Consider the following 69909-nt stretch of genomic DNA (forward strand, 5'->3'; position numbering starts at 1 on the left):
ATCTGAATTCCACAAAGACACCACCAGGGGATTTAGGGGGACGTTAAAATCTGAGACCCCCCACCATGGCTGAGGCCACCATTCACTTACACACAAATGCCTTTGTCTGCAGCACCAGGAGACAAACCCCATCATAGAACTTCTCAGGGTGCCTCCTACACCACACCAGCTTTGTGTGTTTGTTCTTTAATGCCTCAAGGCATACTACTAGCCAAGGAGAGTAACTAACAGCAGCTGTTGAATACTATGGGTCAGACTTTGACCATCTGTTATGGACTGAATTGTGTCACCCACCCATGCCTAAATTCATATGCTGAAGCTCTGACCTCCAACGGGGACTGTATTTGGAGATAGGGCCATTTGGAGGTAATTAAGGTTAAATGAGGTCATAAGCATGGGGCGATAAGCTGACAAAAGGGGAGGCTGGTTGCGGTGGCTCACGCCTGTAATCCTAGCACTTTGGGAGGAGGAGGTGGGTGGATCACTTGAGGTGAGGAGTTCAAGACCAACCTGGCCAACATGGTGAAACCCCGACTCTACTAAAAAAAATACAAAAATTAGCCAGGCGTGGGGGTACGCACCTGTAATCCCAGCTACTCTGGAAGGTGAGGCAGAAGAATCACTTAAACCCGGGAGGCGGAGGTTGCAGTGAGCTGAGATCACGCCACTGCACTCCACCCTGGATGACAGAGCAAGATTCTGTCTCAAAAGAACTGTGAGGCAATTAAACCTCTTTTTCTTTTTCTTTTTTTTTGAGATGGAGCTTCACTCTTGTTGCACAGGCTGGAGTGCAATGGCACGATCTCAGCTCACTGCAACCCCCGCCTCCCGGGTTCAGGTGATTCTCCTGCCTCAGACTCCTGAGTAGCTGGATTTACAGGTGCCCGCCGCCATGCTCGGCTAATTTTTGTAAATTTTTTTAGTAGAGACAGGCTTTCACCACGTTGGCCAGGCTGGCCTTGAACTCCTAACCTCAGGTGATCTGCCCACCTCAGCCTCCCAAACTGCTGGGATTACAGGCGTGAGCCACCGTGCCTGGCCATTAACCTCTTTTCTTATAAATTACCCGTTTCTTTATAGCAATGCAAGATGGCCTAGTACACAGCTCTAGCTGACTAATACACCATCTCACTGAAGCCTTGCAAAACCCAGCTGAGAAAGTCTTTTGATAAAAGCAACAATATTAATAAAAACTGTGACGATTACTGAGTGCCTGCCCAGCATCAGGCAGGTTATAGGCCCATATCAAGGCTCTCTCCTTCACTGTACCCATGTCACAGATGAGGACGTGGAGGTGCAGAAGGGCCAAGACACAGAACCCAGGTCTGAGCCACACTTCCAACTTGCTTTCTGCTGCAACCATCTTTTCCGCCTTCTTTCTCATGCACACAATGTACTCTAATTAGATGTAAAGCTTTATTTCCCCTAAAATTTCCACAATTCCCTTCGCACAGTCCACACTCTTTTGCCTAGGTTTACCACCAACTGCCAAGATAACAACGTAAACTAGACACCAATGAACAGGAAACAGGATCCACTAGTAAGATGTCATATTTTTTTTTTTTTTTTTTTTTGAGACAGAGTCTTGCTCTGTCGCCCAGGCTGGAGTGCAGTGGCATGATCTCGGCTCACTGTAAGCTCTGCTCCCCGGGTTCACGCCATTCTCTTGCCTCAGACTCCCGAGTAGCTGGGATTACAGGCGCCCACCACCTCGCCCAGCTAATTTTTTGTATTTTTAGTAGAGATGGGGTTTCACTGTGTTAGCCAGAATGGTCTCGATCTCCTGACCTCGTGTTCCGCCCACCTCCGCCTCCCAAAGTGCTAGGATTACAGGCGTGAGCCACTGCGCCTGGCCATAAGACGTCATTTTTAAAAAACTGTCTAGTCCAGAGATCAGTAAACTTTTCCATAAAGGGTCAGAAAGTAAATAGGTTCAGCTTTGCAGGCTGAATGGTTTCTGCTGCAAGGACTCAATCCTGCCCTTATAGTGCTAAAGAAGCCACGGATGATAAACAAACTAATGAGCATGACAGCTGATATAGTTTGCCTGTGTCCTCACCCAAATCTCATCTTGAGCTGTAGTTCCCATAATCCCCATGTGTGGTGGCAGAGACCTGGGGGGAGGTAACTGAATCATGGGAATCATGGGGTGGTTCCCCCATGCTATTCCAGTGCTAGTAAGTTCTCACGAGATCTGATGTTTTTATAAGGGGCATCCACTTCACTCAGCTCTCATTCTTCTCCTTCCTGCCGCCATGGGCACAAGGACATGTTTGTTTCCCCATCCGCCATGACTGTATAAGTTTCCTGGGGTCTCCCCAGCCGTGCATAACTGTGAGTCAATTAAACCTCTTTTGTTTATAAATTACCTAGTCTCAGGCAATCTTTTTTTTTTTTTTTTTTGAGATGGAGTTTCGCTCTTTTTGCTCAGGCTGGAGTGCAACGGCTCGATCTCGGCTCAATACAACCTCTGCCTCCTGGGTTCAAGAGATTCTCCTGCCTCAGCCTCCTGAGTATCCGGGATTACAGGCACCCGTCACCATGCTCAGCTAATTTGTATGTTTTTTAGCAGCAGCAAGATCTCTGCTCACTGCAACCTCTGCCTCCCAGGTTCAAGCAAATCTCGTCTCAGCCTTCCAGGTAGCTGGGATTACAGGTGCGTGCCACCACACCTGGCTACTTCTTGTATTTTTAGTAGAGATGGGGTTTCACCATGTTGGGCAGGCTGGTTTCGAACTTCTGGGATTACAGGCGTAAGCCTCCCTGCCCGGCCCTTTTTATCCTTTTCTTTTTATAGCATGCCTTTTCCTCTTACACAAACAGCATCCGTCTTTCATCAACACAGGAAAACATCAGGAGGCTTGTCAAATATTTCATAAACTCAAATTTGGTAAAGAAGGAGATAATGAAATGGTTGAAATGAAAAGAAAATGCCTTGCTAATGACAGCTTCGCTGGCTTTTCAAATCTAACCACTTCAGAGAGCGGATCTCATTATCCAATATCGCACTGCTGCTGTTCTGAGGAGTCTCGGAGAGCCTGAGAGGGGTCTTTGCTCTAACTATCAAGAGAACGAGGCCAGTCGCAGCAGCTCACGCCTGTAATCCCAGAACTTTGGGAGGCTGAGGTGGGCGGATCACCTGAGGTCAGGAGTTTGAGACTAGCCTGGCCAACATGGAGAAACCCCATCTCTACTAAAAATACCAACATTATCCAGGCCTGGTGGCGGGTGCTTGTAATCCCAGCTACTTGGGAGGCCGAGGCAAGAAAATTGCTTGAACCCGGGAGGCGGAGGCTGCAGTGAGCTGAGATCGTGCCACTGCACTCCAGCCTGGGTGACAGAGTCAAAAAAAAAAAAAAAAAAGAAAAGAAAAGAAAAGGAAAGAAAGAAAGAAAGAAAGAAAGAAAGAAAGAAAGAAAGAAAGAAAGAAAGAAAGAAAGAAAATTGGGTTTTGGTCAATTAACCACCACACTTGAAAACGGGAGGGAAGATTTCTAGCAAATTTAAAAAATGTGTTTGTGTATCTTTGTTAAAATGCAGGCCACAAGGGTACAGATGATTCCCTGAGTGGCTCTGGGAGGGAAGGGACACCTTGGGATTCTCCATCACACCCTGGCTCAGCAGTTGGCTAATTTTTCTGGTAAGGGGCCAAATAGGTGACATTTTCCATTCTGCAGGCCATATGGTCTCTGTGCCACTACTCCACTTTGCAGTTGTAGTATGGAGGTTGCTAAAGCAATTGTAGGTAATATAGACACAAAGGGGTGTGCCCAGATTCTAATACAACTTTTTTTTGAGATGGAGTTTCACTCTTGTGGCCCAGGCTGGAGTGCAATGGCACGATCTCGGTTCATCGCAACCTCTGCTTCCCAGGTTCAACTGATTCTCCTGCCTCAGCCTCCCTAGTAGCTGGGATTACAGGCCTGTGCCACCACACTTGGCTAATTTTGCATTTTTAGTAGAGACAGGATTTCTCCATGTTGGTCAGGCTGGTCTCGAACTCCCAACCTCAGGTGATCTGCCCACCTTGGCCTCCCAAAGTGCTAGGATTACAGACGTGAGCCACTGCGCCCGGTCCCAATACAACTTTTTCTTTTGGAGACAGTCTAGCTCTGTCGCCCAGGCTGGAGTGCAGTGGAAAAATCTCGGCTCACTGCAACCTCCACCTCCCGTGTTCAAGCAATTCTCCTGCCTCAGCCTCCTGAGTAGCTTGGACTACAAGTGTGCAGCACCACACCCGGCTATTTTTGTATTTTTAGTAGAGAAAGGATTTTGCCACAGCAGTCAGGCTAATCTTGAACTCGTGACCTCAAGGGATCCACCTGGCTCAGCTTCCCAAAGTGTGGGAATTATGGTTGTGAGCCACCGCGCCCGGCTCCAATAAAACTTTATTTACGAAAACGAGCCGTGGGCCAGATGTGCCCTCTGGGCTGTAGTTTGCTGACTCCTGCCCTAGAGCAGATGTACATGAAGGGCAATGAGAAGCCCGTGCAAAAATACATTCTCCTTCAATGTGCAATGGTGGAGGAAGCAAAATGGGTTCCAACATGAACTCCAAGTGAACACTCCCAGGGTAGGTGCTGTACACTGTGGTCTTCTCTGCATTCACCACCCACAGCTTATCACTTCGGCAGTGACTCCCAGCCTGTAGCCTTGTTTTCTAATACACAAAATCTGAACACAAACCAAGTGCCCATCAACTGGGGACTGGTTAAATTAATCATGGCATGTCTTTACAATGGCGTATTTGCAGTTATTAAGAATCATATTGTGATTGAGCATGGTGGCTCATGCCTGTAATCCCAGCACTTTGGGAAGCCGAGGTGGGTGGGTCACTTGAAGGCAGAAGTTTGAGACCAGCCTGGCCAACATGGTGAAACCCTGTCTCCACTAAAAATACAAAAATTAGCTGGGCAGGCACCTGTAATCCCAGCTATTCAGGAGGCTGAGGCATGAGAATTGCTTGAACCTGGGAGGTGGAGGTTGCAGTGAACCAAGATCACGCCACCACACTCCAGCCTGGGCGAGAGTGAGACTGTCTCAAACAAACAAACAAAAAAGAATGATATTGTGGTTCATGCCTGTAATCCCAGAAATTCTGGAGGCCAAGGTGGGAGGTTCGTTGAGCCGAGCAGTTTGAGCAACACAGGGAGACCCTGTCTCTACCAAAAAATAAAAATAAAGAAATAATTAGCCTGTGGTACATGCCTGTGGTCCCAGGTTCTTGGGAGACTGAGGTGGGAGGATCGTGGCTACAGTGAGCTGTCATCACACCACCACACTCCAGCCTTGGCAACAGAGTGAGACCCTATCTCTTTTTTTTTTTTTTTTGAGACGGAGTCTCACTCTGTCACCCAGGCTGCAGTGCAGTGGCGTGATCATGGCTCACTGCAACCTCCACCTCCCAAGTTCAAGAGATTCTCCTGCCTCAGCCTCCTGAGTAGCTGGGATTACAGGCATGCGCCACCACACCCGGCTAATTGTTGTATTTTTAGTAGAGACGGGGTTTCATCGAACTCCTGACCTCGTGATCCGCCCGCCTTGGCCTCCCAAAGTGCTGGGATTACAGGCGTGAGCCACCGCGCCTGGCCAAGTGAGACTCTGTCTTTAAAAAAAGAAAAAAAAAAGTTATTTTAGAAAACAACATATTGGAGGATATGGAAGTATGGTTACAGTATCAGGTGAGAAAACCACGCTGGAAGATACTAAGATAACACTGCCAAAAGAAAACATAAGCACCACACCTAGATGATTATGCACAGAAGAAAGGTTGGAAGGATATGTACCTAGGGTGATGGTCTCGGAGAATGTGATCATGGGTGATTTATTTTTCCTCTTCTAGCAAATATACATTTGATAAGTTTTCTTCAATGAATATGCATTAGTAGTTTAAAAAAAAATTTTTTTGAGACAGGGATCTCACTGTGTCACTCAGGCTGAAGTGCACCACTTGGCTCACTGCAACCTCTGCCTCCCGAGTTCAAGCGATTCCTCTACCTCAGTCTCCTGAGTAGCTGGGACTACAGGCACGTGCCACTATGCCCAGCTAATATATGTATGTTTAGTAGAGACAGGGTTTCACCATATTGGCCAGGCTGGTATTGAACTCCTGGCCTCAAGTGATCCACCCACCTCAGCCTCCTAAAGTGCTGGGATTACAGGCATGGGCACCGTACCAGGTCTAAAAAATTTTTTCAAGCAAAGTAAAACAAACAAAAGCAACTTAAAGCCACACCAATGGGCCGGGCGCGGTGGCTCAAGCCTGTAATCCCAGCCAGCACTTTGGGAGGCCGAGGCGGGCGGATCACGAGGTCAGGAGATCGAGACCATCCTGGCTAACATGGTGAAACCCTGTCTCTACTAAAAAATACAAAAAATTAGCCGGGCGTGGTGGCGGGCGCCTGTAATCCCAGCTACTCGGAGAGGCTGAGGCAGGAGAATGGTGTGAACCCGGGAGGCGGAGCTTGCAGTGAGTCGAGATCGCGCCACTGCACTCCAGCCTGGGCGACAGAGCGAGACTCCGTCTCAACAACAACAACAAAAAAAGCCACACCAATGGTATTTAAGGATATTATGGACCCCTCCTCCATGGTTATCTGCCCCAAGGAAGCTAACACCACAATAGAAGCCAATGAAGATCACAACCCTGGTGCCAGGGGCAGCCCCGATCACAGTGGACAAAATATAATCCAAGTCCAGTAAGAAGGTGGCTAAGGACGATTTGCTGACACTGCACTGTAAGTAAAAATGGGAACTGTAACACCTCCTAGCAACACAGCAAGTGTAAAGAAAATGATGCTGAAATGAACACAGCAGAACTCATCCTTCCTTATCCACTCTCAAAACATACATACAGGATACAGAAAATGCTGTATGGGGATGGTGAAGACAGGAAAAGGTTTACCAGGCTGGACATTGTTTGCCTTTTTTTTTTTTTTTTTTTGAGATGGAGTTTTGGTTCTTGTCGCCTAGGCTGGAGTGCAACGGCGTGATTTCGGCTCACTGCAACCTCCGCCTCCCGGGTTCGAGTGATTATCCTGCCTCAGCCTCCTGAGTAGCTGGGATTACAGGCACGCGCCACCACGCCTGGCTAATTTTTGTATTTTTTAGTAGAGACGGGGTTTTGTCATGTTGGCCAGGTTGGTCTCAAACTCCTGACCTCAGGTGACCTGCCCACCTTGGCCTCCCACAATGCTGGGATTACAGGATGTGAGCCACCCACTGCACCCAGTCTGTTTGTAACTTTTTTTTTTTTGAGACAGAGGATCTTGCTCTGTCACCCAGGCTGGAGTGCAGTGGTGCGATCTCAGCTCACTGCGACCTCCACCTCCCAGGTTTTTAAGCAATTTGCCTCAGCCTCCTGAGTAGCTGGGATTACAGGGGGCATGCCACCACACCCAGCTAATTTTTGCATTTTTAGTAGAGACGGGGGTTTCACCATCTTGTCCAGGCTGGTCTTGAACTCCTGACCTCGTGATCCACCTGCCTTGGCCTCCCAAAGTGCTGGGAGCCACCGTGCTAGCCTCTGTTTGCAATTTTTAAAAATGCTGTCATCAGCCTTTAATGGTGCGTGTGCAGACTGCACAAAGAAAAGTGGATGAGAAGACAGAAAACGCACACAGTGATGATACCCACAGCAACAGGTGCTCTCAGGCACTCGGCCGCATTCGAGATCACTGAAACTTACAACAACCTTAGGCACACCCAACTTGCAGGCCCATTTTAGAGATGTGGAAACTGAGGCTTTGAGTGGGGAAAGCAATTAGCCAAGGTCCCACTCAGAATGAGCTGAGATGGGATTTGAACACACACCTAACTGACCCAGAACATTAGTGCTTAAACACTGTGAGACACTAGGCACCCAAACTTCAAACTCTGATAACCTCTGGGGCCAGTGAAGTTCTTGAAAAGCTTCCTTAAGAGACACATGAGATTCCATTTTTAAAATGTACAGCAGCCACCAACCAGCATCTGAAAAAGCCACGCTGCTATTATTAACAATGAGGTAACAGTTCTCTGGAGAAAAAGAGAACTATTGAAACAAAACCTCAATGACAGGATTCTCTTCTGAGAGCACGATTCATACCCATAATGGACAAATGCTTCGCCTCATTGAGACCTCCGCGCCAGTCTGAATAAGGCAGGAAGGTTTCTTCACACCATTCATCTGGCTTGTGAGGGACCCAGCCAAGATCTTGGTGTGCCTGTTCTGACAAGGACACCGGCCTCAGCAAAGCCAGACCCAGCAGCTCCAACCTCTGCTACTTACAGACCATGGGGTGATGCTTGGCTGAGATTTGGCAAGGAAATAAATTACAGAAGTGATCAAGGAGAATTCCACAACCTGAGAGGCAGCAAAAGTGGACCTGACCCTGGTCTAGCAACAGCCCACCATTAGCAATGACTCTTTCAATACTTTCAGGAGAAGCTCCAGTCAAAATTCCACTTGCTCAATTCTTTTTTTTTTTTTTTTTTTTTTTTGAGACAGAATCTCATTGTGTCACCCAGGCTGAAGTGCAGTGGCTCAATCTCAGCTCACTGCAACCTCCACCTCCCAGGTTCAAGCAATTCTCATGCCTCAGCCTCCCAAGTGGCTGGGATTATAGGCGCATGCCACCATATCTGGCTAATTTTTCAATTTTTAGTAGAGATGCGGTTTCACCATGTTGGCCAAGCTAGTTTCGAACTCCTGACCTCAAGTGATCCGCCTACCTCGGCCTCCCAAAGTGCTGGGATTACAGGTATGAACCACTGCGCCCAGCCCCACTTGCCCAATTGTTGACCATCATTTATTTGAGCTAAATCCAAAAAGGAAACTCTACCACTGACTCTTTTCTTTTTCACGGCCTCCAAATTGAATCCTAGGTTTTTCCAGCAGGGTAATTCAAAAGGACTCAGGTTGGAAATTGACTTCTTGGTTAAAAAAAAAGTATAAACAAAAGGTCCTTTTTAGAAATTAGGTTTATTTTCAAGGCTACTCAGTCCTAAAAGCCTGCATATTTACTTTTTTTCCTTCCTCCAGGTTTACCTCCAAGTCAGGATTTCAAAAACCACCAACATTCAGGCTCATTCTTATTGGTATAAACAAACAAAAAAACCAGACAACAAAAAACTCAACAAGCAAATCACACGGTTGTGGGATTCAGCGCCAACCCCGGGCGTTTCATTTTGGCAACGAAACCAGGATTCCCTTTCAAAGAAGCTTCTGGAAAATGCTGTATTTCCTAGATGGAGGCCCCTGGTTTTTCAACCTCAAAATCACCTACTCAAAAAGCAGACTCAGAAACCCAAGGTTTTAGAACATGGTCCCAATGTCACCACATCATAAAATCACTCTCATTCCTGCAACTGTACAATGAATGGCTCCCAAAGTCATTTTATTTAACAAAGGGGTCAAGGCGGAGGAAAATTTCCCTTAATATCCCCACAACTGCTCCACGTCTTCTGTGGAAACACTTCACCAGGAACTAGCTCAACACTCTTGCTAACAATTTACTGTCTATACAGGAAGGCTGGTGTCTCTGTTACAGGTGGCCTGTTCCTTAAAGCCTTTAGGGTTAATCACAGCTGCACTGAGTGGCCAAGCAGACCCTGTTGGGATGTGAAAGGAGTTTGTTAACAGGGCCCCTAGCTGGGCCCAGAGACTGTCAGACTCAGCAAGTAACACTGAATGTCCAAAAACATGGCTGTGTTAAACTTACAAGCCAATCCTTCTGCTCAGATCTCTGGATAGAAATAATTTTTCTTTTATCTATAGGGAATGCAATTTCATCACAGCCCCTTATATAAACCCTCCTGAAACCCCTTCAGTACACAGCATTCCAATTCAGAGACCAAAGTGAAACTATCTTTGAAAACAGTGACGTGGCTGGGAAACCATGCACATCTTGGCGAACACTCTGCCACCCACCACGAGCTTGAGCTTTCTGGGAAGGTTGTCGGTTTTCTGGTCAAAAACATTCTTGAAGTCATCAGGAATGGAGGAATGGAGACTCAGCATCCTGGGAAAGTGAGTTCCTGGTTTCATCGCTGGGATTCAAGAGCCGAACAGCCTGGAGAAGTCAGAGGGCAGAAATGTCTGTGAGGATAGGAGGTGACTGTTCTAAAAATATTGTCAGAGATTATTTTACATGACTATTACCTATTACTTAGATGATTTTACATGATTGTCTGATTTTTTTTTTTTTTTTTTTTTTGAGACGGAGTCTTGCTCTGTCGCCCAGGCTGGAGTGCAGTGGCACGATCTCGGCTCACTGCAAGCTCCGCCTCCCGGGTTCACGCCATTCTCCTGCCTCAGCCTCTCCGAGTAGCTGGGACTACAGGCGCCCGCCACCACGCCCGGCTAATTTTTTGTATTTTTGGTAGAGACGGGGTTTCACCGTGCTCTCGATCTCCTGACCTCGTGATCCGCCCGCCTCAGCCTCCCAAAGTGCTGGGATTACAAGCGTGAGCCACCGCGCCCGGCCCAATTGTCTGATTTTTTAAAGTAACCTGTGATCCACCTGTGAATATAATTAACAATATTGAACTACACAGTTAAAAGAAGAATATACTCTTTTTTTTTTTTTTTTTTTTTTTAGACAGAGTCTTGCTCTGCCACCCAGGCTGGAGTACAGTGGTGCGATCTCAGCTCACTGCAACCTCTGCATCCGAGGTTCAAGCGATTCTCCTGCCTCAACCTGCTAAGTAGCTGCAATTACAGGCGCCTGCCACCAAGCCAGGTTAATTTTTGTATTTTTAGTAGAAATGGTGTTTATCATGTTGGCTGGGCTACTTTCAAACTCCTGACCTCAAGTGATCCACCCGCCTCAGCCTCCCAAAGTGCTGGGATTACAGGCGTGAGCCACTGCACCCAGCCACCACCACCATCCTATAAGGGAAAGCGGTACAGCTGTTAAACAAAAGATATATACAGGAACTTTCGGTATTATCTTTGCAACATTTCCACAAATCTAAACTCATTCCAAAATAAAAAGGCTATCTGAAAAAAACAAGAGTGCAGAAACAGCTGGATTTCCACATGCCAAAGAATAAAGTTGGACCCCTGCTTTACACCATATAAAAAAATTCACTCAAAATAGATCACAGACCTAACTACCCTCCAGAAACCAAACTACAAAACTCTTGGAAGAAAACTTATGTGTACATCTTTGTAACCTTGGGTTACGCAATGATTTCTTACTATAATACCCAAAGCACAAGTGACAAAAAGAAAAAAACATAAACTCAACTTCATCACAGTTAAAAACTTTTTTTTTTTTTTTTTTTTTGAGATGGACTCTCACTCTGTTGCTCAGGGTGGAGTGCCGTGGGGCATCCCAGCTCACTACAACCTCCAACTCCTGGGTTCAAGCGATTCTCCTACCTCAGCCTCCCGAGTAGCTGGGATTACAGGCACCCACCACCACGCCTGGCTAATTTTTGTACTACTAGTAGAGACAGGGTTTCACCATGTTGGTCAGGCTGGTCTCAAACTCCTGACCTCAAGTGATCCAACCACCTCGGCCTCCCAAAGTGCTGGGATTACAGGCATGAGCCACCATGCCTGGTCATTCACAATAAAAAACTTTTGTGCTTAAAATGACACCATCAGGCCGCTTGCCTTGGTCTCAGAATCGCTGCGGCCATGGCTAGTCAGTCACAGGGGATTCAGCAGCTGCTGCAGGCTGAGAAGCAGGCAGCCGAGAAGGTGTCCGAGGCCCGCAAAAGAAAGAACCGGAGGCTGAAGCAGGCCAAAGAAGCAGCTCAGGCTGAAATTGAACAGTACCGCCTGCAGAGGGAGAAAGAATTCAAGGCCAAGGAGGCTGCGGCACTGGGATCCCGTGGCAGTTGCAGCACTGAAGTGGAGAAGGAGACCCAGGAGAAGAGGACCATCCTCCAGACGTACTTCCGGCAGAACAGGGATGAAGTCTTGGATAACCTCTTGGCTTTTGTCCGTGACATTCGGCCAGAAAGCCATGAAAACTACTGCATAAATGGATAGAAGAGAGAAGCACCTATTCTGTGGAGTGGCATTTTAGATGCCCTCACGAATATGAAGCTTAGCACAGCTCTAGATACATTCTTATGAAATGGCATTAAATTATTTCCATATATTATATAATAGGTCCTTCCACTTTTTGGAGAGTAGCAAATCTAGCTTTTTTGTACAGACTTAGAAATTATCTAAAGATTTCATCTTTTTACCTCATGTTTCTTAGGAATTTAATGGTTATACGTTGTCTTTTTTTCCTATGCCTTTTGGCTCAAGCAACATGTATATCAGTGTTGACTTTTTCTTTCTTAGATCTAGTTAAAAAAAAAACAAAAAACACCACATAACAATTCTTTGAAGAAAGGAAGGGATTAAATATTTTTTTTCCCTGACACTTTCTTGAAGGTCAGGGGCTTTATCTATGAAAATGTAGTAAATAGTTCTTTGTAACCTGTGTGAAGCAGCAGCCAGCCTTAAAGTAGTCCATTCTTGCTAATGGTTAGAACAGTGAATACTAGTGGAATTGTTTGGGCTGCTTTTAGTTTCTCTTAATCAAAATTACTAGATGATAGAATTCAAGAACTTGTTACATGTATTACTTGGTGTACCAAGTCATTTAAAAGTAAAGACTCTGTCATGCAAAAAAAAAAAAAAGGGACACCATGAAGAAAGTGAAAAAGACAACATATAAAATGGGATAAAATGCTTGCAAAATACGCATGTGATAATGGACTGATAACAAGAATACAAAAAGAACCCTTATGGATCAGCAATAACCCAATTTTTAAAAAGGGCAGAGAATCTTAAGACATTTCCTCAAAGGAGGTGGACAAATGGCCCACAGGTACATGAAAATATGTTCAATATCATTAACCATCAGGGAAATGCGAATCAAAACCTTCAAACTGCCTGGGCACAGTGGCTCACGCCTGTAATCCCAGCACTTCAGGAGGCTGAGGTGGGTGGACCACTTGAGCCCAGGAGTTCTGGACTAGCCTGGGCAACATGGTGAAACCCAGTCTCTACAAAAAATACAAAAATTAGCCAGGTGTGGTAGTGTACACCCATAGTCCCACTACTTAGGATGCTGAGGCCAGAGGATCACTTGATCCCAGGAGGCAAAGGTTGCAGTGAGCTGAGATTTTGCCACTGTACTCCAGCTCCAGCCTGCACAACAGAGACTGTTTCAAAAACAAACAAACAAAAAACTTTCATACCTACTAGGATGACTATAGTCAAAAGATTAACAGTAACAGAGTTGGCAAGGATATGGAGAGAGTGTAACCCTTGTAGGCTGCAGGTAGGAATGTAAAATATTGTAGCTACTTTGGAAAACATTCTGGTGTTTTCTCAAAAGGATAAACACAAGCCAGCTTTACTCTTAGCACTTTGGGAGGCTGAGGTGGGTGGATCACTTGAGGTCAGGAGTTCGAGACCAGCCTGGCCAACGTGGTAAAACCCTGTTTCAGCCAGGCGTGGTGGTTCACGCCTCTAATCCCAGGACTTTGGGAGGCCGATGTGGGTGGATCATGAGGTCAGGAGTTCAAGACCAGCTTGGACAACATGGTGAAACCCCGTCTCTACTAAAAATACAAAAAATTAGTCAGGTGTGGTGGTGCACGCCTGTAATCCCAGTTACTCGGGAGGCTGAGACAGGAGAATCGCTTGAACCCGGGAGGTGGAGGTTGCAGTGAGCCGAGAATGTGCCACTGCACTCCAGCCTTGGCAACAGAGCGAGACTGTCTCCAAAAAAAACAAAGAAAATTATAAACGTAGAGTGATCATATAACCCAGCAATTTCACTCCTATATAGCTGATAACTAAAAACATAAATCTGTACAAAAACTTGTACATGAATGTTGTCACCATTATTCATAATAGCTAAAAAATACAAACATCTCAACTATCCACCAACTGACAGATGGAAAACTGGGGAATAGTCATACAAGAGAATATGATTCTGCCATGAAAAGGAATGAAGCACTGCTCCAGGCTACAACGTGGATGAACCTCAAAAAAATGATGCTGAGTGAGAGGAGCCAGACACAAAAGGCCATGCAGTGTATGACTCCATTTGTATAAACTGTCCACATGAGGCAAATCCACAGAGACAGGAAGCCAATGAGCGGTTGCCAGGGACTCGGGGAGGGGGAATGGGGAGTGACTGCCAATGGGGACACGGTTTCTTTCTGTGTTGATGAACATGTTCTGAAATTAGATAGAGATAGCGGCTGCACAATCCTGTGAATATTCTATAAAATACTGGATTGTGAAGACAGACTTCTGCTTTTTACTTGTAAACGGTCTCCATGGTTCATTTCTCCCCAACTTTTCCTCATTATTTTATAAAAATTTCAACACACAGAAGAGTTGTGTTGAAACACACTGCCACCACCTACATTCTGAAATTAACACTTTGCTGTACCACGTACCTATCCATGTATCTATCCATTTATCCGTATTTTTGATGTGTTTCAGTGTAAGTTGTAGATGACAGTGCTACCGATCCCTAAATACTCAGGGACGTTTCTCCCCATATTTCAGACTTTTCGTAACTTCTTAAACTTTCCAAAGCTCAAACAACACAGAAGTGGGCACAGGGAGGTTGGGAACGGTGGCTCACGCCTACAATCCCAGCACTTTGGGAGGCCGAGGCAGGTGAATCATTCGAGGTCAGGAGTTCGAGACCAGCCTGGTCAACAGGATGAAATCCCATCTCTACCAAAAATAGAAAAATTAGCCAAGTGTGGTGGTGCGTACCTGTAGTCTCAGCTCCTTGGGAGGCTGAGGCAGGAGAATCACTTGAACCCGGGAGATGGAGGATGCAGTGAGCCGAGACTGTGCCACTGCACTCCAGTCTGGGTGACAGAGCAAGACTCTATCTCAAAAAAAAAAAAAAAGAAAGAAAAAGAAATAGGCACACAGAATATTGAACCATGCCCAGGCTCTGCCAATTTCCTCAGCAACTGCCGCAGGGTCACCTCTCTACCCCATCTGGAGTGGATCCTTCCAAGTCCCTCGCTAAACAGTGTTTCACTCCCATACTTAAGGCGCTCATTTAAGGTTTATCCATGGTTACTGCATGCACATTACACAGCTGAAGTCAGGCCGCACAGACGAGTACCCTCTGGCTTTCTTCACTTTCAGAACGTTTCATTTCCCCATGCAGACAGAACCTTCTGGCACATCATCAGTGATGGTATCGTGACAGCCAGTCACATGGGCATCCTTCAAGTTACCTGATCCTTCCCATTCTTGGACACTTAGGTGATTTCCAGTTTTTAAATATGCTGGGAAAGCCAGTCACTGCCTCCCTAAGAGAGCCCTTTCTTGAGAGAATTTTCTCTCACCCATGGACCCCAGTGAAAGAGTTGGCCTGGGTCAGGGGTTGGCACATTTTCTCTGTAACGGGCGACTGTTTACTAACAGTTCTGGCTCTGCGAGCCACGTGGTCTCTGCCACACAACTCAACTCCACTGCTGTGACACAGAAGCAGCCACACACATGAACTTTTGTGAAGTTCATTCACAAAAACAGGCAGTGGGGAGATTTGGCCTGTGGTCTGATGACCCTTGACCTAAGTGGTTATGGCAGAATCAAGAACCTCCACCCCAAATGGACCCGAGTGACACCAAGGTGGGTCAAACAGACTCTGCCCCAGGAAACAAAACAGGACCCTGGGCTACTGACTATGAAGGTCTTGGAAAGTTGAGCTGGGAGGATGCCCGAGGCTGCTGTTCTGGTCACAGGCTGGCAGATGAGGGAGTGAAGATGTTGGTCAAACAGGAGAGGATGATGAAGCAGGTGCACAGGAAAGACGAGAATGAGAGAAGCACGCTGACTTCTTCCCTGCTCCCTGCCCCAGGACCTTTGCAAAGATGAGAATGAGAGAAGCATGCTGACTTCTTCCCTGCCCCAGGACCTTTGCAAAGACAAGAATGAGAGAAGCACGCTGACTTCTTCCCTGCCCCAGGACCTTTGCAAAGATGAGAATGAGGGAAGAATGCTGACTTCTTCCCTGCCCCAGGACCTTTGCACATGCCACTTCCTATGCCACCATGCTTTTCTCCAGCTCTGCAAATGGCAAACGTCTTCTTGTCCTTTAGGTCTTGATTTATTTATTATTATTTGTTTGGAGACAGGGTCTTCTTCTTTTGCCCAGGCTGGAGTGTAGTGGCAGGATCTCAGCTCACTGCAACCTCTGCCTCCAGGGCTCAAGTGATTCTCCCCTCTCAGCCTCCCAAGGAGCTGGAACTACAGGCAGGCGCCACTATACTCGGCTGATTTTTGATATTTGGTAAAGACAAGGATTTCACCATGCTGCCCAGGCTGGTCTTGAACTCCTGGGCTCAAGCAATTCTCCCACCTTGGCCTCCCAAAATGCTGTGATTACAGGCCTGAGCCACCGCACCTGGCCCTTCCTACAATTTCATGTAAGTTCCTTGATCTCTTCACAAGCCTTCTTTGTTCCTAGGCAAGCCTCATACATGCTCTCACATCCTCTCTGCCAGGTGATACCTTGGCAAGAGCCTTTCTGGGAATACATCACGGTCCTTGTGATGAGGGTGAAATGCGATCCTCCCCAGATCTCCTATGTCCTGGAAGCATCTTCACAAACAGCCACTGGGGTGGCACATGGACTGCACAGCAACCCCACATTCGGAGTTTCAATCACTCAGGACAGCCAACTTTTTGTCCTCTCTCTTTCTGGGGGAAGTATACAAGGATGAACCCACGGAGGCCAAGAATACCAGATTCTCCCGTCGTGTCTTTTCCTAAATCTGTTTACAGCAAATCTCACAATTCGTTAACAGTAGTATCAGAGTTACGGCCCCAATGCTAGATGGAAAGGCAATCTGCTTGAGTTTTCTCAGCCTAATGAGAAAATGAAAAGCCAGAATTTAAAACAATAAAGTCTGAATATATTTCTGCTGGCTTCCAGCCCAGCTGGAGCAGGATCTGGCAGTGTGCTGGACATGTAACCACATTTTCCACCTCGGCAGATGCAGCAGAGCTGGTGAGAGGTGACAGGGCCATGGGCTCAGGGAAGGCATCTCCTGGCAGCCCCTGCAGAGGTGCCGGGCATAGCCGGGGGCTGGAGAACTCCATGTTCCAATAAAAGTTCCAGCCCGGTTCGGTGGGGACACAGGGACAGAGTTTAACCCCTTCAGATACTGGTTCCCTCACTTACTTATTTTGAAAACAGAAAGCAGGGCCGGGTGTGGTGGCTTGCACTTGTAATCTCACCACTTTGGGAGGCCGAGGCAGGTGGATCACGTGAGGTCAGGAGTTCAAGACCAGCCTGACCAACACGGTGAAACCTTGTCTCTTGTAAAAATACAAAAATTAGCCAGGTGTGGTGGTGGGCACCTGTAATCCCAGCTATTCGGGAGGCTGAGGCAGGAGAATCGCTTGAAACAGGGAGGCAGAGGTTGCAGTGAGCCGAGATCATGCCACTACACTCCAGCCTGGGGAACAGAGCAAGATTCAGTCTCAAAAACAAAACAAACAAACAAAAAAAACAGGGCCATGCACAGTGGCTCACTCCTGTAATCCCAGCACTTTGGGAGCCCAAGGCAGGCTAATCATGAGGTCAGGAGATCAAGACCATCCTGGATAACACGATGGAACTCCGTCTCTACTAAAGATACAAAAAATCAGCCGGGCGTGGTGGCACGCACCTATAGTCCCAGTTACTCGGGAGGCTGAGGTAGGAGAATCGCTTGAACCTAGGAGGCGGAGGTTGCAGTGAGCCCAGATCGCACCACTGCACTCCAGTCTGGGTGACAGAGCGAGATTCCATCTCAAACAAAACAAAAAATAAACAAAGAAAACAGAAAGCAGTATACAAGAGTGATAACTGAAAAGACAGAGAATGACCATCAGTGGGTCATCCTGGAGAAGGAGACTAAGAGACGACACTGAAAGGAAAGGGCAGGCTGGACTCACACGATCATGCAGAACATCATGAAGATGTTCCACAGGGCGATGAAGATTCGAAAGTATCTGAGGCTCAGCAAGAATTCCCGGATGTTGTCACCTGGAAGAATCAGAAAGCACTTTTACGGCACAGCTAACGTCCCATCCCTACTGCCACCTCTGCAGTGGGTTTTTGTGACTTCCACCCACCCGGCGCTCACTGCCTCCAACTTTGGCAACAATGTGGCTTTTCCTTTGGGTTTCTCCCTCTTCCCCACCCTCAGCACTCAGGCTGTGTCTACCACTGACCAATCCCCTGAAAGCACCAAGCCCCTCTGCCTCTGATTGGCTCAAGAAGGGGCATGTGACCCAAGTCTGTCCAATGAGAGTCTGCCCTGGGACTTTTCCCCCAACTACTGGGAACAAGATACTTTCTGCCAGGCTTACTGAGCTGGGAAGATGTAAGCTCAGTAAGCTCAGTGCCCACAGGCCAAATCCAGCAGCCTCTTCCACCTGTTCTTGGATGGCCTATGAGCTAATAGTTTTTACTTTTTTTTTTAAATATAAAGATGGGGTTTTGCTATGTTCCCCAGGCGGGTCTTGAACTCCTGGCTTCAAGTGATCCTCCTGCCTAAGCCTCTCAAAGTATTGAGATTACAGGCATGAGTCTCCATACCCGGCTGGTTTTTACATTAAAAAAAAGAAGAAGAAGAATATTTTGTGAGGCACAAAAATTACATGAAATTCCAATCTCAGCGTCAATGAATAAAGTTTCATGGCACACAGCCATACCCATTCATTTACATATCATGTCCTGCTGCTTTTGTACTACAACAGCAGAGCTGAGTCACGTTGTTGTGCCAGACAGACACCATATGGTCCGCAAAGCCTCAAATATTTACTATGTGGCCCTTTACAGAAAAACATGCCAACCCCTGCTCTGGGGTCATCTTTGCCAACCCTAACCAGTCTCACAGTAAAACCAACACAAAAGAAAGGGGAATTGAGAGCTGCAGAGAGTCAGATACTGACTCTAACTCTAACCCTAACCCTAACTCTAACCCTAACCCCAACTCTAACCCCAATCCTAACCTTGGAGGACTGGTTTGACACCTAAAGCCAGGGTGCCTGAAGACAATTCTACTATTGGATGTTTCAATTTGCTTTAACCACTTTGAGCTGGGTTTGCAGTGTTTGTAACTAAAAGCATCCTAATTCAGGCAAGTGAAAGGGAAGGTGTGTCTTGGTGATGACTTACTCTGGTCCCCTTGAATGCCAAGGAACAGAAACCTCTCCGAGGGAAGGCAATTTAGTACATGAAGACTCCAGAGACCTGGGTTCTGGACCCTTCCTCCAGGGTTTCCAGTCAATCACTCTCCCTCTCTAGACCTCCAAAATGAAAAGAATGGGTCCAGATTAGGCCACGCACGGTGGCTCACGCTTGTAATCCCAGCGCTTCGGGAGGCCAAGGCAGGCAGATTGCCTGAGTTCGGGAGTTCGAGACCAGCCTGGGGCCAACATGGTGAAACCACGTCTCTACTAAAAATACAAAAGTTAGCCGGGTATGGTGGTGCATGCCTGTAATCCTAGCTACTCAGGAGGCTGAGCTGAGATGGTGTCACTGCACTCCGGCCTAGGTGACAGAGCAAGACTCCATCTCAAAAAAAAAAAAAAAACAACAACAAAACAAAACAAAACAAAAAAAAAAAACGGTCCAGATTAGGTGATCTACAAGGGTGCTACCCGGAAGTATCTGCAGACTGGGGCTGCATGGTAAGTACAGCACACACAACACAAGCCCAGAAATGTCTACTTTTTCAGGGATGACGACCTGACAACCTGACATCCCTGCTCCATCCGAGCTTGTGCTGAACACACCGTCTTGCTGAACACGGTTTAGACGAGCCTGGTATTATCTAGCCGACGGGGTTAGTCACGTGAGGCACAACCTGTATACAGGGCTGATCCAGCACAGACTAGAAACATTAAGTGCTTGGTCTGTTTCCAGGAAGTTTTGAGAGGCGCTGCTCAGCAAGACCCTTCCCCTAGCGAAGGATCATGAAAACAGGACCTCCCACCATCAACAAGATGCCAATCAAACGTTACTCATTCCAGGCCGGGTGCAGTGGCTCACGCCTGTAATCCCAGCACTTTGGGAGGCCAAGGCAGGTGGATCACCTGAGGTCGAGAGTTTGAGATCAGCCTGGCCAACATCATGAAACCATGTCTCTATTAAAACTACAAAACAATTAGCAGGGCGTGGTGGCGCGTGCCTGTAATCCCACCTCCTCGGGAGGCTGTGGCACGAAAATCACTTGAACCCAGGAGATGGAGGTTGCAGTGAGCTGAGATCACGCCACTGCACGCCTGGGCAACAGAGCGAGACTCTGTCTCAAAAAATAAAAAAAGGTTACTCATTCCAGGCAACAGCGGTATACAGGGGATACAGAAAGAAACAAAGACTGGTGGCTCTGCCCCAACAAGCATGTGGGGAGGAGAAATACTAAACAAATATTCACATGTGACTGCTCTGGTGGGAAAGTTTGGGTGTCCCGGGAACACACACTGAGGAGACCCAACATGGCATGTGCACGGGGAAGGATGGGAGATCAGAAAAAGCCTTTCCAGCCGGGTGCCGTCACTCAAGTCTGTAATCCCAGCACTCTGGGAGGCCAAGGCGGGCAGATCACCTGATGTCAGGAGTTCGAGACCGGCCTGGCCAACATAGCGAAACCCCATCTCTATTAAAAATACAAAAATTAGCTGGGCATGGTGGTGGGTGCCTGTAATCCCAGCTAATAGGGAAGCTGAGGCAGGAGAATTGCTTGAAGCCAGGAGGCGGAGATTGCAGGGGGCTGAGATGGTGCCACCGCACTCCAGCCTGGGCAACAGAGCGAGACTCCATCTCAAAAAAAACAAAAACAACAACAAAACCAAAAAAAACAAAAAACAGGCTTTCTGAGGAAGTGCCAGAGCTCCAAGTTCTGACCTCAAACATGGGCAGTTTAACAAATGTGAGCTCAAATCCTGCCTCTGTCCTTCTGCACAGGTGACCTGGGCCCACCCCTGCACTATCTATGTGCATTCCCTCTTGTGTCAATAGGGGTGTCAGGCAGCTAGGAAGACCTTAGCACACTGCCCGGCACACAAGACACTCTCAACAAATGCAGCCACTATGGTATTACAGTTAAGCCAGGCAAAGAGGATAGAGGGCAAAGAGCAGCTCCCACAGGGGAAGCAGCAGGTGCAGCACCTGGGCTGGAAGGAGACTGGAGACAGCAAAGCAGGAAGCTCCTGATAGAGCACTGGTGCCCTGCCTGGCATCCCTGTCACTGATGCTCCTGCCACTTTGTGCCAAATCTCCCGCCCACCGGAGCTCTGATTCGGATCTGTACAGTGCAACTCTAGGGCCTGGTAGTGCCTTCCACGTGGTGGGTAAGCAACACATGGCTGCTGAGTCAATGTACGAATGGATGGATAAATGGATAGACGGACAGACGTTCTAGTGATTGAGTGCACAACCGCTAGAGTCAGAAAAACCCAGGTTCTAATCCTGATTCTCTCACTGATTTGCTATGTGGCCACAAAAAAGTTGAGCCACATCTCTGACCCTCAGTTTCCTGATCTGTAAAATGGGAAAGTGACCATTACCTTTTAGGAATGGAGGGAGAATGCAACACTAACAGGAAGCACCTAACTGGGTCAGCACCCAGGGGCAGGTCCCCAAAAAGGAGAGCTGCTGGAGTGTCTTCAAAATCTCAGCTCGGCCAGGCATGGTGGCTCATGCCTGTGATCCCAGCACTTTGGGAGGCTGAGGTGGGAGGATCATTTGAGACCAAGAGTTGGACACCAGCCTGGTTAACACAGCGAGACACCTATCTCTACAAAAAAATTTAGAAAATTAGTCAGGCGTGGTAGTAAGTGCCTGTAGTCCCAGCTACTTGGGAGCCTGAGGCAAGAGGATCTTTTGAACCCAGGAGTTCAAGGCTACAGTGAGCTATGACTGTGCCGCTGCACTCCAGCCTGGGCGACAGAGCAAGACCCTGTCTCTAAAAGAAGAAAACCTCTGTTCCTCAGGGTTCCCCCATCCTTGGGCAGTGCTCCATCACAGCATCCACCGCCTTGACTGTGACGCCACCTCCTCAAATGGCCTTCCCTTCCACACTCCAGCAGGAGGGCAACCCCATCACCATCCTGTGACTCCCTGTCCCTGTCACCTAACATCACCTCGTCACCATCTATTCCCTGCTTAGAAATCACGTGTCCCACCCCATGGTAAGTTCCACTCTGTCTTACCCCTGCTGTATCCCAGCAACTAGCACAGTAGCCAGCATGCGTTAGGTGCTCAAATATCTGGTGAATGAAAGAATGAATGGATACAATAGTCATGTACAGATCCCCTTAAGACTCCAAATAGTTACACAATTAAATTCAGCAGGAAGTGTAAATTCTGGGACCTCCAGGGCCCAGGCGGATGATAGACATATGAAGGGGTTAGGGCTGGGATGAGGCAGAGTCTACAGGCCCCACCTCCTCAGAGTCCTTCTCAACTACACTCAATAGATGCAAACAGCTCTCCTGAGTCTTGAGTTGCAGAATGTTCCAATTTTTCAAGAAAAATCAGACATCTTAATTTTTATATAAAATCTCCTGATTAAAAATCTAATGTTGGCATCTAATTTTAAAAGTGGCAGGTCTGCAACACTCTGAAAGCAACAGCTATGTGTGAGGTTGTTCATTCATTCATTCACCGGCATCGGAGGACTGGTACGGCAAGGACAAAGGATGGGACAAGCCAAGCTAGGGCCTCTTCTCTGAAGTTTACAGTCAAATGTGAGGGGCAGACATTAGCCAGATGACAGCAAACCTAACAGAAAATTATAACGGTAGGAAGTGATGCGAGTGCTCACATCAGGGAGGTCTGGTGGGAGAAAGAAATAGATGACAGAGGTAGGCAGAAAGGATAGCACATTCTCAATCATCTCCCACTCACACACACGCTCAATTAAAGAGAAAACTTGTGGCTCATGCCTGTAATCCCAGCCCTCAAGGAGGCCAAGGCGGGGGGAATCACTTGAACCCAGGAGTTCGACACCGGCCTGGGCAACGTGGAGAAACCCCATCTCTACAAAAAATACAAAATTTAGCCTGGCATGGTGGCACACGCCTGTAATCCCAGATACTAAGGGGGCTGAGGTGGAAGGATCACTTTAGCTCAGGAGGTCGAGGCTGCAGTGAGCCATGATCGCACCACTGCACTCCAACCTGGACAACAGAGGAAGACCTTGTGTCAAAAAAAAAAGACAGACAAAGAAAGAAAACGAAGGTAGGACTTGACGAAACAGAACTGTCCTGTGAAGTGGACCATGCAATTCCAAGATCCAGGAAGACCTTACCTGTGCTGGGCTCCCTCGACTCCTCCCCAAAGCCCTGCGTGTCCTTCTTTTTCCTACAAAGAGGAGCAGACAGTGTCCACTTTCTATGGGACATAGAGTCCTCAGTCCCCTGACCCCCAGCTCAGAAGGCCACAAACACTAAGTTTCAGCCCTGGCCCTGCCGCAAACTTGCTGTGTGATCTCTGACGTTCAATGTCCCTCTCTGGGCCACCACTGCCCGGACAATCACAGCCAGGTCAGCAGCCACTGACAATTTACAAAGTGGCCCGACAGTGCGGGTGCAGGGCTGAGGGTCCGGGGTGGGGCTATTTCTTGAGGGATGGGTCTTAAGCTCTCCAGGAAGGTGAACAGAGGGACAAGCAAGGAACGGAGAAATGGGTTTAAGGTCTCTCGGGGGGTGGGGGTCAAGGAAGATAAACCAGGCTGGAGGCGTGCACAGAGGGCGGATAGGGCGGGGCCTGCGGCTTGGGGGCGGGGCCTGAGAAGTGCGCCGAGATCACGTTTATGAGGGCGGGGCTACGGGTTCCCCGGATGGAGCCGCAGTCCGGCCGCGGCCTACTCACAGCTTAAAGTTCAGCACCGCCCCGGCATTCATCAGCAACGTCCTGGAGAGGGAAAATTACAGTTACTAGGGGCGCCCCCGCGTCCTGCCTGGCTCTCTCTTCCCAGCCTCTGGTCCCCCTAATTACCCGAACAGCAGGATGTCTCCGATCATCGTTACGGCCGAAGCGTCCGTCAGAACCGGAAGCGGAAGCCCCAGGGAGGGAGGGGAGAGGAGCACAAGCCGACCAATCCTAAAGCAACAGTGGCGAGGGCTGGGCCAATCGAAGGTCAAGGCAGGGAGGGTCCCGCCCTCTGCAGGCCAAGCCCCCTTAAGGGAGCGCGAGCGCCCCACCTCGCTGGGGAGGCCCAGAGAGCCAGAATGGAAGGGGCGGGATTGGGTCACGCGTTCGAAGCGTGCCGCGCATGCGTGGGGTCTCGATGCCGTAGGGTTAGCTGGGCAGCAATTCCTACTCACTTTCTGGGGTCCCAAATTGGGCTTCTGGGGTAAAGGAATCCTTTGACTCCTAAGCTGCACAGGGTGCGGGGTCCTGACGCAATGGGGTCCCTAGAAACGGGTGCCCCAACCAACTGGGCTCTAAAATGAGATCTTCCTGGGCCCCATGGGGAACGGTGGTTCTCACTGAGCTGCCCCTCACAAGACGTCCTGACTTGCAGAGCCCCACCGAAGACGGGGTTCCTGATCGAACGGACCCTATGGGGCAGGAAAGTCTTGACGGGGCTCCACAGAGGACCGAGGTCCTAACCGATCTCTACGGGGAACAGGGGTTCTGATTCATGGGGTCCCACCATGGCGTAGGGGTCCTCACTGGGCTCCACCGAAGAGCAGGGTCCTAATTGAGCCCACGGGGACAAAGTCCTGGCTGATCCGGCCCCCTGGGAACGGGCGTCCCGCGTGGGTGGGCTCCGTGAGGGACGGGCCCCCAGAACGGGCAGCTCCCCAGCCTCCCTCGCCTTGCACGGGTGCCCCGCACCCCGCCTCGCTGGGCTGAACGGGGTAGCGATGGCAGGAGGGTCAACGCCTGGGATGCCCGACCATCCAGCTCCGTCCGTGGTGCTGGGCGTCCCCACCACCTGTCCCGGGGTGGGCCGTCGCCCCTCCTCTCCCGCGGGGGCCGGGCCTGGGGTGGCGCCTGGCGGGCGGGGGCGGGCCCAGCTGCGGGGGCGCAGTCGCCGGGCCGCGGGCGGCGGGACGGACGAAGCCGGGGCCCCGGGTGGCACCCGGCAGGCGGGCAGGCGGGCGCCATGGAGCTGCTCTCGGCGCTGAGCCTGGGCGAGCTGGCGCTCAGCTTCTCGCGGGTGCCGCTCTTCCCCGTCTTCGACCTCAGTTACTTCATCGTCTCCATCCTCTACCTCAAGTATGAGCCAGGTGAGCCGGGGCGGGGGGCTGGAGGGGACCGGCAGCGGGTGGCTCGGGCCGGGGCAGCTCGGGGGTCGCGGAGAGGGGAAGCCCGTGCGTGGTGGAGGGAGCGGGGGACAGGTTCAAGGATTGCATCGTGGGAATAGGCAGGCGCGAGAATCGTGGGGTTCTCCTACGCCGGGGTGAGCCCGGGGAAGAAGCCCCCAGGACGATAAAGCTGGGGGAGGGGAAGGAGAGGCGTGCGCGCGTTTAGAGGAGGGGGAACACGTGCTTGGGGGAGGGGTGGAGAGAAGGTCGGGGCTCCTGGTTGGGTCAGAGCTGCAGGCACTTGGGCAAGGGGCGCCGGCTGTGGCGAGGGTGCAGGTGGGGGTTGGTGCATCTGTTCTTGAGGCGCGCAGGTGTGACCTCCCTCCTTGACCTTGGCACGCAGATTGGGAGCGCCAGCGGAGTGTCTATATAAGGGCCGCTGCGCCGGGGGCTGCGGTCAGGCTCAGCGAAAGTGACACCGGTTCCCCTCCCCGCTGCAACTGCCCAGCACCCTCCACTCCCCTCCCTTCCCCCACGGTGCTGAATCTCCGAGCCCCCACGGGAATTCTTCCAGCCCTGGCTCCAGATCCTTTCCACTTACGGAGCAGAACCGGTCCCAGGGCTGGGTGACTTGGGGTCAGTGTCCTCCCTCTCAGCTCCAGACCCCACGCTGGGGAGGTCACAGGAGGGTACACCTTGCTTCTTAATTTTTAAAATGAGGACGAATGGCTTCCTTAGAACGTGTTCTATTTTTATAAAAGGTTCACCGTGAACAAATGTTTAAATGTTTCTTGTTCATCGTTATTCTAGCACACCAGCAACTTACTAAATAATAGATTTTAGGCTTAGAAAAATAAAAGAACCCCAAACTTCATGAGCCTTCCTCCCACTTAGATGTAAATTACCACTATAGCTCAGAAAGGAAATAGCTTTATTCTCAGATGATAAAAATAAGCGCTCCTGTTTACTAAAAACTCAAACTGAAAAGGGCAAAGGAAAAAAAGAGAATTACTGTCAGCATAGTGGTGGCCAGCCACCCTTCTTGATGTCTCTTCTATTCATTTACACCTATTTAGTTATAGACGTAAATGCACGCTCTTTTTTTTTTTTTTTTTTTTTTTGAGACGGAGTTTCGCTCTGTTGCCCAGGCTGGAGTGCAGTGGCATGATCTCGGCTCACTGCAGCCTCCACCTTCCGGGTTCAAGCGGTTCTCCTGCCTCAGCCTTCTGAGTAGCTGGGACTACAGGCACCCGCCACTACACTTGGCCAATTTTTGTATTTTTAATAAAGACAGGGCTTCACCATGTTGGCCAGGATGGTCTCGATCTCCTGACCTTGTGATCCACCCACCTAGGCCTCCCAAAGTGCTGGGATTACAGGCGTGAGCCACTGCACCCAGCAAATGCACGCTCTTATGCTAACAGGATTACACTGTACTTGCTAGGAATTTTTATTCTATTTTTGCCTATCCACATGCCAGAACCTATTTTCTTAAAAGCTATCCTGGAGAACATTACTTTGCAAAACAAAATAGGCTTTTGTCTTGTCCTAGCATGAACATGGGGCTATCTTTCCTTTCTGGGGAAGAATTCTTGGTGGTTCAGGCCAGTTCCTTGGGCAGTTGCAGAACCTTAGAAAATCTGAAACTGGCTGGGCACAGTGGCTCACGCCTGTAATCCCAGCACTTTGGGAGGCCAAGACGGGCAGATCACCTGAGGTCAGGAGTTCGAGACCAGTCTGGCCAACATAGCGAAACCCCATCTCTATTAAAACTACAAAAATTAGCCGAGCGTGGTGGCATGCACCTGTAGTCCTAGCTACTTGGGAGGCTGAGGCAGGAGAATCACTTGAACCTGGGAGGCGTAGGTTGCAGTGAGCGGAGATCACGCCATTGCACTCCAGCCTGGGCAACAGAGCAAGACTCTGTCTCGAAAAAAACAAAAAAAATAAAATCTGAAACTGAGGAGGGTTGGAGCCCTGTGGGGATGTAGGACACAAATGTCTTGAGAAAAGAGGTCTCCAAGCTGCCTGGGAACTTGCAGGAAGGTTCAAGATATTTCTGCAGAAGTCCTAGAATAAGCCATCCAGGCTCTAAGTGCCAGAGCCTGAAGGTTCCTGAAGGCTGCGAAGTGGTTTCAAACCCTGGCTATTCATGAATTCATGAGATGCTCCTGGGAGCTTTTTTTCTTTTTCTTTTTTTTTTTCAGACAGAGTCTCGCTCTGTCACCCAGGCTGGAGTGCAGTGGTGCGGTCTCAGCTCACTGCAAGCTCTGCCTCCTGGGTTCACGCCATTCTCCTGCCTCAGCCTCCCAAGTAGCTGGGACTACAGGCACCCGCCACCACGCCCGACTAATTTTTTTTTTTGTATTTTTAGTAGAGGCAAGGTTTCACTGTGTTAGCCAGGATGGTCTCTATCTCCTGACCTCATGATCCACCTGCCTCGGCCTCCCAAAGTGCTGGGATTACAGGTGTGAGCCACCGCGCCTGGCCTCCTGGGAGCTTTTAAACCCCCTATCTCCATCCCCCACCAATTGAATCAGAATATTAATCTCCCCTCCCTCAGTGACTGATGTCTGTTATCAGGGCTGAGGATACTACACCCAGTTCAACCTCCTCCCTTCATAACTGGGGAAACAGGAAATAGTGGCTAAGCTATCTTAAATACACAGTGAGCCTGTGGTCCCATGGCTGGTCAGTTGCAGCCTTGGGACTCAGCCCAGGTCTGCTTGGCTCTAAGAATCAGTACAATTGATGTGAGATACTTGGTTTCCTTAGAAAAGTAAGGTGTTGGAGGCCAGATGTGATGGCTCATGCCTGTAATCCCAGCACTTTGGGAGGCGAGGCAGGTGGATCACTTGAGCCCAGGACTTTGAAACCAGCCTGGGCAACATGGCAAAACCCCGTCTCTACTAAAAATGCAAAAAATAGCCTGGTGTGGTGGCGCATGCCTGTAATCCCAGGTACTTGGGAGGCTGAGACGTGAGAATCACTTGAATCCAGGAGACAGAGGTTGCAGTGAGCCAAAATCTTGCTGCCGCACTCCAGCCTGGGTGACACAGCCTGGCTGAGACTCTGTCTTGGAAAAAAAAAAAAGAAAGAAAAGAAAAATAAGGTGTTGGATTGAACTGTTAGTCCCAGTTTGGTATGCATGCTGGGTATCTGTAAATTTTCTTCTCAGAATTTGTGTGCTGGGCCAGCTACAGAATTTGCCAGGCCAATACAAAGTATCAGTGTGGGGCCTTTTGTTCAGAAATTAAGAATTTCATAGCCAGGCATGGTGGTGTGTGTCTGTGGTCCCAGCTACTTGGGAAGCTGAGGCTGGAGGATCACTTGAGCCCAGGAGTTGGAGCTCAACTGTGCCTGGCTGGGTCAGGCTTTCTTGAGAATCCTGAGAATGGATGAAGCTCAGAGTGTGGTCCTCAACAGAGCAGCATCAATGTCGCCTGGGAGCTACAGTGAGCTATGATCACCCCACCGCCCTCCAGCCTCGGCAACAGAGCAAGACCGTGTCTCCTAAAATAATAATAATAATAATAATAAAAGAATGTCAGCATAGGTCAGATAATCTCAGCATTTGGGGAGGCCAAGGTTGGAAGATTGCTTGAGGCCAGGAGTTCATGGCCAGCCTGGGCAACATCGTGAAACCCCTCCTCTATAAAAAATACAAAAATGGCCAGGCGCGGTGGCTCATGCCTGTAATCCCAGCTACTTGGGTGGCTGAGGAAGGAGAATCGCTTGAAACCAGAAGACGGAGGTTGCAGTGAGCTGAGATCGCACCACTGCACTCCAGCCTGGGCAAAAGAGCGAAACTCCATCTCAAAAAAAAAAAAAAGAAATGCAGAGTTCTGGCCAAGCTCAGTGGCTCACGCCTGTAATTCCAACACTGGCGGATCACCTGAGGTCAGGAGTTCCAGACTGACCTGGACAACATGGTGAAACCCTGTCTCTTCTAAAAATACAAAAATTAGCCAGTCATGGTGGCACATGCCTGTAATCCCAGCTGCTCAGGAGGCTGAGGCAGGAGAATCGCTTGAACCAGGGAGTTGGAGGTTGCAGTGAGCTGAGATTGCGCCACTGCACTCTGGCCTGGGCAACAAGAGCCAAGAGCGAAACTCCATTTCAGGAAAAAAAAAAAAAAGAGAGAGAGAGAAAGAAATGCAGAACCCCAGGCCCCACCCAGCTCTGCCCAATGAGAGTCTGTATTTGAGCAAAATCTGTGGGTGATTTGGCTCATTTCTGGGGCCCCCAGCTCCATGTGAGGAAAGAGAAGGAAGCAGTGAGTGCTGGCTGCAAAACTGAAGAAATGAGTGAATCAGTGACAATCCTGGATGCCTTCAGCCTTGACCCATCCAAAGAATCTCTCAGACCAGTACTTCTCAAACTCACCTACACACCAGACTCACCTGGGGAGATTTTAAAAATCCTTTTGGGCCAGACGCGGTGGCTCATGCCTGTAATTCCAGCACTTTGGGAGGCTGAGGCAGGTGGATCACTTGAGGTCAGGAGTTCGAGACCAGCCCAGCCAACATGGTGAAAGCCCGTCTCTACTAAGAAAAATACAAAAATTAGCCACTCATGATGGTGTGCACCTGTAATCCCAGCTACTTGGGAGGCTGAGGCACAAGTATTGCTTGAACGGGGGAGGCGGAGGTTTGCATTGAGCCGAGATCTTGCCACTGCACTCCAGTCTGGGTGACAGAGCGAGACTCCGTCTCAAAAAAAAAAAAAAAAAAAATCCTTTTGTCCTGATTGTCACCCCTCTTTCATTTAAATCAGAATTGTGGGTCAGGCGTGGTGGCTCACGCCTGTAATCCCAGCACTTTGGGAGGCTGAGGCTGGTGGATCACCTGAGGTCAGGAGTTTGAGACTAGCCTGACCAACATGGTGAAACCCTGTCTCTACTAAAAATACAAAAATTAGCTAGGCGTGATGGCGGGCGCCTGTAGTCCTGGCTACTTGATAGGCTGAGGTGGGAGAATCGCTTGAACCTGGGAGGCGGAGGTTGCAGTGAGCAGAGATCATGCCATTGCACTCCAGCCTGGGTGACAGAGCAAGACTCTGTCTCAGAAAAATAAATAAATTAATAAATAATAAATTAATTAAATAACTCAGAATCACGGGGCTGAAGGAGGTGGCTCACGTCTGTAATCCCAGCACTTTGGGAGGCCGAGGTGGGCAGATCACCTGAAGCCAGGCGTTGGAGACCAGCCTGACCTACATGGAGAAACCCTATCTCTACTAAAAATACAAAATTAACCGGGCATGGTGGCACATGCCTGTAATGCCAGCTACTCGGGAGGCTGAGGCAGGAGAATCGCTTGAACCTGGGAGGCGGAGGTTGCAGTGACTCTGTCTCAAAAAAAAAAAAAAAAGAGAGATAGGGGTTCTGCTGTGTTGACCAGGGTGGTCTTGAACTCCTGGGCTCAGGAGATCCACCTGCCTTGGCTTCCCAAAGTGTTGGGATTACAGGCATGAGCCACTGCCCCCGGCCAACCACTGATCTTTCTACTACCTCCAGAGTTTTGCCTTTTCCAGAATGTCCTATGGTTGGAATCATGCAGTATGTACCCCTTTCAGACTGGCTTCTTTCACTTAGGAATATGCATTTAAGGTTCCTCCATGTCTTTTCATGTCTTGATAGCTCACTGAATAATATTTCTTTCTTTTTTCTTTTTCTTTCTTTTTTTTTTTTTTTATTTGAAATGGACTTTTGCTCTTGTTACCCAGGCTGAAGTGCAATGGTGCGATCTTGGCTCACTGCAACCTCTGCCTCCCAGGTTCAAGTGATTCTCCTGCCTCAGCCTCCCGAGTAGCTAGGATTACAGGCATGTGCCATCACGCCTGGCTAATTTTCTGTATTTTTAGTAGAGACGGGGTTTCTCCATGTTGGCCAGGCTGGTCTCGAACTCCCGACCTCAGGTGATCTGCCCGCCTTGGCCTCCCAAAGTGTTGGGATTACAGGCGTGAGCCACTGCACCCGGCCAAATAATATTTCATAGTAAGAATGTTTCATGGTTTGTTTATCCACTCACTTCCTGCAGGACATCTTGGTTGCAGTTTTAACTTTTTTTTTTTTTTTGAGACGGAGTCTCGCTCTGTTGCCAGGCTGGAGTGCAGTGGTGTGATCTCGGCTCACTGCAACCTCCGGCTCACTGGTTCAAGCAATTCTCCTGCCTCAGCCTCCTGAGTAGCTGGGATTACAGGTGCCCGCCACCATGCCCAGCTAATTTTTGTGTTTTTAGTAGAGACAGGGTTTCACCATGTTGGCCAGGCTAGTCTTGAACTCCTGACTTCAAGTGATCCACCTGCCTCTGCCTCCCAAAGTGCTGGGATTACAGGTGTGAGCCACCATACCCGGACAAGTTTTAACATTTTTCATATGCTGTTAGGACCAAAGAAAACCATTCTTTGATCCCTGATTTGAGATCTCTGGTTTGAACTACAAGCTTTTTGAGGGCAGGAGGCTGTTGACTCCTGCTTCACCTTGTGAGGCAGAGGCTGCTATCTCCATTTTACAGGGGAGGAAACTGAGGCAGAATGCTGAGCTCAAAAGCTCAGGAGGAAAAGACTGGTGCTAGAGTCACTGAGAGACTCGGTCAGTACCCCATGCTTCATACACCTCTGATTGAATAGCACAGTGCTAGAGTGCCCTGGGGACCCTTCTAGCACCACCCAGCCATCTGCAAATGAGGCATTGACCCCTGAAAAGGGAAAGTCACAGAGTCCATTACAGGCCAGGAGTTAGGGACCCAAAGCTTCTTCCTCTCTTCTGAGGCAGAGCTGATTTTTTTCTGTTTATTTATTTATTTATTTATTTTTATTTTATTTTTTTGAGATGGAGTTTCGCTCTTATTGCCCAGGTTGGAGTGCAATGGCACGATCTCGGCTCACTGCAACCTCCGCGTCGTGGGTTCAAGCGATTCTCCTGCCTCAGCCTCCCGAGTAGCTGGGACTGCAGGCGCCTGTCACCACGCCCAGCTAATTTTTGTATTTTTAATAGAGATGGGGTTTCACTCTATTGGCCAGGCTGGTCTCGGACTCCTGACCTCGTGATCCACCCGCCTCAGTCTCCCAAAGTGCTGGGATTACAGGCATCAGCCACTGTGCCCGGACTGTTCTTGGTTTTTTTTTTTTTTTTTTGAGACAGAGTTTTGCTCCTATTACCCTGGTTGGAGTGCAGTGGCATGATCTCGACTCACTGCAACCTCCACCTCCCAGGTTCAAGTGATTCTCCTGCCTCAGCTGCCAGAGTAGCTGGGATTACAGCATGAGCCACCGCGCCCGGCTGAGGCAGAGCTGATTTTTTAAAAATCCATCTACTGAAATTTCCACCCACAGGTACTTTCCATTTCCGCACAGTTCCAGAAATACCTCTTGCGTCGTTGCTAGGCGCTAAGCAATCTCTTTGTCACCCTCACAGGCATCTTTGGAAATGACTGATATAGATCTGGTGTGGTCACCTTGTCCAAGCTTTCCCAAGATAAGCATCGAAAGTCCCATGTCCAGCCGGGTGCGGGGGCTCACGCCTGTAATCCCAGCACTCTGGGAGGCCGAGGCAGGTGGATCACCTGAGGTCAGGAGTTCGAGACCAGCCTGGCCAACATGGAGAAATCCCGTCTCTACTAAAAATACAAAAGTTAGCCGGGTCTGGTGGCGGGTGCCTGTAATCGCAGGTACTCGGGAGACTGAGGCAGGAGAATCACTTGAACCCGGGGGAGGTGGAGGTTGCAGTGAGCCAAGATCGCACCACTACACTCCAGCCTGGGCGGCAGAGCAAGACCCCATCTCAAAAGAGAATAAAAGAAAGTCCCATGTCCCAGGAAACCCCTGGGACCCAGGCAAAGGGGGATAGTTGGTCACCCTAGACAGCCTCCCCATCCTACATATGAGCAAACTGAGGCCCAGGGAAGGGAGGGACTAGCCTAAGCTCACCCAGTGAGAGGGGAATGTGTTCGTGGCATGCGGCAGTTGAAAACCTATTGGCTTCGTGGGGCTGCCCCAAACCATCAAGAGAAGCCAAGGAGTTTGGAAAGGCGAAAGGACCTGGGCTTTTTTTTTTTTTTTTTTTTTGAGGCAGAATCTCGCTCTGTCACTCAGGCTGGAGTGCAATGGCATGATCTTGGCTCACTGCAATTTCTGCCTCTTGGGTTCAAGCAATTCTCCTGCCTCAGCCTCCTGAGTAGCTGGGATTATAGCCATCCGCCACCATACCCGGTAATTTTTGTATTTTTAGTGGAGACGGGGTTTCACCATGTTGGCCAGGCTGGTCTCAAACTCAAACTTCTGACCTCAAGTAATCCACCTGCCTCGGCCTCCCAGAGTGCTGGGATTACAGGCGTGAGCCACTGCGCCTGGCCGTCATCTTGGTCTTTTGACAGTGAAGCAAACTAAGACTTGGAGGGGGCAGGCAGTCACTTGCCCAAGGCCATGCTAGAGTGAGTAGCAGAGCCAGAAGCTAGGCATGTGATGAGGTTTTGCCACGTTGCCCAGGCTGGTCTTGAACTCCTGAGCTCAAGTGATCTGCCTGCCTCGGCCTCCGAAAGTGCTGGGATTACGGGTGTGAGCCACCGCGCCCAGCCGGCATGTGACTTTTATAGCAGGGCATACACATACTGCAGACATGGGCATCTGTCCGTCAGAGCGTAACTCATGCAAACCCTAGGTCCCTACCCCCACTCCCCAACCTCGGTCCCTGGGATGATCCCAGAGGGCACAAGAAAGGTCCTGGAAAGAATTCAGTCCCTGGGAGTTATTTTTAGATGCAGAGGTATCCATTTCTGCAAAACATGGGTGCCTCACCCGACCTGGCCTCTGCACAGGCCACCAGCTGCTCTGAGGGATTAACTCTCAGCCAGTTGTGTTTTAAATAGACCCTAGGAGAGGAGCTGAAGCATTTTACCTCATACCCTAGGACCTTGGTCAATGTTAAGACGTAGGACAACCTTGAGAGCAGGGAGAAACTGTATTTTGGGCTCATAACTCCAGGGTGAGATTGGAGGAGGGAAAAGCTCATTCCAGTCCTCATCAGGAGTTAGACAAAGAAGCAATGTTCTACTTTATTTTTAAAAAAAGAGATGTGGAGAGAAAAAAGTGGCTTGTTCAAGATCACATGGTTAGTTGGTGGGGATAGCGAGGAGAGGGGCAAATGTATTGATTACTTACTCTAAAACAGGGATGTCCAATCTTTTGGCTTCCCTGGGCCATGTTCGAAGAAGAATTATCTTGGGCCTCACATAAAATACACTCACACTGACGCTAGCTGATGAGCTTAAAAAAAGAAAATTACAAAAAAAACTCGTCATTTTTTTTTTTTTTTTTTTTTTTTTTTTTTTGAGGCAGCGTCTTGCTCTGTGGCCCAGGCTGGAGTGTAGTGGTGTGACCTTGGCTCACTGCAATCTCCACCTCCTGAGTTCAAGTGATTCTCATACCTCAGCTTCCCAAGTAGCTGAGATTACAAGTGCATGCCACCACGCCCGACTAATTTTTGTATTTTTAGTAGAGATGGGGGTTTCACCATGTTGGCTAGGCTGGTCTCAAACTCCTGACCTCAAGTGATACGCCTGCCTTGGCCTCCCAAAGTGTTGGGATTATAGGCGTGAGCACTGAGCCCGGCCATAAGTGTATCATTTTGCAGCCCAACCTTTTCACTCAGCAGTAGGCTTATGCGAGTTGTCTTTGTTGATACATCTAAAACAGAGATTCTCAATCAGAAGGGATTGTGTTCCCGAAGGATAAATTTGGCAATATCTGGAGACATTCTTGGTTGTCACAGCTGTGTGGTGCCACTGTCATCTAGTGGGTGGAAGCCAGGGATGCTGCTTAACATGCTATAATGCACAGAATGCCCCCATAGCAAAAAATGATCTGACCCAAATGTCAACAGCGCTGAGGTTGAAAAACCCTGATCAAGGTCTGGTTCACTTTTCTTTCTCTTTTTATCTTTGATTGTTTGTTTGTTTCTGAGATGGAGCCTCCCTCTGTCGCCCAGGCTGGAGTGCAATGGTGCAATCTTGGCTCACTGCAACCTCCACCACCTGGGTTCAAGAGATTCTCCTGCCTCAGCCTCCTGAGTAGCTGGGATTACAGGCACCTGCCACCATGCCTGGCTAATTTTTGTATTTTTAGTAAAGACAGGGTTTCACCATGTTGGCCAGGCTGGTCTCGAACTCCTGACCTCAAGTGATAAGCCTGCCTTGGCCTCCCAAAGTGCTGGGTGAGCCACTGCACTCAGCCTGGTTCACTTTTAAATAGCTACTATATGGCACTCCACATTTTGTGGCTTCCCACAGCTTTACTAAGAGACTGTTGATTTCACTTTTCTCCTGTTGCAACATTGTATCAGTGAAACAGCTTCCTTCTCTATGTCTTTGTTTATGGTGCTTGTTTCTTTGGGGTTAATAGCAAGGAGTGGAATTGCTGGGGTCCAGGGGATGCACAGCTTCATATTTCCCTGGTATTCCCAAGTTGCCTCTAACATGGTAATGCCCACTGATGCACTTGGATTTGTACGAGAAACTCTGGCATTGATCATTATTTCCCCCTGTGAGGTTGACCAAGCTAAGAAGAAGGTAATTCCTTCTACAGAGTAGAGGGCACTACACGTTTCTCAATTAATAAATGGAACAGAGAAGGTCATTGTTGTTACAATGTCACCAGAAATGGCCAGGCCTGCTGGTGGCTCACACCTGAAAATCCCAGCACTTTGGGAGGCCAAGGCAGGAGGATCATTTGAAGCCAGGAGTTCAAGAGCAGCCTGGGCCACACAGTGAGATCCTATCTTTACAAAAAAAAAAAAAAGTATAAAAATTGGCCAGGCTTGGTGGCACATGCCTGTACTCCTAGCTACTTGGAAGGCTCAAGCCCAGGAGTTTGAGGCTGCAGTGAGCTATGATTGCATCACTGCACTCCAGCCTGGGTGACAGAGCAAGACGCTGTCTCTTAAAAAAAGTGTCCAGGCCAGGCGCTGTGGGTTCATGCCTGTAATCCCAGCACTTTGGGAGGCCAAGGTGGGTGGATCACCTGAGGTCAGGAGTTCGAGACCAGTCTGGCCAACATGGAGAAATCCCCTGTCTACTAAAACTATAAAACTTAGCCAGGCATGGTGGCAGGCGCCTGTAATCTCAGCTACTTGGGAGGCTGAGGCAGGAGAATCACTTGAACCTAGGAGGAGGCAGAGATTGCAGTGAGCCGAGATCATGCCACTGCACTGCAGCCTGGGCGACAGAGCAAAACTCTGTCTCCAAAGAAAAAAAAAGGGGGGTGGGACAGGGATCCAACACAACCATGACCCAAGGCCGGGCGCTGTGGCTCACGCCTGTAATCCCAGCACTTTGGGAGGCTGAGGTGGGCAAATCACCTGAGGTTGGGAGTTTGAGACCAGCCTGACCAACATGGAGAAAACTTGTCTCTACTAAACATATAAAATTAGCCGGGCGTGGTGGTACGTGCCTGTAATCCCAGCTACTTGGGAGGTTGAGGCAGGAGAATCACTTGAACCCGGGAGGAGGAGGTTGCAGTGAGCCGAGATCGTGCCACTGCGCTCCAGCCTGGCGACAGAGTGAGACTGTGTCTCAAAAAAAAAAAAAAAAAAAAAGAGCTATACACTTAAAAATGCTTAAAATGGGCTGGGCATAGTATCTCACGTCTATAATCCCAACTCTTTGGGAAGCCGAGCCAGGTGGATAGCTTGAGCCCAGGAGTTTGAGACCAGCCTGGGCAACATGGCGAAACCCCGTGCCTACTTTAAATATACAAAAAATTAGCCCGGCATGGTGGCGCGCGTGTCTGTAGTCCCAAATACTTTTGAGGCTGAGGTGGGAGGAGTGTTTGAGCCCAGGAAGTCAAGGCTGCAGTGAGTCGTGATTGCACCACTGCACTCCAGCCTGGGTGATGGGAGTGAAAGCCTGTCTCAAAAAAAAAAAAAAAAAGTAAAATGGTAAATTTAATGTGTATTTTACAAAAAAAAAATTTTTTTTTAAGATAGCAGGTGTAAGAATACCAGCATAAGGCTGGGCACGTTGCCTCATGCCTGTAATCCCAGCACTTTGGGAGGCTGAGGTGGGAGGTTCACTGAACCTCCTTTATCTCTACTGAAAATACAAAAATTAGCCAGGCGTGGTGGTGGCTGCCTGTGATCCCAGCTACTCGGGAGAACCTGGGAGGTGGAGTTTGCAATGAGCTGAGATTGCACTACTGCACTCCAGCCTGGGTGACAGGGTGAGACTCTGTTTGAAACAAACAAAAAAAGTTAAAAAAAAAAAAAAAAAAAAGAATACCAGCATAAGCTCATAGGGATCTTGGGATCAGCTGAGGTCAGAACAGCAATTTCTTTTATTTCGTGTGTGTGTGTGTGTGTGTGTTTTAGATGGAGTCTTGCTCTGTTGCCCAGGCTGGAGTGCAGTGCAGTGGTGCAATCTTGGCTCACTGCAGCCTCCGCCTCCTGGGTTCAAGCGATTCTCCTGTCTCAGCCTCCTGAGTAGCTGGGATTACAGGCATGCACTACTGTTCCCAGCTAATTTTTGTATTTTTAGGGACAGGGTTTCACCATGTTAGCCAGGCTGGTCTTGAAATCCTGACCTCAAGTGATTTGCCCACCTTGGACTCCCAAAGTGCTGGGATTACAGGTGTGAGCCACCACACCCGGCCCAGAGTAGCAATTTCAAAGTACTCCCAGGTGCAAGCTGGCCCATCTCTCCAAGCCTCAGTCTCCTCATGACAATGAGACTCCTGTGATAATAAAAGCCGTCACTTGGCTGGGGCACTGATGAGGATTTATTAAGTCCTAAATGTGAGCTAGTGTCATCATCATTGCCACCTCTCTGGGCATGGAGGAAAGGACTCCCACTCAGCTCTCTATTTTCTCTGTGCAACCTCAGGCATGAGTACAGCCTCTCTGAACCTTGCTTCCTCCTCTGAAACTTACGAACTGCACAGTGTTGGGTGGGCGCTCTGGATTAGGATAGGCTGACCAGAGCATATGGGAGTGAAGCCTGCCTTTGGCATGCTGGTGATGATGCAGGACACTCCTGTGCCTCCCAGGAGCAGTAGAGCTGTCCCGGCGCCACCCCATCGCATCCTGGCTGTGCGCCATGCTGCATTGCTTCGGGAGCTACATCCTGGCTGATCTGCTCCTTGGGGAGCCACTGATCGATTACTTCAGCAACAACTCCAGCATCCTGCTGGCCTCAGCTGTCTGGTAAGCCATGCTGGGCATGGGAGAGCAGAGCCAGGTGGGGGAAGGAACAACCTGGGCACCAGGGAGGAGAGAGGTTGGAGGAATTAGAATGCACCAGTAACAGCCCTCATGATGGCCCTGAATACGCTGCCTTCCGTGCCCAGCTCTGGTCTAGGCACAGCACATTGGGGAGGGGGGTCTAACACAACCACAGCTCCCTACCCCCATCCTTCACAGTTTGCCCGTCCCCTGGCACTCAGCATTCTCTCCCCAAAGGTACTTGATTTTCTTCTGCCCCCTGGACCTCTTCTATAAGTGTGTCTGCTTCCTGCCTGTGAAACTCATCTTCGTGGCCATGAAGGAGGTGGTGCGAGTCCGCAAGATTGCGGTGGGCATCCATCACGCCCATCACCACTACCACCACGGGTGGTTCGTCATGATTGCAACTGGGTGGGTCAAAGGTAAATAGGATGATGACAATGAAAAATCATCCCAGTGGAGAACTTTTGTCCAGTGGTACTACCAGGCACCCCAGCTGGGAAAGCCTTTGCTCCCGGCAAAGGGGCATAAAGACTGCAGTAGGTGTTCAAACCTCCCTGCAGGTATCAGCCGATACCTTTAGGGTAAGTGGGAAGATTCTTCTAGAAATGTTACTGTCAGGGGTACCTAAGACAGTGATGATGATGACAAAAGCCAGCATTGCCAGAGCAGGGTTTCTTACTTGCAGCACTACTGACATGTGGGGCTGGATCATTCTTTGTGGTGGGGGCTGCCTTGTGCATTGTAGGATGTTGAACAGCATCCCTGGCCTCCACCCACGAGATACCAGTAGCACACTTGTCCCCAGCTGTGACAAAAGAAATTGTCCCCAGACATTGCTAAATGCCTTCTAGAGAGCAAAATTGCTGCGGGTGAGAACCCCTTCTTCTCTAGAGCTTTAGCTATAGGAGTTCTTAACTTTTGTGGACTGTGGCCCTTTTGCCAGTGAAGCCTACAGACCCTTTCATGTGCAGAAAATAGAGCTAGACATGGTGGCTCATGCCTGTAGTTCTAGCTTCTCAAGAGGCTGAGGTGGGAGGATCACTTGAGCCTAGGAGTTCAACGTTACAGTGAGCTATGATTGTGCCACTGCACTCCAGCTGGGCAACAGAGCAAGAGTCTGTCTCTAAAAAATTAAAATTAAAAAAAATAATAATAAATAATGAAAATGTGGGAGGCTGAGGCAGGAGAATGGCGTGAACCCCGTGGGGCGGAGCCTGCAGTGAGCCAAGATCGTGCCACTGCACTCCAGCCTGGGTGACAGCGAGACTCTGTCTCAAAAAAAAAAAAAAAAAAAAGAAAATGTTGTTAGAAATAAAGAACGTTTTATAATGATAAAAGGGTCAATCCACCAGGAAGATATAACAACTATAAACATATATGCACCTAGAAACAGAGCACCAAAATGCATAAAGCAAAAATGGACAGAAGTTAGGGGAGAAAGAGATAATTCAACATTAAAAGTTGGAGAAGTGGGCCAAGGAGTAACAGGAAAGCAGGGAAAGAAGGCCTGAGCAAGTGCCAAAAACCACTGGGCACTTTATCCTCGCTTCCTGCCCACCAGATATGGGTACCCACAAAGTGCCAAGACCTAGAATCACCCTCCATTGAGCCATGGTGTCCTCAGTTATTCCTTGCTATGGGGAGCCAACCTGTGCATTATACAATGGTGAGCCACCTCCCTGGCCTTGACTCACTAAATACTAGTAGCGCTCCTGCCCCAACTGTGACAACTCAAAGTGTTTCTCAACATTGCCATATGCTTCCTTGGGGGCAAAATGGCCCCAGATGCAATTCCCTGGTCCAGTAGTATATCTCAGGCACCCAGTTGGTGCAGCAGTTCCTGGAGTGGATGTCCAGGTCTATTTAACCAATAGATTTAGGGTAAATGGGAAGATTCTTCCAGAAATTTAACCATTCTGTCTCCATTTGAGTCTCCTTATTGTCTCTTCAGGAAGCTTTTACTACTGAGCAGATTCCCCAGGGGTATAGCATCTCCCCCAAGGATGGGTGGCTTGAGAAAGATTGAGAACTTGGAGCCTTGAGGAGGAGAGAGACTGGGGGTGGGGGCTGCCTTGGAAGGCTCATGCACAGCTTGGGGTCCTGGATTAGGGGCATCAGGACAGACAATCCCAGGTTGAAGATGGGGACATGACTGATTCCTTTAGGTGGCTTTTGCTCTGAATTTGCCATATGATCCTCAGCAAGGCTCTAGCCTCTCTGAGCCTCAGTTTCCCCACCTGCAGCTGATGATCATACACCCCCAGGTTCAGTGTCCTTCTAGAGAAGACTCTGGGAGTGGAGAGACTGCTTCCTTGGGAATTCAAACAAGAGGAAAGGAGACCTGGGGGTGGTGGGCTTGTTCAGAAGCCCCCTGTCCTGTAGGTTCTGGTGTCGCCCTCATGTCCAACTTCGAGCAGCTGCTCCGAGGGGTCTGGAAGCCAGAGACCAACGAGATCCTGCACATGTCTTTGTGAGTATCCCACTCCACCTCTCCCTCCATGCCTCCTGTATGTCTGGGTGCCTGACCCTGAGTTGGATGCTGCTGATAACTTAGAGAGGCCTCAACCCTTGACTCTGCCTTTCAGGAGCTTTCAGAGGCTATGACTGGGGAAGCTCAAAGCAGAGCCATAGCTCTGCTCAGTGTGGAGGTTGGGGAGGGCAGAGCTGCAGGAAGGAGGCAATACCTGATTGGGGTTTTGAAGAGTGAGCAGGAGTTCACTGGCCGAGAAGGAGCCTCCCAACAGAGGCCAGCATCTCTGCCAACTGTCAAATCACAGAAGAGCAGCAATACTGCTGGGTGTGCGGGGTCAGGGTACAGGGTATGCATGGGATATGGAGTGTGCATTGGGAGCGTATCTGGAGCTAAGTGGACAAGGCCAGGTGGCAGCATCCAAGACCCAATGCAGGATCCCACATTGCATTTAGCTTAATGCTTTTTTTTTTTTTTTTGAGACAGAGTCTTGCTCTGTCGCCCAGGCTTGAGTACACTGGCATGATCTCTGCTCACTGCAACCTCCACCTCCCAGGTTCAAGAGTTTCTCGTGCCTCAGCCTCCCGAGTACCTGGGATTACAGGCATGCGCCACCATGCCTGGCTAATTTTTGTATTTTGAGTAGAGATGGGGTTTCACCATGTTGGTCAGGCTGGTCTGGAACTCCTGACCTCAAGTGATCTGCCCACCTCGGCCTCCCAAAGTGCTGAGATTACAGGCGTGAGCCACCCTGCCCCGGATAGTTTAGTGCATTTTTAAAAGACCTTGTTGGGGGCCGGGTGTGGTGGCTCACACCTGTAATCTCTGCACTTCGGGAGGCCAAGGCTGGAGGATTGCTTGAGTCCAGGAGTTCAAGACAAGCCTGGGCAACATAGCGAGACTTCTTCTATTTAAAAAAAAGTTAAATTAGCTAGGCATGGTGGGATGCACTTGTGGTCCCAGCTACCCAGGAGGCTGAAACAGGAAGATTACTTGAGCCCAGGAATTTGAGGCTTCAGTAAGCTAGGATCATGCCACTGTATTCCAGCTTGGGTGGCAGAGCAAGACCTTGTCTCAAAAAAAAAAGTGGGGGAGGATCATGGGATCATGCATATAAATCACCTGGCCCTGGAACCTGGTGAGTGCTTTGGAAATATTAGGTAGAATTACCATCATTAGGCTGGGCACGGTGGCTCACGCCTATAGTCCCAGCACTTTGGGAGGCTGAGGTGGGCAGATCACCTGAGGTTGGCAGTTTGAGACCAGCCTGACCAACATAGAGAAACCCCATTTCTACTAAAAATACAAAATTAGCCGGGTGTGGTGGTGCATGCCTGTAATCCCAGCTACTTTGGAGGCTGAGGCAAGAGAATCGCTTGAATCTGGGAGGCGGAGGTTGCAGTGAGCCTAGATCACGCTATTGAACCCCAGCCTGGGCAGCAAGAGCAAAATTCCATCTAAAAAAAAAAAAAATTAGCTAGGGGTGGTGGCATGCCTATAGTCCCAGCTACATGGGAGGCTGAGGTAGGAGAACCGCTTGAACCTGGGAGGCAGAGGTTGCTGTGATCCGAGATTGTGCCACTGCACTTCAGCCTGGGCAATAGAGCAAAACTCTGTCTCAAAGAGAGAGAGAGAGAGAGAGAGAGAGAAAGGAAGGATTATTAAATACATGCAGTGAAGCTGGGCATGGTGGCTCATCCCTGTAATCCCAGCTATTCAGGAAGCTGAGGTAGGAGGATTGCTTGAAACCAGGAATTCAAGACCAGCCTGGGCAACATTACAACATCCCATCTCTTAAAAAAAAAAAAAAAAAAAATTAGCCAGGTGTGGTGGTGCGTGCCTGTAGTCCCAGCTACTCAGGACGCTGAGGCAGGAAGATCGCTTAATCTCAGAAGGTTGAAGCTGGAGTGAGCTGTGATCACACAAGTGTACTCCAGCCTGGGCAACAGAGCGAGACCTTGTCTCAAAAAAAAAAAAAGCAATGAGAGACAGACATCATGAATAGAAGTCACAGGTCTGTCTTTTGCAACAAATAAAAATATCTTAAACCTATTTTGCAAGGAAAAAAATAAAAGTTAAGGAAAACTCTGCATGTTGTAATCACATTTTCTGGGGGAATGAGCTGATGGGGGATCCCCAAGATCATCCTGATGTTGGATGTAGAAGGACTCAGAGAACTTAGCAAAGCCATTATATTTAGGGTTATGATTTGTTACAGTGACAAGATACAGAATAAAATCAGCAGAGGCAGCTCACGCCTGTAATCCCAGCACTGTGGGAGGCCGAGATAGGAGGATTGCCCAAGGCCAGGAGTTCAAGACCAGCCTATGCAATAGAACAAGACTCCGTCTCTACAAAAAAAAAAAAAAAAAGACTTAAAAATTAAGCAGGCACAGTGGCATGTAACTCTAGCCCTAGCTACTTGTGGGGCTGAGGTGGGAGAATCACTTGAGCCTCGGAGTTTGAAGTTACAGTGAGCCATGATCAGACCACTGCACTCCAGCCTGGGTGACAGAGAGAGACCCTGTCTCTAAAAATAAATAAATACATAAATAAAATAAATAAATAAATAAATAAATAAATAAATAAATAAACAAACAAATAAAATGAAATCAGCAGGGTTGGCTGGGTGCGGTGGCTCAGGCCTGTAATCCCAGCACTTTGGGAGGCTGAGGTGGGTGGATCACTTGAGGTCAGGAGTTCAAAACCAGCCTGGCCAACATGGCAAAACCCCATCTCTAGTAAAAATGCAAAAATCAGCTGGCATGGTGGTGGGCACCTGTAATCCCAGCTACTCAGGAGGCTGAGGCAGGAGAATCACTGGAACCCAGGAGGTGGAGGTTGCAGGGAGCTAAGATCACGCCACTGCATTCCAGCCTGGGTGATAGCATAAGACTCTGACTCATACACAAACAAGAAATCAGCAGGGGCAAAACGTGCATGAGGCAGAGTACAGGAGAGAAAAGGTGCAAACATCCAGTTTTCCTCTCACAGTGGAATCACGTGGACAGGGCTTCATTCTCCCAGCAGCAATGTGTGACAACATGCATGGCATACTGCCAACCAGGGAAGCTCTTCTGAGCCTGGGTATCCAGGGTTTTTATTGTGGCTCAGAACTAGCTAACCACTTGTGTGGCTGACCTCAGTCTTCAGCCCTTCTAGAGGTCCACCTGATGCTGCATGGCCCAAGACCCCCACCATAAATTACGTTGTTACTACCTGGTGTGGCCCAAGGCCCTCCTCAGGAAAACAAAGACAGTCTTATCAAGGCAGTACATTCCAAGGGCTTAGAGGGCATATTCCAGGAGCTGGACAAAGGCCAGACCTTTCCTTAGACCAGGTTAACCCATCATGCATAGGATGACACCACCTCAACCTCCCACCTTACAATCAGGAGAAGCTGTGCTGGGTGCAGTGGCTCATGCCTATAATCCCAGCACTTTGGGAGGCCGAGCAGATCACTTGAGGCCAGGATTTCGAGACCAACCCGGCCAACATGGTGAAACCCTGTCCCTACTAAAAATACAAAAATTAGCCAGGCATGGTGGCATATGCCTGTAGTCCCAGCTACTTGGGAGGCTGAGGTGGGAGAAACACTTGAAACAAGGAGGTGGAGGTTGCAGTGAGCCGAGGTTGTACCAGTGCACTCCAGCCTGGGCAACAGAGCGAGACTCCATCTCAAAAGGAAAAGAAAAGAGAGAAGCTGGGATGGGAGCTGGTGCCAGGGCAGGGGGGTGTCTGGGCCAGAGTTACGAAGACTTGAGCCATGCAGGCACCTCCCGGTAATGACAGCTGCTCCCTCCAGCCCCACCAAGGCCAGCCTGTATGGAGCCATCCTCTTCACCCTCCAGCAGACCCGCTGGCTGCCGGTGTCCAAAGCCAGCCTCATCTTCATCTTCACCATGTTCATGGTGTCCTGTAAGGTAAGCCTTTCTCTTCCTGCAGCGTTCTTGCCTTGACCAATGCCACCCTGCCATCTCCAGGCTGGGAGTGGGGAAATTGGACACTCCAGCCTTATATGGCCGGGACAGGGCAGCCCAGAGAGGGGAGATGCTTGCCAGTAGGTCACTGGGAAGAGAGTTTAAAAGGCAGTGTCCAGCAGCCAGGACACAGGTGAGAGGAACAGGCCTTCTGTGCAAACGGCCCAGCTTGAGCCAAGGTCAAGGTGGGCCCAGTCCCTTGGGTACAGAGACCAGAGGGACAAGAAGCTGAAATGGCAGCATCAGGGAGCCGGGAACTCAGTTGGACCAGGAATAATTCTAGTCTGACAGTCATGCCTTGAGTTGACATCACCCCACCCAGGAGGGGTCTTCAGGGGCTGGGCTCTCTCCCTCTGCATGAAGATCTCAGCTCAGGGCTGTGTCTTGCCTGGGTGAGTACTCCAGGGCTGTCAAAAGGGAGTGAGCATGAGTCTCCCTGCATTAGGGGAGAAGGGAGAGGCAGGCAGATGGCTGGGATCCTGTCCTGCTATGTTTGTAGCTCTACCCCAGGCCAAATGTCTTAGTCCATTCAGGCTGCTGTATCACAGAATGCAGTGCCATAGACTGGGTGGCTTAGAAACAACAGAAATTTATTCCTTGGCTGGGCGCGGGGGCTCATGCCTATAACCCCAGCACTTTGGAAGGCCAAGGCAGACAGATCACTTGAGGCCGGGAGTTCAAGACCAGCCTGGGCAACATGGCGAAACCCCGTCTCTCCTAAAGATACAAAAATTAGCCAGGCATGGTGTCGCATGCCTGTAATCCCAGCTACTCGGGAGGCTGAGGCAGGAGAATCACTGGAACCCCGGAGGTGGAGGTTGCAGTGAGCCAAGATCGCACCACCGCACTCCAGCCTGGGCAACAGAGTGAGACTCTGTCTCAAAAACAAACAAACAGGCAAACAAAATATAAATACAAAAATTAACCAGGCATGGTGGCGCATGCCTGTAATCCCAGTTACTTGGATGGCTGAGGCATGAGAATTGCTTGAACCCAGGAGGCAGAGGCTGCAGTGACCTGAGATCATGCCATTGTACCCCAGTTTGGGCAACAGAGTGAGACCTTGTCTCCAAAAAAATGAAAAGGAAGAAATGTATTTTTTTTTTTTTTTTTTTTTTGAGACGGAGTCTTGCTCTGTCACCCAGGCTGGAGTGCAGTGGCGCCATCTCCACTCACTGCAAGCTCTGCCTCCTGGGTTTACGCCATTCTCCTGCCTCAGCCTCCTGAACAGCTGGGACTACAGGCCCCCGCCACCACGCCTGGCTAATTTTTTTGTATTTTTAGTAGAGACGGGGTTTCACCGTGTTAGCCAGGATGGTCTCGATCTCCTGACCTCATGATCCACCCACCTCGGCCTCCCAAAGTGCTGAGATTACAGGTGTGAGCCACCGCGCCTGGCCAGAAATGTATTTCTTACAGTTCTGGAGGCTGGGAAGTCCAAGATCAGGGTACTAGCCTGGTCAGTTCTGGTGAGGGCCCTCTTTCATGGTTGCAGACAGGCAACATCTCACTGTGTCCTCACATGGTGGAAGGGACTGGTTAGCTCTCCTGGGCCTCTTTATGAGGGCACTAATGTCTTTCCTGAAGGCTCCACCCTCACGGTCTAATCACCCCTCCAAAGGCCTCACCTCCTAATACCATCACCTTGGTGATAGGTTTCAACATATGAATTTGGGAGGACACAGACCTTCAGACCTGCACTTAGCACAGCTTTTCTCTGAGCCCAGGTGTTGTGGGGAATTCTGGGGGATGCGTGACCTGCAGTCCCAGTGTGCTCGGAACTTTCCAGGGGTCAACACTCGAAATCTGGCATCCTGGGAAACCTGGGATGGTCGCCCATCGTCCTGGGGGGTGCGTGCAGCCAGAGGGCTGGGTCTGGGCTACCTCCAACCTTGACTTTGATGATGTTCTCTCTCCTCCTCTCCCTACCCTGCCCTCCCCTCCTTTGCTTTCTATCTTGGTCTCCCTCTGTCTCTCTTGCTGTCCCCCTGGCCACCCCACCTCAGGTGTTTCTGACAGCCACCCACTCACACAGCTCCCCCTTTGATGCCCTGGAGAGCTACATCTGCCCCGTGCTGTTTGGTTCGGCCTGCGGGGGTGACCATCACCATGACAACCACGGTGGGTCCCATGGCGGTGGTGGGCCAGGAGCTCAGCATTCGGCCATGCCCGCCAAGTCCAAGGAGGAGTTGAGCGAGGGCTCCAGGAAGAAGAAGACCAAGAAGGCGGATTAGGGGGTGGCCCAAGGGGCACCGGAGAGAGGACCCGGACCCAGGACCCTCTGAGCTGGGAGGCTTCCTGTGCTCAGACCTATCCTTTCCTGGCCTTGACTTCCCTATCTGCAAATCAGGGTCATTGACTCACCCTCCAGGGCTGACGTGGGGGTTGAGATATGGGGATGAGGATGAAGAACTTTTGTAGAAATCGGGGTTCCCTCTTTCTCTCTGCCAGGACCCCATAGAGTCACAGCTTTTGGAGGGGTTCACAGAATCCTGGCAGCAGCTCCAGTCAAGAATATCACTGGTTGGCACTGATGTCCTTAGTTCTATTTTTCCTTCTTTAAAATTGCATCTTGACCAGGCACAGTGGCTCATGCCTATAATCCTAGCACTTTGGGAGGCCGAGGCGGGCGGATCACCTGAGGTCAGGAGTTCAAGACCAGCCTGGCCAACATGGTGAAACCCCATCTCTACTAAAAATACAAAAATTAGCCAGACGTGGTGGTGCACGCCTTTAATCCCAGCTACTTGGGAGGCTGAGGCAGGAGAATCACATGAATCCGGGAGGCGGAGGTTGCAGTGAGCCGAGATCTTCCCACTGCACTCCAGCCTGGCCAATAGAGCAAGACCCTGTCTCAAAAAAAAATTGCATATTGACTCCTGAAGAACTTCAAGCCATGTTGAGATCCATTCACTTGATGGACATTTTCTAAGTACCTGTGAGCCAGGTGCTGCCATTTCAGTCTCTTCTTACCACGCTCCTCAGTGGCTAGACATTTTCCCGTGCCCAGAAAGTCCCGACTCTTGCTGGGCGTCCCTGGACAAGTTTCTTTCCTCCTCTGAGCTTGGCACTCCTGATCTGTATAGTGGAGACCCTTGGCCCCCCACTGTATGGAAAGGCTGATGTGATGCTGCAGGTAAAAAAGGCTCACATGCTTCTAAGCCTCGTGCAGTCAGGAGGGGAGACCAGGACAGTTGGAAATTATGATTGCAAATGGCTTTGCGTTTTAGATCATTCGTGTGTGTGGATCAGAGAAACGCACAGGTTCCCTGGCACAAAGGAAGCCCTCAGTAGACACGTCTAGGGCAGGCTTGAGATACCAGATGGTGTGAAAGGCTTATGATCTGCTCGTCTCAGGCTCCCCCTAAACCAAAGAAATGGAGCCAGCTGGGTGGGGTTCCACAATCCAGCTCTATCAAGGGGCTCTGAGTGTGCACAGTTGGGACCTGGATGTATCAGGTCTCCCTCAGGCTGGAGTCCATTGTCACTCATTCAGCCATTGAACAAACATACAGATGCTTATCTGCTCTGTGCTCAGCCTTGTGCTGCTGCTGGGTGGGCCAGGAACCTGCTTCAGTGTGAGAGAGGTGGATGATATTATAGCTGAAAGGCCCCTCCTGGTCACCCTCATCTCAGCCTAGGTCACCAGGATGTCTGAGAGGGGTGGGTGCATGGGACGGGCATGGCCAGTCTCAGGTGAGGTTTGGGCCCAGACCTCGTTGGAGTCCCAGATGTTGCCAGGCTGTTGGAAAAGTGCCTTGTTCCTGTGATGCCTGGGAGTTAGGTGGGTCCTGGGGAGGTTTCATCCTCTTGCTTGTCCACCGCAGCTCGGCGTGGAGGGGCAGCCAATAAATCATTGTGAATGAACCCTCATGGCTTGTCTGATTCATGCCTGGGATTTTGTTTTTTGTTTTTGTTTTTGTTTGAGACGGAGTCTCACTCTGTTGCCCACGGTGGAGTGCAGTGGCCCGATCTCAGCTCCCTGCAACCTCCGCCTCCTGGGTTCAAGCAATTCTCCTGCCTCAGCCTCCCGAGTAGCTGGGATAACAGGTGCCCGCTATCACGCCTGGCTAATTTTTGTGTTTTTAGTAAAAGCGGGGTTTCACCATGTTGCCATGCTGGTCTTGAACTCCTGACCTCAAATGATCCACCCACCTCGGCCTCCCAAAGTGCTGGGATTACAGGCGTGAGCCACCGAGCCCAGCCACATGCCTGGGATTTTGGCTTCAAGATGTGGGGATGGCTGGGCACGGTGGCTCATCCCTGTAATCCCAGCACTTTGGAGGGCCGAAGCGGGTAGATCACCTGAGGTCAGGAGTTCAAGACCAGCCTGGCCAACATGGTGAAACCCTGCCTCTACTAAAACTACAAAAATTAGCCAGGCATGGTGGCAGGTGCCTGTAATCCCAGCTACTCGGTAGGCTGAGGCAGGAGAATCGCTTGAACCTGGGAGGTGGAGGTTGCAGTGAGCTGAGGTGGAGCCATTGCATTCCAACCTGGACAACAAGAACAAAACTCATTCTTTAAAAAAAAAAAAAAAAAAAAGGCTGGGCATAGTGGCTCACGCCTGTAATCCCAGCACTTTGGGAGGCCAAGGCAGGTGGATCACGAGGTCAGTAGATGGAGACCATCCTGGCTAACATGGTGAAACCCCATCTCTACTAAAAATACGAAAAAGCAGCCGGATGTGGCGGCGGGCGCCTGTAGTTCCAGCTACTTGGGAGGCTGAGGCAGGAGAATGGCGTGAACCCGGGAGGCGGAGCTTGCAGTGAGCTGAGATCACGCCACAGCACTCCAGCCTGGGCGACAGAGCAAGACTCCATCTCAAAAAAAAAAAAAAAAAAAAGTATACTGTGCACATACATTATATGAAATCCTAGAAAAAGCAAACTAAATGTATAATAACAGAAAGCTGATCAGTGGGTGCTTGGGGAAAGGCAGGTAGGGTGAGCTTCTTTGGGCAAAAGAAGCTGGGCATGGTGACTCACACCTGTAGTCCTAGCTACTCTGGAGACCAAGGCAGGAGGATCACTTTGATTGTGCTAGTTTCTTGGGTCTATACACATGTCAGAACCTATTACATTGTACATTGCAAATACACACAGTACATCATTTGTCAGCGATGCCTCAGTAAAGCTGTAAAAAAGAACCCTTCAATTATACGGGAGAAAAGCCTGAGCTTGGTGGCTCACGTCTGTAATCCCAGCACTTTGGGAGGCTGAGGCAGGAGGATCACTGGAGCCCAGGAGTTGGTGATCAGCCTGCACAACATAGTGAGACTCCGTCTCTACAAAAAAAAAAAATTAAAAATTAGCCGGGTATGGTGACTCGTGCCTGTAGACCCAGGCACTCTGGAGGTTGAGTGGGGAAAATCAACTTCAGCCCAGGAGGCTGAGGCTGCAGTGAGCTAAGATTGGGCAACTGCACTTCAGCCTGGGTGGAACAGTGAGACCCTGTCTCAAATAAATAAATAAAATAAGAATAAAGGAGAAAAAAACTCCACACCAAATTGGGCAAAAGAAGCTGGGCATGGTGACTGACACCTGTAGTCCTAGCTACTCTGGAGACCAAGGCAGGAGGATCACTTGAGCCCGTTAGGTGGTGTCCAACCTGGGCAACACAGCAAGACCCTGTCTCAAAAAAAAATTGGGCAAAAGATTTGAATAGACGCCACCAAAGAAATTGTATGGTTGGCAGATACCACGTAAATTGCACATTAAAACCACAAGCATATGCCACTGCATACCTGTTATGAATTGAATTGGGTTCCTCTCAAATTCATTTGTTGAAGTCTTAACCCCTAAGGTATTAGGGGGTGGGACCCTTGGGAGGTGATTAGGTCGTGAGGGTGGGGCTCTCATAATGGGATTAGTGCCCTTACAGAAGAGGCTGCAAAGAAACACTTTGCTCCTCCTACCATGTGAGGACACAGAGAGAAGACATGTATGAACCAGGAAGCCAGCCCTTACCACACAGTGAATCTGCCAGTATCTTGATCATGAACTTCCCAGCCTCCAGACTGTGAGAAATAAATTTCCGTTGTTTATAAGCCATCATTTTGTAGTATTTTCTTGTAGCACCCTAAATGGACTAAGACAGGAGATAAGGCCTTTTTTTTTTTTTTCTTTTGGAGACGGAGTTTCCCTCTTGTTGCCCAGGCTGGAGTGCAGTGGCGCGATCTCAGCTCACTGCAATCCCTGCCTCCCAGGTTCGATCGATTCTCCTGCCTCAGCCTCCTGAGTAGCTGGGATTACAGGCATGTAATCCCCCCCAGCTAATTTTTTGTATTTTTAGTAGAGATGGGGTTTCACCATGTTGGCCAGGCTGGTCTGGAACTCCTGACCTCAGGTGATCCACCTGCCTCGGCCTCCCAAAATGCTGGGATTACAGGGGTAAGCCACCGCACCCGGCCTAATTTTTTTGTAGAGATGGGATCTCCCTAGGTTGCCCAGGCTGGTCTCCAACTTCTGGCTCAAGTGATCGTCTTGCCTTGGCCTCCCAAAGTGCTGGGATTACAAGCATGAGCCACTGCTCCCCGCCACCTTTTAGAATGGATAAAATAAAAATAACTGACAATATCCAGTGTAGGTAAGGATTTGGGGGCAGCTGGAACTCACACACTGCTGGTGGGAGACAATTGGACAGTTTCTTTTAAAGTTTTTTATGTTTTTAAAATTTTTAATTTTTTACATTTTTTTGAGACAGAGTATTGCTCTGTCGCCCAAGCTGGAATGCAGTGGCTCAATCTTGGCTCACTGTAACCTCCGCCTCCTGGGTTCAAGCGATCCTTCCACATCAGCCCCCTGAGTAGCTGGGACTACAGGTGTGTGCCACTATGCCTGGCAAAGTTTTGTATTTTTTGTAGAGTTGGAGTCATGCTCTGTTGCTTAGACTGGCCTTGAACTCTTGGGCTCAAGCAATCCTCCTGCCTCAGCCTCCCAAAATGCTGGGATTATAGGCGTGAGCCACCATGCCCAGTCAGATACACATCTTCAGCCATGAGAAGAATGCAAATCAAAACCACAATGAGTTGTCACTTCACATCCAACAAAATGGCTAAAATTAAAATGACAGTATGGTCGTTTTAGTACTGGTGAGGATGTGGAGCAATAGGAACTCTCATATGCTTGGTAGGAAGGTAAAATGTGCAACCACTTTGGAAGACAATTTGGCAGGGTTTTTTTTTTGTAAGTTAAACCTAGGGGCCAGGTGCAATGGCTCACGCCTGTAATCCTAGCACCTTGGGAAGCCGAGGTGGGCAGATCACTTGAGTTCAGGAGTTCGAGACCAGCCTGGTCAACGTTGTGAAACCCTGTCTTTACTACAAATACAAAAAATTAGCCAGGCGTGGTGGTGTGTACCTGTAATCCCAGCTACTCGAAGGCCGAGGCGGGAGGATCCCTTGAACCTGGGAGGGGGAAGTTGCAGTGAGCTGAGATAGCGCCACTGCACTCCAGCCTGGGTGACAGAGCAAGATTCTGTCTCCAAAAAAAAAAAAAAAAAAAAACCAAACCAAAACAAAACAAAAAACAAAATGTTAGCTGGGCTCAGTGGCTCACCCCTGTAATCCCAGCACTTTGGGAGGCCAAGGTGGGCAGATCACTTGAGATCAGGAGTTCGAGACCAGCCTGACCAACATGGTGAAACCCCAACATGATGTAATTTTGTAAAAATAAGAAAAATTAGCCGGGCATGGTGGCACCTGCCTGTAATCCCAGCTACTCAGGAGGCTAAGGCAGGAGAATTGCTTGAACCCAGGAGGCAGAGGTTGCAGTGAGCTGAGATTGCGCCACTGCACTCCAGCCTGGGTGACAGAGCAAGACTCCGTCTCAAAAAACAAAACAAAACAAAACAAAACAAAAACACCATAAGTTAAACACAGGCTGGTCATGGTAACTCACACCTATAATCCCAGTGCTTTGAGAGGTACAGGACGGAGGATTGTTTGAGCCCAGGAGGTTGAGGCTGCAGTGAGCTGCGATGGTGCCACTGTACTGAAGCATGAGTGACAGAGCAAGACCCTGTCTTTAAAAAAACAAAAAAACAAAAAATGTGAATAAATGAACAGCTGTGCTCCGACCATACTATTGCCTAATGTTCAGCAAAATAAATAAATAAATAAATAAATAAAATAAAAAAGGCGGTGCGGGTGGTGAACATACAACAACATGAATGAGCCTCGAATGTATCCAGATTGGTGGGGAAAAGCCATACAAAAAAGAATGTGTACTATAGGCATCCATTTATCTGAAATCCTAGAAAAAGCAAACTATTGTAACAGAAAGCTGATCAGCATGTGGTTGGGGAAAGAAGGGCAGGGTAGGGCAGGTGAGAGGAATTTTGCAGTGGCACCAGGAAACTCGGGTGATGGATCTGTTGATGGCCTTGATTGTGCTGGTTTCTCGGGTCTATACCCATGTCTGAATCTATTAAATTTTACTTTTTGGGTTTTTGTTTTGTTTTGTTTTTTGAGATGGAGTCTTGCTCTGTCACCCAGGCTGGAGTGCAGTGGCATGATCTCGGCTCACTGCAACCTCTGCCTCCTGGGTTTGAGTGATTCTCCTGCCTCAGCCTCCTGAGTAGCTGGAATTACAGGGGCCCACCACCATACCTGGCTAATTTTTGTATTTTTAGCAGAGACAGGGCTTCGCCATGTTGGCTAAGCTGGTCTCAAACTCCTAACCTCAGGTGATCTGCCCACCTCAGCTTCCCAAAGTGCTGGGATTACAGGCGTGAGCCACTGTGCCTGGCCTAAATTTTGCTTTTATTACTTTAAAGTAAAAAAAAAATTAACTTTTTTCTTATTTATGTATTTAGAGAGAGAGAGAGTCTGGCTCTGTCGCCCAGGCTGGAGGGCAGTGGTGCAATCTTGGCTCACTGTAACCTCTGCCTCCTGGGTTCAAGTGATTCTCCTGCCTCAGCCTCCAGAGTACCTGGGATTACAGGAGCCCACAGCCATGCCTGGCTAATTTTTGTATTTTTAGCAGAGACAGGGTTTTGCCATACTGGCCAGGCTGGTCTCGAACTCCTGGCCTCAAATGACCCACCTGCCTCAGCCTCCCGAAGTCCTGGGATTACAGGCCTGAGCCACCACACCGGCCTCTTTTTTATTTATTTTTAATTAATTTTTTTTACTTTTTTTTTCACTCATTCAACCTAAGTACTTAAAAGTTTATGTTTTATATATGCATAGTTCATCTGTCAGTTATGCCTCAGTAAAGCTATAAAAAAAGAAGCTTTCAGTTATAAGGGAAAAAAGTCTGGGCATGGTGGCTCATGCCTGTAATCCCCGCACTTTGGGAGGCTGAGGCCAAAGGATCACTTGAGCTCAGGAGTGCATGACCAGCCTGGCCAACATATTGAGACCCAGTCTCTACAAAAAAAAAAAAAAAAAAAATTAAAAATTAGCCAGGTGTGGTGATGTGAGCCTGTAATCCCAGCTACTCAGGAGGCAGAGGTGGGAGGATCGCTTGAGCCCAGGAGTTCGAGGCTGCAATGAGCTGAGATTGCACCACTGCACTCCAGCGTGGATGACAGAGTGAGACCCTGTCTTATAAATAAATGAATAGGCTGCAGTAACATACTCCAGACAGAGTCGCTTAAGCCACAGACATTTATTTTTCCGTAATTCTTGAGGGTGGAAATTTGACATCAAGGTGTCAGTTGGTTTTGTTTCTCAAGGCCTCTCTGCTTGGGTGGCAGATGGCCGCCTTCTCTGTCCTCGTATGGTCTTCCCTCTTCGTATGTCTGTACCCTAGTCTTCTCTGCCTGTGAGGACACCAGTGAATTAGATCAGGGCCCACCTATAGACTTTTTTTAAAACAATTATTATTATTATTATTATTATTATTTTTTGAGATGGAGTCTGGCTTTGTGGCCTAGGCTGGAGTGCAGTGGCACCATCTCGGCTCACCGCAACCTCCACTTCCCGGGTTCAAGTGATTCTCATGCCTCAGCCTCCTGAGTAGCTGGGATTACAGGCACGTGCCACCATGCGTGGCTAATTTTTGTATTTTTAGTAGAGATGGAGTTTCACCACGTTGGCCAGGCTGGTCTTAAACTCTTGATCTCAAGTGATCCATCCACCTCAGCCTCCCGAAGTGCTGGGATTACAGGCATGTGAGCCACCCTGCTTGGCTATTTTAACTTAATTATCTCTTTAAAGACCTTATCTCAATCAGTTTGGTGCTAAAAAAAATTAAAAAAAAAAAAAAAGACCTTATCTCCTGTTTTAGTCCTTTCAGTGTGCTACAACAAAATACTATAAACTGGTGGCTTGTAAACAACAGAAATTTATTTTTCATGGTGCTGGAGGCTGGGAAGTTCAAAATCAAAATGCTGGCAGATTCACTGTCTGGTAAGGGCTGGCTATCTGGTTCACAGATGGCATCTTCTCTTGGTGTCCCCACATGGTAGAAAGATCAAGGAGTTTCTTGGGGGCCTCTTGTGGAAGGGCACTAATCCCATTATGAGGGCCGCAGCCTCATGACCTAATCACCTCCCAAGGGCCCCACCTCCTAATACCATCACCTTGGGGCTAATTTTGGGCTCAGGTGATCTTCCTACCTTGGTCTCCCAAAACAAAGGGATGTGAGTCACTGTGTCCAGCCTCCTTTAAGGATGGATTAAATTAAAATAACTGACAATGCCTGGTGCAGGTAAAGATTTGGGGGTGGCTGGAGCCCACACACTGCTGGTGGGAGACACTTGGACAGTTTCTTTTAAATTTATTTATTTACGTATTTATTTGAGACAGGGTATCACTCTGTCATCCAGGCTGGAGTCCAGTGGTGCAATCATAGCTCACTGCAGCCTTGACCTCCTGGGCTCATGTGATCCTCCCACCTCAGCCGCTTGAGTAGCTGGGACTACAGGCACACATCACCACATCCAGATCATTTTTGTATTTTTTGTATAGATGGTGTCTCGCCCTGTTGCCCGGGCTGGTCTGAAACTCCTGGGCTCAAGTGATCCTCCTGCCTCAGCCTCCCAAAGTGCTGAGATTACAGGTGTGAGCCACCTCGCCCAGCCTGACAGTTTCTTATTAAATTAAACATGACTTACCCTATAACACAACAATCCCATTGTGGTGAAACAAAAATTCACCTTCACACATGAAAAACAAGTTTATATCAGCTTTTTAATTTCTTTTATTTATTTATTTATTTATTTTTTGGTAATCACCAAAAACTGGGAACATCCCAAATGTCCATCAGTTGGTAAGTGGATGAGCCACCTGGTTTATGCATATGATGGAACATTACACAGCAATGAAAAGGAGTGACCATCTACAGCAGTGTGGTAGAATCTCAAATGCATTTGCTAAATGAAAGAATCCAGACCCAAGAGGCTACGTACTGTGGGCTCCCATTGGCGGGACATTTTATCTTTAGAGATGGGGTATCGCTTTGTCACCCAGGCTGGAGTGCAGTGGCAGGAACATGGATCATTACAGCCTCAAATTCCCCGGCTCAAGGGATCCTCCCACCTCACCCTCCTGAGTGACAGGGATTGCAGGTGCATGCCACATACTCGGCTGTAGGTCATTTTAGAAATACAAAATTTTGGCCCAGGCGCAGTGGCTCACACCTGTAATCCCAGCACTTTGGGAGGCTGAGGTGGGTGGATCATTTGAGGACAGGAGTTTGAGACCAGCCTGAAACCCCACCCCTACTAAAAATACAAAAATTAGCTGGGGGTGGCAGGTGCCTGTAGTCCCAGCTACTCAGGAGGCTGAGGCAGGAGAATCGCTTGAACTCGGGAGGCAGAGGTTGCAGTGAGCTGAGATCGTGCACCACTGCACTCCAGCCTGGGTGACAGAGCGAGACTCCGTCTCAAAAAAAAAAAAAAAGAAAAAATTTTAAGTGTGGAAAACAGATCAGTGGCTGCCAGGAGTTGAGGTGGAAGGAGAGATTATCCACAAGAGGGACAGAGGAATTTTGGGAGGGAAGGGACTGTTCTGCATTTTTAATGTGGCAGTAGTTACACAACTGTATGTGTTTGTATAAACTTGCAGAATTTGCCCGGCGGCGTGGCCCTTTTGGGAGGCTGAGGTGGGAGGATCACCTGAGGCCAGAACTTTGAGACTAGCCTGGGTAACATGGTGAAACCCCGTTTCTGCAAAAAATACAAAAATTAGCCAGGCATGGTAGCATGTGCCTGTAGTCCCAGCTACTCAGGAGGCTGATGTAGGAGAATCACTTGAGCCTGGGAGGCAGAGGTTGCAGTGAGCCGAAATTGCACCACTGCACTCCAGCCTGGGCAACAGAGCCAGACCCTGTCTAAAAACAGCAAACAAAAACACAAACAAAAAACAAACAAAACAAAAAACCCACAAAGAAACACTACAAAAAAACCTTGCAGAACTTTGTGGCTAAAGTCTACCTTAATCTCAAAAGAAAAGGAAAAAGAGAGCAGCCTTTGGGGTTTCCCAAATCTGTTCAAATCCTTTCTTTTTTTTTTGACAGAGTCTCACTCTGTTGCCCAAGCTGGAGTGCAGTGGCGCTATCTCGGCTCACTGCAAACTCCACCTCTCGGGTCCAAGCGATTCTTCTGCCGCAGCATCCCGTGTAGTTGGGATTACAGGCAAGAGCCACCATGCCTGGCTAATTTTTGTATTTTTTTTTTTTTTTTTTGAGACAGAGTCTTGCTCTGTTGTCCAGGCTAGGGTGCAGTGGCGCGATCTCAGCTCACTGCAAGCTCCGCCTCCCGGGTTCACGCCATTCTCCTGCCTCAGCCTCCCGAGTAGCTGGGACTATGGGTGCCCGCCACGACGCCCAGCTAATTTTTTGTATTTTTTAGTAGAGATGGGGTTTCACCGTGTTAGCCAGGATGGTCTCGATCTCCTGACCTTGTGATCCGCCCGCCTCGGCCTCCCAAAGTGCTGGGATTACAGGCGTGAGCCACCACACCCGGCCTAATTTTTGTTTTTTAGTAGAGACAGGGTTTCACCATGTTGGCCAGGCTGGTCTCCTCAAGTGATCCACCCACCTCGGTCTCCCAAAGTGCTGAGATTATAGGTGTGAGCCACCGCGCCTGGCCAAACCCTGGCTTTTAATCTCCAAGATATGTAGCTTGGGCAAGTAACTCCCCTTCTCTGAGCCTCAGTTTCCTCTTAGGACAGCTAGGAAGAGTGACTGCAAAGTCCTTGGCGCAAAGTGAGGTCTGGAGTTGGGACAAAAGCCGCCTCTGTCAAAGTGCTCACAGAGCCCTTGGTCGGGTTCATTTAGCACCTAGTGGGTGTTGGAGATAAGTTGGCTCCCTGCCTTCTGGCATTAATGTTCTGAGATCTCATTTTCCAAGAGAACAGATTGTACCAAAATAGCCTCCCAGCCTAGTCTGCGAAGGGGACGTGCAAGCCACTGGCCAGGCAGGGAATGATCGGCGGGGCAGGCTGGGGCTGTTGTCCCAGTGTGGGTGTGAGAACTTGGAGGATCGGCTCTCAAAGTCCAGGCTAATTTTAGCTGCAAGAGGGTTTGTTGAGAGAATTTTTTTTATCCTTTTCAAAAAAATTGTGGTAAAATACACAACATAAAATTATTTACAGGGTCTTGCTCTATTGCCCAGGCTGAAGTGCAGTGGCACAATCACAGCTCACTGCAGCCTTGACCTCCTGGGCTCAATCCATCCTCCTACCTCAGCCTCCCAAGTAGCTGGGGCTACAGGCGTGCACCACCATGCCTGGCTAATTTTTTTGTATTTTTAGTAGAGACAGAGTTTTACCATGTTGCCCAGGCTGATCTCAAGCTCCTGAGCTCAAGTGATCCACCCACCTTGGCTTCTCAAAGTGCTGGGATTACAGGCGTGAGCCACCACACATGTCCTAAATTTATTAGCCACATTTAAGTGTATACTTCAGGGGCATTAAGTATATTCACATTGGCTAGGCCTGGTGGCCCATGCCTGTAATCCCAGCACTTTGGGAAGCCAAGGTGGGTGGATCACTTGAGGTCAGGAGTTCAAGACCAGCCTGGCCAATATGGTGAAACCCCATCTCTACTAAAAATACAAAAATTAGCTGAGCGCAGTGGCATATACACTTGTAATCTCACCTACTCGGGAGGCTGAGGCAGGAGAATCACTTAAACCCAAGAGGCGGAGGTTGCAGTGAGCCCAGATCGTGCCATTGTACTCCAGCCTGGGCAACAGAGCGAGACTCCATCTAAAAACAAAAAAAAAGTATATTCACATTGTTGTGCAACCACCATTATCCAGCTCCAGAAATCTTTTCATCTTGCGAAGTTACCCATTAAACACTTACTCTCCACTTCCCTCTTCCAGCCCCTGGCAGCACCATTGTACTTTGTCTCTCTGAATTTGATGACTCTAGGGACCTCATATAGGTACAATCATACAATACAGGTGCTCTCCGATTTACAAATTACAATTTTCTTGACTTTACAATGTTTCAAAAGAGGCCAGGCGCAGTGGCTCACGCCTGTAATCCCAGCGCTTCGGGAGGCCGAGGCGGGTGGATCACCTGAGATCAGGAGTTTGAGACCAGCCTGGCCAACATGGTGAAACCCTGTCTCTACTAAAAACAGAAAAAAATTAGCCAGGCATGGTGGCGGGCGCCTGTAATCCCAGGACTTTGGGAGGCCGAGGTGGGAGGATCACCTGAGGTCAGGAGTTTGAGACCAGCCTGGCCAACATGGTGAAACCTGGTCTCTACTAAAAATACAAAAAAATTTGCCAGACGTGGTGGGCACCTGTAATCCCAGCTACATGGAAGACTGAGGCAGGAGAATCACTTGAACTGGGGAGGTGGAGGTTGCAGTGAGCTGAGACTGTGCCATTGCACTCTAGCCTGGACGACAGAGCAAGACTCTGAGACTCTGTCTCAAAAATAAATAAATAAATAAATAAATAAATAGAAAAATAAACAAAAAATAAATGTTTAGAAAGAGATCCACATTCAGTAGAAACCATGCTTCAAGTACCCATACCACCATTCTATTTTTTACTTTCAGGAGAGTGTTTAATAAATTACATGAGATATTCAACACTTTATTACAAAATAGGCTTTGCATTAGTTGATTTTGCCCAAGTGTAGGTTAATGTAAGTTTTCTGACCACGTTTAAGGACAACTAGGTGAAGCTATGATGTTCAATAGGTTAGGTGTATGGAAATGCCTTTTTTTTTTTTTTTGAGACAGGTTCTTGCTCTGTCGCCCACGCCGGAGTGGTGCAGTGGTGCGATCTTGGATCACTGCAAACTCTGCCTCCTGAGCTCAGGTGATCCTTCCACTCAGACTCCTGAGTAGCTGGGATTACAGGTGAGCACCATCATGCTGGCTAATTTTTTGTATTTTTAGTAGAGATGGGGTTTCATCATGTTGCCCAGGCTGACTTCGAATTTCTGGGCTCAAGCGATCCTCCTGCCTCGGCCTCCCAAACTGTTGGGATTACAGGTGTGAGCCACTGTGGTACAATTATTCCACACTACAGCATCAAACTCCTAAGTTCAGTTGATCCTCCTGCCTCAGCCTCCCGAGTAGCTGGGACTACAGGTGTACACCACCACACCTGGCTAATTTTTAAATGTTTTGTAGAGATGAGGTCTTGCTATGTTGCCCAGGCTGGTCTCGAACTCCTGGCCTCAAGTGATGCTCCCACTTTGGCCTCCTATAGTGCTGGGATTACAGGTGTGAGCCACCATGCCCAGCCATAAGCAGGTGTTTTACATATAATAGATCATCAAGGTGGTTTGTTACCCTTATTTTGTGGGAAATAAATTAGGCTGGGTGCTAAGGTGAGTTGAGGTCAGTCACCTCTTACAGTGGGTCAGAATTGAAATCCAGTCTTGGTGCGGTGGCTCACGCCTGTAATCCCAGCACTTTGGGAGGCCGAGGCAGGCAGATCACCTGAGGTCAAGAGTTCGAGACCAGCCTGGCCAACATGACGAAACCCCGTCTCTACTAAAATACAAAAAATCACCCAGGCAAGGTGGCACATGCCTGTAATCCCAGCTCCTTGGGAGGCTGAGGCAGGAGAATTGCTTGAGCCTGGGAGGCAGAGGTTGCAATGAGCCGAGATCACGCCACAGCACTCCGCTTGGGTGACAGAATGAGTGAAACTCCATCTCAAAAAAAAAAAAAAAAAAAAAAGAATTGAAATCCAGGCCCATCTCATTCTAAAGCTATGCTTTTTCTTGCACATTTCACTTCTCTGATTCTCTTTAGGAATGTGTAAGATACATGCATGGGAAAAATTCAGCATTACCCTTGACACTGAGCAGGCATCAGCAAATAATACCTAGAGCAGGCATTAGCAAAGGCAAGTTCTCATCCTGCTCTCCTGGTTCCCAGATCATCTTCCCTGGTGACCACAGACGTGAGTGGTTATGACTGCATTTACACTGCGCTTTCTTGTTAGCGCCTGCCTGAAGGCATGTAGGAAAACTCCCAGCTCAATTAGTGGAGGAAATTGAGGCCATTGAAGCCATCTGAGAGGTGAAAGTGACTGCACAAAGACAGATGTTGGCAGGCCTGAGTGTGAGCTCTGGTTTTGCAACTAACTTGCGTGTGACCTTTGGTGAACCCTTCCTGGCTGATTGAAAATGTTGAACTAGGCCGGCCTGGTGGCTCATGCCTATAATTCCAGCACTTTGGGAGGCCGAGGCGGGCAGATCACCTGAGGTCAGGGGTTCAAGACCAGCCTGGCCAACATGGCAAAACCCCATCTCTACTAAAAGTACAAAAATTAGCCGGGTGTGGTGGCAGGCACCTGTAATCCCAGCTACTCGGGAGGCTGAGGCAGGAGAATTGCTTGAACCCAGGAGGCAGAGGTTGCAGTGAGCCAAGATCAAGCCACTGCACTTCAGCCTGGGCGACAGAGCAAGACTCTGCCTCAATTAAAAAAAAAAAAAAAGAAAAATGTTGAACTAGGTAGGTGAAGTGTGTAAACCATGGCCCACGGGCCAAATCTGGCCCCTACTTGTGTTTGTAAATAAAGTTTTCTTGGCATGCAGCTATGCTCATTTGTTCACTTATCGCCTATAGAGATTCTTTTTTTTCTTTTTTGAGACGGAGTTTCACTCTTGTTGCCCAGGCTGGAGTACAGTGGTGTGATCTTGGCTCACCGTAACCTCCGCCTCCCAGGTTCAAGCAATTCTTTTGCCTCAGCCTCCTGAGTAGCTAGGATTACAGGCACCTGCCACCACGCTTCGCTAATTTTTGTATTTTTAGTAGAGATGGGGGTTTCGCCATGTTGACCAGGCCAGTCTCGAACTCCTGACCTCAGGTGATCTGCCCACGTCAGCCTCCCAAAGTGTTGGGATTACAGGCCTGAGCCACTGTGCCTGGTACCTATAGTGGTTCTTGTGCTACAACAGCAGAGTTGAGTGATTTCAACAGACCACTTTACCTGCAAAGCTGAAAATATTCACTCTCTGGCCCTTTGCAGAAAATGTTGGCCAACCCCTGGACTGGATGATGCTGAAGATCCCTTCTAACTCTAAATATCTGATAATTCATAGAAGAAATGAACATTGCAATTAACTAGGCAAAAACCAAGAGAAATTTATCAAACTCTGAGCTGTGCAAACGGGTATTGCACCATCCCTCAAATGTCCATGTTTCCTCAATAGAAACTGACCATGGGGCTGGGTGCGGTGGCTCACGCCTGTAATCCCAGCACTTTGTGAGGCAGAGGCAGGAGGATCACTTGAGGCCAGGAGTTCGGACCAGCCTGGCCAACATGACAAAACCCCATCTCTGTTAAAAATATGAAAATTAGCCAGGCATGGTGGCACGTGCCTGTAGTCCCAGCTACTCGGGAGGCGGAGGCACGAGAATTGCTTGAACCTGAGAGGCAGAGGTTGCAGTGAGCCAAGATCGTGCCACTGCACTCCAGCCTGAGTGAGACAGTGAGAAGCTGTCTGAAAACAAAAAACAAAAAACAAAACAACAACAACATTGGTCTGAGACCAGGCGTGGTGGCTCATGCCTGTAATCTCAACATTTAGGGAGGCTAAGGTGGGTGGATTGCTTGAGCCCTGGAGTTTTTGAGACCAGCCTGGGCAACGTAGCAAGACCCCATCTTTACAAATATAAACAAAAATTAGTCTGGCATGGTGGTATGTGTCTGTGGTCCTAGCTAACTTGGGAGGCTGAGGTGGGAGGGTCTCTTGAGCCTGGGAGGCAGAGGTTGCAGTGACCTGAGATTATGCCACTGCACTCCAGCTTTGGTGTCAACGTGAGACCTTGTTTCAAAAGAAAAAAAAAGTCATTGGTCTATCTTACACTGGGAATGGTTCTACTCATTCATGCCTATAGCATGCATTGATCATTTGGAAAATATTAGTTCAATGAGTGATGCAGATGTTGTCCCATTACAGTATTTTGTATCAAAAAAGTCCTATTCATTAATATCACTATTTGTCTCATCAGAAAAGTGTGCAGTGGTGCAATCATAGCTCACTGCAGCCTTGACCTCCTGGGCTCAAATGATCCTCCCACCTCAGCCTCCTTGGTAGCTGGGACTATAGGCGCACATGCCAGCACACCCAGATAATTTTTTTAAAAAACTTTTTGTAGAGACAGGGTTTCACTTTGTTGCCCAGGCTGGTCTCAAACTCCTGACCTCAAGTGATCTTCTTGCCTCAGCCTCCCAAGTAGCTGGGATTACAGGCTTAAAAAAGTCTTTAAATGTCAAGAAGCTGCCAAACTCACAGTGGCGGCTACACATTTTCCAAAATTCTGATTTCCCCTTAAAAGCTTGAATTTTATTGTTGGCAACAAGACCCAAAATTGTTTTCCTTGAAGTGACAGCCTCATTTTGTTCATTTTTGAGAAAATGTCTGCCAAGCAGCCACATCTGAATCACAGTTTGTCAGACATTTCCAGTAAAAATGGTGTTACCCGAGAAAGGCCACTAGCTTGGCTGTGGAGGCAGCAAACCATCATTCAGTCACGTTTTCTAGAGTTGACCAAGAACTGAATCCTCAGCAGGGGAATTTTACGTGGACCTCCCGTATTGCTAGTCAGAATATGAAAAAGACATGCCCTCTCCTGTTATGGGGCAAATTGTGTCCCCCCAAAAGATATATGGAAGCCAGGCTGGGCACAGTGTAATCCCAGAACTTTGGGAGGCTGAGGCGGGTGGATCACAAGGTCAGGAGTTCGAGACCACACTGGCCAACATGACAAAACCCCGTCTCTACTAAAAAAATACAAAACTTAGCCAGGCGTGGTGGCGGGCACCTGTTATTCAGCTACTCGGGAGGCTGTGGCAGGAGAATTGCTTGAACCTGGGAGGCAGAAGTTGCAGTGAGCCGAGATCGCCCCACTACACTCCAACCTGGGCGACAGAGTAAGACTCTGTCACAAAAAACAAACAGACAAACAAAAACAACTTCCTATTGGGTACTGTGTTCACTATCTGGGTGACGGGATCAATGGAAGTCTAAACCTCAGCATCATGCAATATATTCTTATGACAAACCTGCACATGTACCCCCTGAATCTAAAATAAAAATGGAGGCCAGGCATGGTGGCTCACACTTGTAATCCCAGCACTTTGGGAGGCTGAGGCAGGTGGATCACCTGAGGTCAGGAGTTCGAGACCAGCCTGGCCAACATGGTGAAACCCCACCTCTACTAAAAATACAAAAATTAGCTGGGCATGGTGGCGTGCGCCTGTAGTCCCAGCTACTTGGAAGGGAGGCTGAGGCAGGAGAATCGCTTGAATCTGGGAGGCAGAGGTTGCAGTGAGCCAAGATCATGCCATTGCACTCCAGCCTGGGCGACAAAAGCAAAACTCCATCTCGAAAATAAATAAATAAATAAATAAAAATGGAAATTTAAAGGAAGAAAGAAATGGTGCTTACTGTCTGTGTCCTCACATGGCAGAACGAGAGAAAGCAGCTCTCTGGAATACTCTCTCTTGTTTGTTGTTGTTTTTGAGAGAGTCTCACTCTGTCCCCTAGGCTGGAGTGCATGAGTGAGATTATAACTCACTGAAGCCTTGACTTCCTGGGCTCAAGTGATCCTCCCACTTCAGCCTCCCAAGTAGCTGGGACTACAGGCGTGCACCACCTCGCCCAGCTAATTTTTGTGTGTTTTGGTAGAGACGGTTCTGCCATGTTGCCCAGGTTGGTCTCGACCTCCTGGGCTCAAGTGATATTCCCACTTTGGCCTCCCAAAGTGCTGGGATTACAGGCACGAGCCACCGTGCCCGGCCTGAACCTGTCTATTTTCACCTGATGTGTTATCCTAAGATATTTTCTGCAGTGTTACACAGTGCCTGTGAACAATTTGATAGGTAGTGGCCAGCCACATGTGCCCATTTACATTTACACAGATGACAATTACATAAAATGGAAAACCCTCTTTCTCGGTGGAATGAGAAAGTACTTGGTCACTACACGTGGCTGGCGGCTGCTGGACAGCGCCCACAGGGACTATTCCCATCATCACAGAAAGTTCTGTCAGACAGCGCCTCCCTAGAAAATTCCTAATCAACACCTAAAAATAAAAATGAGGTCACAGGCAAAGTGCAGTGGCTCACGCCTGTAATCCCAGCACTTTGGGAGGCTGAGGCGGGCAGGTCACTTGAGGTCAGGAGTTTGAGACCAGCCTGGGCAACATGGAGAAACCCCCTCTCTAGTAAAAATACAAAAATTAGCCAGGCGTGAGGGTAGGAGTCTGTAATCCCAGCTGCTTGGGAGGCTGAGGTGGAAGGATCGCTTGAACCCAGGAAGAGGAGGTTACAGTGAGCCAAGATTGTGCCACTGTACTCCATCCAGCCTGGGTGACAGAGTGAGACCCCATCTCAAAAAAAAAAAAAAAAAAAAAGAGGTCCCTATAATACATTCATGTGGGAAAAAACTCAGAGCTATGAAGGCGGGAGGAGTGAAAGGCAAGTTGGCCCCCAGCACCCCTCCCCAGACATTCCTTTTTCCCCTTACTCAAATATCCTTTTAGAGATATTCTTTCCGGCTGGGCGGGCATGGTGGCTCATGCCTGTAATCCCAGCACTTTGGGAGGCTGAGGCAGCAGGATCACTTGAGCCCAGGAGATCAAGGCTGCAAAATAAAAACGGGGTAGGTATGGGAGCTCATGCCTGTAATCCCAACACTTTGGGAGGCCAAGGCGGGAGGATTGATTGAGCCTAGGAATTAGGAACCAGCCTGGGGTTGAGCTGTGATCATGTCACCACACTCCAGCATGGGCGACAGAATGAGACCGTCTCAAAAAAAAAAAAAAAAAAAAAAGAAACATTATTTTCATATGTAACCATCCACCTCTTTTGCACCTTGTTTTTTCTTTCTTCTTCTTCTCCTTCTCCTTCTTCTTTTTTTTTTTTTTTTTTTTTTTGAGATGGAGTCTCGTTCTGTTGCCCAGGCTGAAGTGCCATATCGAGATCTTGGCCCACTGCAAGCTCCGCCTCCCAGGTTCAAGCAATTCTCCTTCCTCAGCTTCCTGCACTGGGACTACAGGCACCTGCCACCACGCCTGGCTAATTTTTGCATTTTTAGTAGAGGTGGGTTTCACCATATTGGCCAGGCTGGGCTCGAACTCCTGACCTTGTGATCTGCCCGCCTCGGCCTCCCAAAGTGCTGGGATTACAGGCGTGAGCCACCGCGCCTGCCTTTCTTTTTCTTCTTCTTCCCCTTCCCCTTCCCCTTCCTTCTCCTCCTCCTCCTCCTTCTTCTTCTTCTTTTTGAGATAGACTGGAATGCAGTGGTGTGATCACAGTTTACTGCAGCCTTGAACTCCTGGGTTCAAGCAATCCTTCTGCCTCAGCCTCCAAAAGTCCTGGGATTACAGGTGTGAGCCATTGTGCCTGGCCTTTTTTCTTTTCTTTCTTTCTTCTCTTCACTATCTATTTTGGAAATTTTTCCTTATTAGTACCACAGTGGCACCTCTGAAGGATCTAGGGGAAGATTCTTTTTTTTTTTTTTTTTGCTGGAGTGCAGTGGCGCGATCTCGGCTCACTGCAAGCTCCGCCTCCCAGGTTCACGCCATTCTCCTGCCTCAACCTCCTGAGTAGCTGGGACTACAGGCGCCTGCAACCACGCCTGGCTAATTTTTTGTATTTTTAGTAGAAATGGGGTTTCACCATGTTAGCCAGGATGGTCTCAATCTCCTGACCTCGTGATCCGCCCGCCTTGGCCTCCCAAAGTGCTGGGATTACAGGCGTGAGCCACCACACCCAGCCCCCAAATTTCTAATTTTTGGTATTATGATTGATGCTGGGATGTTGGGTTCTGGAACCAGATTACCTGAGTCCAAATCACACCTCAGCCATTTACAAGTTGTCTATTGCTGTGTAACAGGTGTTCACCAAAACTTAGCCACTTAAAACAACAAATATTTATTATCTCATGATTTTCATGAGGCAGAAATTCAGGAGCTTAGCTGGGCGGTTTAGGCTTGGGATCTCTCCTGAGGTTACCATCAGATGTCAGCCAGAGCCAGGTGCAGTGGCTCATGCCTGTAATCCCAGCACTTTGGGAGGCTAAGGCAGGTGGGTCACCTGAAGTTAGGAGTTCAAGACTAGCCTGGTCAACATGGTGAAACCTCATCTCTACTAAAAATATATAAATTAGTCGGGTGTGGTGGTGTGCATCTGTAATCCCAGGTACTTGGGAGGCTGAGGCGGGAGAATCACTTGAACCTGGGAGGCGGAGATTGCAGTGAGCCGAGATTGCACCACTGCACTCCAGCCTGGGCGATACAGAGAAACTGTCTCAAAAAAAAAAAAAAAAAATGTCAGGCAGGGCTGCAGCTATCTGAAGACTTGACTGGGGCTGGAGGATCCACTTCCAAAATGTCACCCTTAGCTGGCTGTTGGCTGGAGGTATCACTTCCTTACCACATGGGCTTTTGCACAAGCTGCTTGAATTTTATCATGACATGACACCTAACGTCCCCAGAGCAAGCAATCCAAGAAAGCGAAGAAGACCTAGTACCATGTCCGACCGAGTCTGAGTCAAACACCATCACATTGATTTATTCAAGTCACTAAGTCCAGCCCAGAGTCAAGGAGAAGCCAGTTAGGTGTTATTCTCTTTCTTTCTTTCTTTTCTTTCTCTCTTTCCTCTCTTTCTTCTTTCTTTCTTCTCTCTCTTTCTTTCTTTTTCTTTTTCCTTCCTTCCTTCCTTCTCTTTCTTTCTCCCTTTCCCTCCCCTCCCCTCCCTTCCGCTCCCCTTCCTTTCCTTTTTTTTGAGACGGAGTCTTGCTCTGTTGCCCAGGCTGGAGTGCAATGGCGTGATCTTGGCTCACTGCAACCTCTGCCTCACAGGTTCAAGCAATTCCCCTGCCTCAGCCTTCTGAGTAGCTGGGACTACAGGTGTGCACCACCACGCCCAGCTAATTTTTGTATTTTTAGTAGAGACAGGGTTTCACCATGTTGGCCAGGATGGTCTCGATCTCTCGACCTCGTGATCCGCCTACCTCGGCCTCCCAAAGTGCTGAGATTACAGGCGTGAGCCACTGCACCTGGCCAATTTTTTGTATTTTTAGTAGAGACAGGGTTTCATCATGTTGGCCAGGCTGGTCTCGAACTCCTGACCTCAGGTGATCCGCCTGCTGCAGCCTCCCAAAGTGCTGGGATTACAGACGTGAGCCACCGCGCCCAGCTGGTACTTAGTTTCTTACATGGTTGAATCTCAGAGTATTTGGCTGACTTGAGGCCTCTTAGCTTGGGCATCATTGGCTGCTAGAAGATCCAAGGACCGGAATTAGAGGTTCCGTGCATCCTGTAAGACTAGGCAAAATTGTGTGCACGTGTTATTTCGTAGGAGGAGGTCCAAAGCTTTTATTGAGGGTCTCAGGTAGTCTGTGATCCCAAGAAGAATATGGCTCACTGTGCAAAAGTGAGACCTCCTGTTGTATTTGTTCCTAATGTTTTCTTTCTTTCTTTATTCCTTTTTTTTTTTTGAGACTGAGTCTCGCACTGTCTCCCAGGCAGGTATGCAGTGGCGTGATCTCGGCTTGCTGCAACCTCCACCTCCCAGGTTCAAGCAATTCTCCTGTTTCAGCCTCCTGAGTAGCTAGGATTATAGAAGCCCGCCACTGCGCCCGGCTAATTTTTTGTATTTTTAGTAGAGACAGGGTTTCACTATGTTGGCCAGGCTGATCTTGAACTCCTGACCTCGTGATCCACTTGCCTCAGCCTCCCAAAGTGCTGGATTACAGGCGTGAGCCACCACACCCGGCCTGTACCTAATATTTTCTGATGACAATCTTCTTCCACTGGAGCATTGGATCTTCAATACCGAGGCATATCTTCTCCCTATACGACATACAGATAAAAAGGAAGTTGAAATCAGAGAGAAATAAAAAGACATTCTATATTTTATTCTGCCTCATTCCCTTTATTTATATATTTATATGTATATATATTTATTTTTTTTTTTTAAACTGAAGTCTCGGTCTGTCACCCAGGCTGGAATGCAGTGGCATAATCTCGACTCACTGCAACCTCTGCCTCCTGGGCTCAAGCGATTCTCATGCCTCAGCCTCCTGAGTAGCTGAGATTACAGGTGCATGGCAACACACCCAGCTAATTTTTGTATTTTTAGCAGAGACAGGGTTTCACCATGTTGGTCAAGCTGTTCTCGAACTCCGGACCTCAGGTGATCCACCCACCTCAGCCTCCCAAAGTGCTGGGATTACAGGCATGAGCCACCGCGCCCAGCCTTGCTCCATTCCCTTCACTGCATACCTTAATAATTCCTTTTCTGGTAATCAGGCACATTTTGAACTTTTATGAATAGATCTGTGATTATTCTAAGTTCTTAAATTGTTCTGCAGTCTTTTATGTTTATTATCATAGGCATAGATGGACCTAAATTCCTTACTGTATCCTTTATTATTCAACCAGTGTATCCACTGGTTTTTTGCCTTATTAAGTAACCTATTATCTCTGGAGTTCGTGAAGTTATAATATCATTTTTATTAAACTGAATAGAATGGTATAGCAGTGACCTCTTAATTACAATTTGATTTGACTGCAAAACTTTTTCCTCCTCTATAAGGAGATGATGTCTGCTTTAAGC

General features: G+C 48.8%; 3 protein-coding genes across 5 annotated transcripts; 2 read left to right on the forward strand and 1 right to left on the reverse strand.

The window, feature by feature from the left end:
• Window positions 1–8943: 8943 nt before the first annotated feature.
• Window positions 8944–24067, reverse strand: SMIM7 (small integral membrane protein 7). Of its 3 annotated transcripts, XR_009209095.1 has the most exons (6): window positions 23979–24064; window positions 23853–23894; window positions 23290–23342; window positions 17924–18014; window positions 9911–10052; window positions 8944–9591 (listed from the first exon to the last, which is right to left on the reverse strand). XR_009209095.1 is itself a non-coding variant. In XM_032170048.1 (5 exons), exons 1-5 carry the CDS (start codon window positions 24002–24004, stop codon window positions 10037–10039), a joined length of 228 nt encoding a protein of 75 aa, XP_032025939.1. In that variant the 5' UTR covers window positions 24005–24064; the 3' UTR covers window positions 8944–10036. The 3 variants fall into 3 exon arrangements, 2 of the variants coding, with proteins under 2 accessions (XP_032025939.1, XP_032025940.1); XM_032170048.1 differs by having other exon boundaries at window positions 8944–10052; XM_032170049.2 differs by lacking the exons at window positions 8944–9591; window positions 9911–10052 and adding an exon at window positions 15371–16849 and having other exon boundaries at window positions 23979–24067.
• LOC116478647 (V-type proton ATPase subunit G 1-like) lies at window positions 11595–12180 on the forward strand. The gene has a single exon (XM_032762070.2). The coding sequence runs from the start codon at window positions 11627–11629 to the stop codon at window positions 11981–11983; it is 357 nt and encodes a 118-aa protein (XP_032617961.1). The 5' UTR covers window positions 11595–11626; the 3' UTR covers window positions 11984–12180.
• Window positions 24068–24271: 204 nt separating the features above from the next.
• Window positions 24272–48793, forward strand: TMEM38A (transmembrane protein 38A). The gene is made up of 6 exons (XM_032170050.2): window positions 24272–25219; window positions 38276–38432; window positions 38688–38872; window positions 40836–40923; window positions 44729–44846; window positions 46910–48793. Exons 1-6 carry the CDS (start codon window positions 25096–25098, stop codon window positions 47135–47137), a joined length of 900 nt encoding a protein of 299 aa, XP_032025941.1. The 5' UTR covers window positions 24272–25095; the 3' UTR covers window positions 47138–48793.
• Window positions 48794–69909: the final 21116 nt, after the last annotated feature.

This window comes from Hylobates moloch, unplaced genomic scaffold (assembly GCF_009828535.3).
Source record: "Hylobates moloch isolate HMO894 unplaced genomic scaffold, HMol_V3 SCAFFOLD_12, whole genome shotgun sequence".
Lineage (NCBI taxonomy): Eukaryota > Metazoa > Chordata > Mammalia > Primates > Hylobatidae > Hylobates > Hylobates moloch.

What these genes read in the sequence shown, in the direction of transcription:
- LOC116478647 (XM_032762070.2), top strand. Translation starts at nt 11,627, where the DNA reads ATGGCTAGTCAGTCACAGGGGATTCAGCAGCTGCTGCAGGCTGAGAAG.
- SMIM7 (XM_032170049.2), bottom strand. Translation starts at nt 24,004, where the DNA reads ATGATCGGAGACATCCTGCTGTTCGG. An exon ending in GGAGACATCCTGCTGTTCGG is followed by an intron (nt 23,895 to 23,978) that starts GTAATTAGGGGG and finishes TTCCCTCTCCAG; the next exon opens with GACGTTGCTGATGAATGCCG. An exon ending in ATGATGTTCTGCATGATCGT is followed by an intron (nt 16,850 to 17,923) that starts GTGAGTCCAGCC and finishes TTTTCTCATTAG; the next exon opens with GCTGAGAAAACTCAAGCAGA.
- TMEM38A (XM_032170050.2), top strand. Translation starts at nt 25,096, where the DNA reads ATGGAGCTGCTCTCGGCGCTGAGCCTGGGCGAGCTGGCGCTCAGCTTC. An exon ending in CTGCTGGCCTCAGCTGTCTG is followed by an intron (nt 38,433 to 38,687) that starts GTAAGCCATGCT and finishes CTCTCCCCAAAG; the next exon opens with GTACTTGATTTTCTTCTGCC. An exon ending in TGCAACTGGGTGGGTCAAAG is followed by an intron (nt 38,873 to 40,835) that starts GTAAATAGGATG and finishes CCTGTCCTGTAG; the next exon opens with GTTCTGGTGTCGCCCTCATG.